Raw genomic sequence first — 67903 nt, forward strand, 5'->3', positions numbered from 1 at the left:
ACTGTCTCTGTGTTGAACCTGACATGGATAATATGTCCAGCAGTGTTTCCCACAAAGTTTCATGAGACCCTGAGACCTCTTAATAAGGTAATGCCATCCTAACTATTAAAAACAATTTATACAGTATATAACATGTCAAATAAGAGCATGTGTTTTGTATGAGTTCATCTTTAAATTACTGTAATAATGCAGATTTAGCGACAAATGGCAGCAGCCTGTGTAGTTCATGTACGTTAATACTAAACATAAACTGTTGAGACGTGGCATTCTATAGACAAATGTACAGAAGATTAAATAAAGTACCAGCAAATAAAACCTATTCAAGGTTTCTTCCTGTTAAAGGGAGTTTTTCCTTGTCACCGTCGCCTTCAGGCTTGCTCTGGGGGTTTTGTAAAGCGCCTTGAGACAATTGGTATTGTTATTGACGCTATATAAATAAAATTGCATTGAATTGAAGTGAACTGAATTTCAGTCTAACTTTGCTAACTAGCTCTTATAAAGTTAAGCTAGTTCACGCTTCGTCTGGAGTTGTTTTTGACTGGTTTTGACCTTTTGACCCACCCTTTTTAAATAATTGCAAATCCCCATGGTCTAAAAAAATCAAGAGCACAAACATTGGGTTTTAAAAAGTTCTAAAAAACCTAAACTTTTATTAGTGAGCAACACAGATACCTTCACATGCTACGTTAGCGCCGTTTTCTCCGTCAGATTAAATTACAGAACAGGTGATGTACCGGTGTTTGTGGAGGGTCTGGTTATGAGACCATGGCGGAGAAAATTAGACTCTGGCGTGCCCTCCACACCTGGGAAATCTCCTCAGTAAGGATAATTCATGCAGCAGGACCATGAGTATAAGGCTTGGGAAAGCTCGCAGCGCACTTGCAAGCCTTCAGACCATCTGGAAATCCAACCATTATGGCCTCAAAACCAAGATCCAGGTGTATAACAGCGATGTTAAGTCTGTCCTGCTGTGTGGCTCGGGAATGCTAGCGAGTGCTTGAGAGCGACATGAGAAAGATCAATGCACTCCACAACGGGTGTCACCGGAAGATATGTCGCATCTTTTGGCCAGAAAAGATCTCCAATGAAGACAAACTGTCACAATGTGGTGCTAGGGATTAAACATCGACGGCTGAGATGGCTCGGACATTGTCCTCTGGATGGGCAAGGACTGTATTCCCAAAGTAGCCCTGAGATGGACCTAACCTGGAAAGAGGAAACAAGGGAGGCCAAAAACCATCTGACGAAGAACTGTGACCTCAGAACTGAAGACGGCAAACCTATCGTGGGGCGAGGCACAGCATCCTGCTCAGGATAGGACCAAATGGAAGCAGATAGTCGCAGCCTTATGTTCCACCGGGAACGAAGAGGATTAAGTAAGTAAGTAAGGGCCCGCCATAGTGTTAACACTGTATGGGAAACCCTGTGTCCAGTTAAGAGCTGCAGGAGGAAGAGCATTCCTCCCTCATGTGTTTCATGTTACTTTCACAGCCCTTTACCCGTCTTTGAACACTGCAGGACAACTAATGTGGAGCAATTCCCTAAGACCAAGGCTAAAAACAGCATTCCTCACCATGGTCATTGTATTTCTCCTGGCTTTGCTTAGCAACTAAAAAAAAAAAAAATCAAATCCAGGTCTAGCCTGTGCAGCCACAGAGGATAAAGGACTGAGTGACCGAATCCACATCAGTCCTACTTTTTCCTTCCAGGAATGCAATATCAGTGCACACAGGAGGAGGCTGGTTCGTGCTTTGATCACAGAGAATGGAGCCGAGGCTCACTGATAAGGTCTCTGCAACATGTCACTGCTTCCACACAAGGCAGAGAGAGGAGAGGCGACACCAGCAGCACTTCTCCCCGTGCTTCAAGTGCATTCGGCTCCGGAGCGTACATTATCGTTCTCCGCGTACAGTTTCATAATCTTCGCGGCTATAAATGGAAAGCGTGTAAACGTCCACAGGGCATGAATGGAGATTTAGAAGCCAGTCGCCTAGAAGGAAAGAGGCATTACTGGCGATATGATTAAGCCATTAAAAAGTCGAGAATCTGGGGCGCGTGAATCACCCCTGGCAAGACAGATGGTTTATCACAACTCAGGGAAGTTGTCTGGCAACTTCTTAAAACTCATCCGCATCTAAGGGTTCTGGATATAGGTATCTACACAGATGCGTGGTTAGAGAGGGATGCAGTCTACCGGAGATCCCCAATAGTACTGGCATCTCTCCAGTTGGAAAAACAAGCCGGCAAGAGAGTGGCAGGTTAGAGGGTGTGGCTATAAATTTAGCAGAGCAAGCAGTTTGACTTCCTTGAGTTTACTGACTGAAACATACCAACCAGGATCAAACATGTTCATTCATTCATTCATCTTCTATACCCGCTTATTCCTGTTAAGGGTCACGGGGGTCTGCTGGAGCCTATCCCAGCTGTCACCGGGCGAGAGGCAGGGGTATACCCTGGACAGGTCGCCAGTCCGTCGCAGGGCTGATCAAACGTGTTATGAAGTTTAAATAACTGAGGTTCAGGAACAGGGCCACGCCTCACACACCCAACTACCCGCACCTGCCTATATAGGCGCATCTAACCTCTCCTTGCCCGTTTGACTCAGTTCTCAAACCCCTCCACCCCAACCCTCTCTGTTCTCTCTTTTTCTTTACAATCTCTTTGCAGGAACCGGGGGGGTCAAGGAGACGACGCCCCCAGAGATATGCCTCCACCCTGAATCTGTCTTCCCCAGTTTCCTACATCCAGACTTCCAAGGATCGCCATCGGTCGCTTTTCGATTCTCTTTCCCTTCCCCTCGACCCCTCCATCCCTTCATCCCATCCCCTTGACCCCTCCGTTCGATCTCCTAACCTGGTCAAATAAGCTACTTTGAATACCAAGAGGCGTGATCTTGTTAGTGAACTGTGCCTTAACGTTGCAATGGTGGTTATGTCACCTTAGCCCTGTGCAATGAGAAGTGACTATTATAAATGAAAGTCAGTGGTCAACCAAGGTCAAATAGGTTTAGGTTAACCCAGTTTAAGCCCAAATGCCTTCTTATTGTAATTATTTAAGTTAACACAAGCGTATTGCTCCTGTGACTGGACAACAATAACTGATAGCCGCGACACAGAATGTTGACAGTAATCGAGAAAATTCAAAACACTACAGCCGACACATGATACGCTTAATAAGATACCGATCCGGCGTATTAAACCCTCGTGTGTCTCCATATTTCTATTGTTTGTTTTGTAGCAACGTGAGCACATGCAGCCCTGGTACCAACCGTGCAAACTCTAACATCATCCGTTTACCATGACCTGTCCAGCATCAACTTAGCTTCAATGATGTCACTTTAAAGGAGAGCTGCTCCTGATAAATGTGAAGTGTAAACAGCGTAAAGAGCGGGCCATTTAATTTTATGCGGCGGTTAGCCTGGCGTTCGACTTAATTCTTGCACAAAATGTCTTTCCCCCCATCGGAAGCTGGTTAACCAGAGTAATCCGTCAGCCGTGTGATTGAACCATCAGGTAGGGCTAATAAAGTCAACACAGCAGCAAGGTCACCCCACACACACACACACACACACACACACATACACACAGAGGCGTTTTTTTTTTCCCTCCACTGCTAATGCAGCTAATGTGTGGCTCAGCACTTACTCCAGAAGGAGGGAAGAGAGTGAGAACAGGAAATACATCTCTGCGGAGAATGCGATGAATAACAGTGAGATCAGCAGAGAGGCAGATGTAGGGAGAGGCATTAAGTTCAGAGTCATTAGACACAACACAGAGCTGTCATTATATCAAACTGCATTACATTCATCAGCCCCTTCATTTATGAAGCTGTGGGAGGGCCCAGAGGCGCAGCAGCTCGGTTTGTAAGTCCGTCTGTCGGAAAACAGCTCTTCTTTTTGGAAGTTCAGCACGCTGCCCTCACGCTGGAGTATTTAAAGCAACCTGTGTGACACTGAACCTGACTAAATCTGTCTGAAGCGAAGCTGAGGCATTCAGCTCGGGCTGAGATGCAGAGAGGACGAACGGCGCCCCAGCCGAGGCTCCACGGGCGAGTGCAGATCCCAGCTTAATACATTTCTCTCATGCATTTTGCAGGCTGTAAAGTGCATTTATTAAAGCATCAAGGATGAAGTTAAATAAGTTTGCACGGATGAAAATGGACACTTCACGTACAGTATCAGTGCCGCCTCAGGAAAGAAGACCGGCGCTTTCAGATCAGAACAGGGGTGAGAAAAGGGGGTTTGTGTTACGGATTCAGTCCAACCTTTAAATGCAAAACCTGTTCACTCTTCTAAAACACAGACTGGCATCAGAGTTTGAAAGACTTTTAACTAGTAAGTATTTTACATTGACCAAGTATGGCCTATCGTTACCCAAAATACTGTCCCATATGTATGTCCTGATGAGAGAAAAACACTGCAAATTAAACCTGCAAATAAAATGCATAATAAAAGTAGAAAAGGGTTATCTAAAGTCAAATAATGTGAATTCAAATCAGATCAAATTTACAAGAATCTATGCAGAGACACAACTTTTCAATCTGCAACCAATTATCACTGCATCTTTTTCCAAAGTGAGAATGAATCCCAGCGTATGTCCCGAATGTCCTAAATCCTACAGCACCGTGCTGGCTGATTGGACAACCACAAATTACATGACCTGATTTCCATAACACAGGCTCTTATCAACACTGGCCTCAGAGGGAACACAAACTAATTGGTGCGACTTTTTACGTTGCTTTCTGTAACGACGGGCGCTTAATTAATCCTTGAAACGCCGGCTCGTGAGTGTTGGAGCTACAAAGGAAGATGGCTGAGAGGATCAAAGTCATTCCCCAGTCTACTGAGGAGGGATTAGGAAAAATGCAGCTGAGGCGAGGAGACAATCGAGCATCCAGGCGTCCTCCAGCGGGGAAAATCCTCCAGGACTGCAACCAAAATCTGAACTGCATGGAGGAGTCACCCTGACCTGCTGACTAGCTGCTAGCTGACTGACACCGACACGTGTGAGGGCAGTTATGTGATATCATGCTAATCCCACAGATATCCCCAAACCACTCACTCATAACTCATGCATGAGACAAGAGGGAGTAGGAGGTTGAAGGAGAGCTCCCTGACACCCGTCCTATGCAACTTTTCTGACGTTGGATGTATTTTTTACTCTCTGGGATATCATCTATGTTCTTTGAATGACTATAGGGGTGAGAGAGCCACGTGACTATTCACTTCTTTAGACTAGAGCACAGTGAAAGCACATACACCAATCAGGCATAACATTATGACCACCTTCCTAATATTGTTTCTTTGACTGCTTATTAACAACCTTCCTCAGAAGCAGTGACTTACACCGATCAGGCGTAACATTAGGACCACCTTCCTAGTATTGTGTGGTCTCCCTTGTGCCTCCAAAACAGTTGTGACTCACCAGATAATGGACATGGGTCTTCTGAGGGTGTCCTGTGGTGTCTGGAGACAGAATGTTGTTGGTGGGGGGGCTTTGAGGGGAGGGGCCTCTGTGGATCATCCCAAAGATACTTGATCAGTTTGGGATCTTGTGAATTTAGAGGCCAGGTCAACACCTTGTGCTGTTCTTCATGTTTTTTTTAGTTGTTCCTAAAGTGTTTTTGTGTGTGTGTGTCTGTGTCAGGCTGCATCCTGCTGGGGATGGCTGCTGCCATCAAGGAGTGTTATTGCTATGGGGTGGGGGTGCCTGGTCTGGTCTAGGTGGGTGCTACATGTCTAAGTAACATCCACATTAATGAATGCCAGGTCTAAAAGTTTCCCAGAACACTGAATTGTCAGAAGATGGTCAATATTTACTTCTCCTATCTGTAGTTTTAATGTGTACTTTTGTGCCTTGACCTGTAGTATTCTCCAAAACTGTAGGGAACTAAACACAATCTCTCAAACGTAATACCACAAACACTCAAATAAGAACATGGGCATTATCTAAAATTGTACCCTACTTCCTGTTCTGCAAATTATTGTTCACGTTTAGTAAAAGAAGCTAATAGTCTGTTTGTGTCTAAAAACAGGAACAAGAACAATGCTTAAATAAAACTAGCAAATGAAAACAAATCAGGAAACAAACATGAAGGAAACATGAGGAATCTGACGACACATTCAATGACAGCAGTCAGAACCTGGCAGCTTTAGATGCTTGTGTTATATTTCTGTCAGCAATAGAAAAAGTACTAAAGGTTAGCGGTCTGACCCACACTAATGAGGATTTCACACCAGTGAACTCTTGTGTTAATAAATATTAGTGGTCTGCCTCCATCCGACATCCAGTTGTGCCTGTTAGCACTAGTACTGCCTCTAGCTAATTAACTCACTGTAAAGTTGAACTGGTCTTAACCGCGCTGACCTTCCAACACGCCTGTGAACCACCCAAGCGCCCGGGGTGGGTCCTCCGGGTGCCACCCTCTCCACGGGATGACATCAGGCCGCTCTTCCAGTCAGCAGCTGCCTGCTCGGGTTACCTCGACCGAGTGTGGAGAGGAGCGCTCCTCTGCCGACAGCCCACTGCTCCACTGCATCACGCTGCAGCAGAACTCGCAGGGAGCACAGAGGCCGTCTCTGCACCCCGCATGCAGCCAGGAAAACAATCCTGGCCGGGGCAGCTGAGGCTCCCCTACTCCCAGCTAATATTGTGGTCCGTTCCAAAAATAGCCTCACATGCAAATCCTTCCAAGAGACCACTATGATATGGCCTATTCAAATCCACTAGCGGTGTCATAGAGTGTAAACAGAAAGCATGTTCTGCTTACCCTTTCTAAGAAAAAGTAGGAACCGTTTTTTTTTTTGTTTGTTTTGGTCTTTTTTGCAAACTGCAATGGGACAGCAAAACTACAGCTTATGCACATGACACATTGTGGGGAATTACAGACACTGAAAGCTTAACCCTCATTAAAATGACAAAACATGCACCTGCCCTACAACAGAATGGAAACTGATACAGAGGGAATAACGTGACAGACATCAGCCTATTTAGAAATCCATGGCTGATCTAGAAGTAAATAAATATTCTGCAATGGGAGGGAATAGCAGACTGATCACATAGAGAGATAATAAGGAAGTGAATGGAAATCCTTTAAATAGAATAACATATCAGCCTGTCAGAGGCGTTTAAGGACACAGTGGGGGGGAAAACTACGGCAAGAACTGCACATAAACACTGAAGCTGCTGTGAAAACAAGCCCAGACAGCAGGTAGGCTGTTCAATAACCGACGATAAGGTCAAACTACCATGTGCCAAACGTAGCCATATTCCAAAAGAGGTGATATAATATGCAAAAACCTGACTATATGAATATGTAATACAAGTCAGAGCCATTATTTCCAGGCCTGGTCGTTTGGTAATTCTGGGACGCCCTCGTGGAGACAAAAGAACGGTGGTGCGGTTCCCATCATCACGTTCACCTGTCCTCTCCTCCGACACTAACCGCATCGTCCACACGGAAGATAGAGACACACACACACAGAGAGAGAGAGAGAGAGAGAGACGCTCTGCACTCACCCAGTACACCGGAGGAGGCTTGCGGCTGGGCAGCGCCCGGGTCCGGCCTCTCCGCGTCCCCCTGCTGCGCTCGGTGTCGGTGCCGGGAGCTCTCGGGGCCGTCGCTGCCGGCGGTGGCCGCGCCGCTGGCGGCCGCCGCGGCTGCAGCGCCTGCCGATGCCGTCCCCGCGTCGGGCATGCTCTCTATCTCTATCAGCGATAGACGGATAAAGATATTCTCCGGGAAACTGTGCAGCGGTATCGCATCTCAGGAGGAGGGCAGAGCATGGGTGTAGCAGGGCGGCCGGCGGGGGTCCGAGTGAAGGGTTAAATGGGTATGAAAGTGAAGTGAAGGTTGTCGGTGTCGGTGCAGCGGCGGATCATCCTGGTGGTACTCTGGAGCAGGATGCGCGGCTAGATGGAGAGCACTCCTCCGTCGGCTACAGAGGAGGGACAAAGAGAGGGAGGGCGGGGGAGGGGTGGGTGACACACACACATACACCTTACTTTAATATTCCACAGTAGTAACCTAATAACTGAGTAGCCTCACTTGTTTAGGCTGAATTATTAATTATTATTATTGTCTGCAGCTAAATTAGGGCTCATGGAGGATCCCTCTCATGTAAACTCAATTAAGGCTGCTCTTATCACAAACTCACTCCATGCACACTCTATAAAAACCTACATCAATCTTTAAAGATTATAAGAATGATTTTAAACATGCATGACCATCCAACTTTTCCACATTCAGCAGAGATGTGTTTTCACCACACCGCAGTGATCTCTGAGCGATGCCAGATTTAAAATCAGTTTGACTACATGAAGATAAAAATCAAACAAACAATATTCCAAATGTGCACACCTTAACATCATATAATAATCCTTCAAGACAGGTCAAATCTGCAGTGGGGCAGGTGACTGTTGCTCTTCTGCGAGTGGGACTGTCCTGTCCTTGAAGGTAAAATAGGCAATGATTTATTTATTAAAGCAAAAAATATCTTTATAGATTAAATTTTCAGTGACGCTCACGTCTAGGTACAATGATGTCACAGAAGTGCACAGTGCATGGCAGAGGTATACGATGCAGCTCCATCCACTGTCATTTCATCACTACGCAAAACACTAATTATGTTGACACGCCTGCCGATTTATATGTCTTAAGAAATGAGCAAACAATGGACTATGTCAACGCCGACCCACGCCCTAGACAAACACACATTCCTCAGAACAAATATTTGTGGTGCAGTCTGAGTCAGATGATCCTCTACAGGTAAAATATGTGTTTTGGTCATAAATTATAAATTAATATTTTGAGCAGTTATACAAGCAGCGGGCAGGTTGTTGAATTGCGCGCGAGCTGTGGACATAACGGTTCATTTCATCACACTTAGCCATATCAACGGGCTGATTAACAATGTTTTTTTTCAATGTTTTGTGTATTGATGGGACTCAACAGCTCTGAGGTGGCAGCTGTCGAGCTTTGCGCACACACTGAGCAGTCTATAAATTATTGAAATCCCAGGTTATAGATTGCTCCCAGACCTCAGGCCATGCCTCCTTAGCTTGTACACAATCTTTCTTCTTGGCCGTCCCTCCTGGATGCCATGTTTCTCTGTGCAGCAACACAGGCTGGCTGGCAGCCCTCCCCCTCGTATGGCTCTCAGTTCAGGAGCACCTCGTATGTGAGGAGAAATTCTGCTTACTCACCACCCTCTGGGATGACAGCTGCAAGGCGCTGCAGTGGGGCACACACACACGCACACACACACACACACACACACACACACACACTACTGCACATTAACTCTGTGTTTATATTCTGTCATATTGTGTGCATGTATGTAGGCCATTTACAACTACAAACCCAAGCATTGTTAATTTTAGTACATGACACAAAAAACAATCTATACAAAATCAACAAAAGTGATATTTGCGACATTTAATGTGACACAGTAAAAAAAACAGTCATTTAACAAACTGCAGTTGCATGCAGTCTAGCAATTTTCTGTTTTTCTTGATGCATGCACAGTTTGTCATGCATTTCATTGGATAAGTTTGCACTGGGAAAAAGTTCAGGTCACGTAATGCTTTGCAAAAACCTCCACTCTGTTTCCTCATATTATAAATGCAAACTCTTCATGAAGTGTCAGAGGGGTTTCCTCAAATAGTCTAATTATTTGCCAATAAAATGAACAGACAGAGCTCTGTTGACAGTATTTGGGAATAAACCGGCCTATTTCACAACCTGATTTGTCTGTATTTTCTGATGAAATAACCACAAGCCAATGTGACGCTGGGGTAGTCAGAGAGACACACGGTATTAACAAATATCTTTACAGGCAAGTACATTGTTGTGTAAGTTGTTTTTGATTATGGAGTAACAGTATACATAAATTAATTAATTTAGAAATGATAATAAAAAGTGGATTATTTTTATATTTCAAGATCTATATATATTTCAGCGTTGTATTATTAAGTGGTACATGTCAAACAAATTAAGAAAAAGTACTGTACAAAATAAATACAGCTCTTCTAAATACCCTATTTACAGCAACAAATTGTAATGCAGCCATGTCCACCAAATTATCTGTTAGTTGTCAGTAGCGTGTGTTGTATAGCCTGTATTAAATTCCATGAAAAGCCATTTATTTTAAGAAAAAAAAAAGGTAAATATCACCAAGTGAAGAGGAAAAGCCATTCTGCAATTTCCCCATTGCGGGACAAATAAAGGTTTTTCTTATTCTTATTCTTAAGAGAGTGTGGCCATAAATTACAATTCTAAAAGACAGAGGTGACGTAATTATTTTTTAGATATTTATTTTCAATTCCATTTTCGATCTATATTCTATAATTGATATAAAATATGTATAAGCAGCAGATCGTCACGTTTACGACCTCGGAACCAATGAATGTTTGACTGTTGTTTTTACGGGACAACTTTAACGGCGCATAGTGGGCGGGGCTTGTCTTGGATTGACAGGCGCTGGACCAACGGGAGATCAGAACGGGCCGGTGTCATGGAAACCGTTAACCAATCGTAATCAAGAGGGGGGAACAGAAACAGTCCCACCATGGCGAAAGTTAAATCTACCAGCGGCATGAGTTTATTAAAATAAACTTCAGCGGAATTTAATTCTTTAGTCTCAAATGACGGACCGTTATTATTATTATTTACGAGCTAACTCTACGTTAACAAGCTATCACGATATTAGCTGACGGGAAGAGGAACGTAATGGTTCTGATAGTAGCAAAGCTAGTCCATCAATGTCATTCTCTGTGAGAAGCAGCAAATAAAGGAAGTATTAGAGGCTTAATATGCTGCCTCTGTCTGCCATTTATCGTGGGATGTGGAGGACTGCTGTCTACACACTTAGGACAAGGTTTGTTTTGCTGTTTCATAAAGTAACACGTGTATTTCTGTATGCATGTAGTACACACACAAGAAGAGTGAAATCGTGCTAAAATCGTGCTATTAAACCTGATTTTAAAATGATTTAAACGTCAGTGCATCAAAAAGCAGTTAAGTTTTATTAGATTATATGAAATGGCCTAAAAAAAAAATGAATGTAGTCGTTAAAGTTGTTTGGAAAAGGAAATCAGGTTCCTGCAATTTTCAGTCATTTCCTTATTTTCTCGTTAGTTGAAATAAAAAATTACAACATAAATGAAAAATCACATTATTTACCTCACTCTTTGACATATTTAATATAAGTTCAATATTTGGTTTTGCACTCCATTAGATTGTAATTTAAGTTTACTCCATTTTTCCATCACAATGCTTCAGAAATTACAAGTTTAACAAAATGAAGGACATAGCGTACCTAAACAGATAGAAAATTTTAAACTAGATGTAGTCTAAGAAGTCAAATAATCAGAGGTTTCTATTTTCTTACCTCCAGCAGAACACCACCCTGTAGACTCCTGTCATCCTGGGATGGAGCTAGACTGGCCGACACTGACACCATCTTTGCGTTGTCGTCCGGTCATGGCAGGTGCGGCGTGGCCGTGGTACGAGTCAGTGGTCCAGCCTCAGCTACAGCCCTGAGGTGTATGGCTGGGCTCATGCACGGCCTCCCTCCTCCACGAACGGCCCTGTTACGCAGCATCAGAGACCCCCGTTCCAAAGAAGTGCTGGACCGTGGACTCGTCCTGTGGTTCCCAGGTGCGCCCAACTGGGAAACACACATATTTTATTTGACGTCGTCGAGGTCATGGTTTATTTAAAACAAAAGTAACTGGACTGGTTTGAGTTTTTTCATCCAAGTGGCTTCTTCAGTTCACTAGGTTTTTAATTAGAGTATCTGTTTGTTGTGCCAACCTGAAACTCACATGACCAGGATCTGTTAACGAGCCCGTTCTCACCTGCAATCAGAGGATGTTGTTCAGGTTAACCTGGGTGGTATTCTTTCCTCCTATTAGACACCACCCAAGTTAATCTGAACAACATCCCTAATCACATGTGATTTTTTGGGTCGTTTCAAGAAAACTCAGACAAGTCCAGTTGTCTTTCTTTTAGCTTCGTTTTGGATGTGAGTTACTTTCCTTTACATGTTCAAGGATTTATCGACAAACACAATGTGATGAAACATATATAGGCCCGGTTTCACAGACAAGGCTTAAGCCTAATCCCAGACTAAAATGCTGTTTGAGCTTGCTTAACTTTAAGTCACTTGCAGAGACCTATCTTAAATTAGTCATAGATTTTGTCTGTTCTGGATTAAACAAAGCCAATTGCAAGAGGGTAGATTAGAGCTACTCTAGGACTAAATTGTAGTTTATATTAATCCTGCAAAGAGGCAGGTTTAACTTCAGCTTGGTAGTGTTTGTGAAAGGGAGCACAGATGGTTTGGGAGCATGGAGTATTTGGAATATCTAAATGAAGACCAATATTCACTACAGAGGCCAGCCAGACAAATACCTGTGGACAGGAGCAATCCATTGAATCAGTACGATGAAATAACTTTCCGAGACCGCTTCCGTATGTACAAAGAAGATGCATTGGAGATCATTACATTGCTTGAGCCTAGACTTTCCTCCATGTCTCAAAGAGGAAGGCCTGTACCAAGTTCTTTCCAAGTTCTGATCACTTTGAGATTCTTGGCATCTGGAACCTTTCATCGTGAGACTGGTGATTTGTGTGGTGTCAGTGAAGCAACAGTCTGTAGAATAGTTCACAATGTCTGCAGTGCCATTTGTGAACTGAGAAATCTGTACATTATGTTCCCTGATGCTGCTGAGCAAGCCAACTATAAAATACGTTTCTATGAATATGGGAACTTCCCGGGAGTGATTGGCTGTATAGATGGATGTCATGTTGAAATCAAGTGTCCATCAACTCCTGATGCTGAGGAGTACAGGAACCGTGAGAACTGGTTTTCCATCAATGTCCAGGCTGTATGCACTCCCAATTTAGAGTTTTCAAACATTGTTGCCCGTTGGAAAGGAGCAACACATGATTCAAGGATTTTTCACAACTCTTCATTGTGTGCTCAGTTTGAGAGAGGGCAACATAGTGGACTACTACTTGGTGACAGTGGATATGCTCAGAGTTCCTATTTATTCACACCTTGGCCACATCCCACAACAACTGAGCAGCAAAGATACAACAGAGCTCATATTCGCACTAGAGGGATGGTCGAGCGTATGTTTGGAGTGTGGAAGAATCGATTCCAGGCTTTACGCAATACACTTCGCTTTGAGCCAAGAAGATGCTGCAAGGTGATCATTGCTACAGCTGTGCTGCACAACTACCTGAAGCAGCATAATTGTCCTGACCCTCCAATGGAAGACCAGATTGATCCAAATGTGCCCATGCCCGTGGCAGAAAATAACCAAGGAGGACTTGCGCTCAGAGCTGCTTTCACATTGCAGCACTTCAGTTAGAAAAAAAAATACATTTAACCATGGAATGCATTGATTACGGCTTGTTTTTGCCTTGCCTTTTGCCTTGCTTGTTTTGTTTGTTGTGTACAACATATATAAATAGTGTGCAGAAAAATTAAATGGGAAACTTAACCAAGGCTGTTCTAAAATGTAGGTAGTGGTGTTTACGTTATTCACACTCTCACAATTTCACAATCACTCACAATTTATTTTCACAAGATATTTCATTACACTATATAGCTGTCTCATGCATCTTTCTTTGAACAGCTCTCTCTTCTAATTTCATATCTAATTCGACCTGTAAAATTCTCATTTTCATGTCATGCTCTTCTTTCAGATATTTCATTTTCAGCTCATGAAATTCTAAGGCTAACTTTTCATGCATGGACATCCTTTTTGGTCTCTGCTGGAAGGTGGTGACAGTATCTTTTCTCTGGGATGCCGTACCAGATGTGGAGGGTGAACAGTCACTGTGCACTGGCTCTTCCACCAGGGTTAGAATGGTTTCCTCTGTGAAAAGATCACTGTTAGATACAAAAACTCACATGAAATGAAATAAAATAAACACAGACAGTGGAATAATCTGTATGTACAGAATGAGGTAACTAATTTGCTTTCTATCATATATTTACCATTTGTGCTCAGTTCTTCATGTCCACTGTCCAAATGGTCATCATCTGGTATACCATCCAGAGGTTGCTGGTCCTCTATTATCCCAGTCAACAAGTCCGCCAATTCATCAGTCTTGTCTTTACTAGGTGGGGGTCCACCACCAGTAGTAAATCTCTCTCTTCTGGCCTCTGCATTCCTTTTTTTCAAATCTAATTTGATGTTCTTCCACAGAGTCTATGAATGCAGATATCATTCAATATAGACAATGTCACAAAACTATATGACATCTGTGATATACAGATCATAATTGACATGTCTCACCTGCAGTTGCTGTACCGCTCTTGTGGTTACATTTTCATTTGCATTGAATCCACTACAAATGGCAGCCCAAGCACTCCTCTTCCTTTGTTCAATAGCAGCACTGTGGCCTTTACTTTCAATAACAGCATGAGTTCCCACAATCTGTTTAAGTAGAGTTTTTTCATATTCAGTATAGTTCTTAGAGCGTTTTCTTTTACCTCCAGCCATGTTTGGTGTCAGAATTCCCTCCAGCAACGCTGTCCTCAATTCCATTCCAGGTTTTTATGAGCACCAATAGGCTAACAGGCTGTGCTCCCACTTAGGCTAATGAGGCTTGACCCAGGTGTTCTCGTTTAAGCTTACTCCAGGACTCCACAGTCTGGGACTAACTAAGACAAATGTAAGCCACGTTCATGCAAGCCGCTTAAATGACCTAGCTTTACTAGTCTGACTTAGGCCTACTCCTGACTTGATATAAGCCTTGTCTGTGAAACCGGGCCATTGTCCGATTTTTCACCACAAATCCAGATGTTCAACATTAGCTTCCTCCAGCAAATGTATGGGTTTAGATTCTTAATATAACTGTACCATGCAGAGGTAATCTTAAATTAAATTATTTTTTTATTTTGTCACATGAACAGCCACAAAATCCTTTATAATAAAGACTGGAAAGCACAGTAAAATAAATTCTGGGATTAAAAGCAATGCAAACTTTAAAATATGCACAATAAATAAAATTTGTTTAAAAAAAGTACAAAAGTAAATGTGTTTTTTTCTTTAGGAGCAAAATTTAAACCAGTTCTCAAACATAAGCAGTGGAACCAAACTGGTTTGGTTGGTAAATATTGACGTCTAAATCCCACCTTTCATGTTCAAAATGTTTTTTGACTTTTGGCTGTTTTGAGTGACTCACAGACGTCAGTGGATCTGTATCTCAAGTTCTATCTGTGTCATCCAAGTTTAGTTAAGATATTTCTAAAAATAAAAATAAAAAGATGGCTAAATGGCTAAAGACATTCCTACATTTTTTGTCATTTGTCTTGTGTTTCAGGTCCTCATAGTTTCTCAGGTGAAGACAGCGCTGAGTTCCACGTCCATGGCGGCCCTGCTGTCATTACTGCTGTCCTACAGGCCCTAGGTAACACACAGACTTCATGATGAGCATGATACGGTATTAAACATCTTGCTTTAATGCAGTTAAAACAAACAAACAAACATCACACATCATGCGAGGCGCTGTCACTTTGCAGGCTGTCTTGTGGTACGTGTGTCTTCACAGCCTCAACTTCCAAAGCTCTAAGCCTCATAAATATTCTCGAGGCTGTATCTGGTCGAGTCACGTGGACATCCATCACTGTGACCTAAAAGAGAAAACTGACACATGCATTCCTATTTCTAAGATGCTTATAATATGCACATTGGCAGGCATGACAATCCTAGTGTGAAGAATGTTTTTACTGTAGTTCCCCTATTGGCCTCCTAGAGGGCACTATTGTATAAAGTAGAAATGTTAATGAAATCTTGCGACGAGTTAATGTACTGTTAAGCACATACTTTACTCATCAGAAATAGTTAAATGTTGTTACCTTTCAGTGCTGTAGGAGCCATATTTAAATGATCATAATGTTTTAAAACCAAAGGAAAGACAGTCTGCCTTATTAGCGTGATAACCAGCCTGTTGCTTGTAAAACACATCTAGTTAAGAGATCATGACCCCCATTTGCTAAATGGTTTTGTGCTCACTATTGTCTCCGCCTGATGAGCTATGACAAATGGTTAAGAAAACAATGAACTCATAACCTCTTTAACCTGCAGTCCTGCCTGTTTTCACTCCAGTTGAACCCCGAGTGACACTCGCGTTTGATCCTCCTCTGTTGCGTGTGTGTGTGCGTAATGCGTGCCTATATAATGGCTCACGTGTTTCTTTATGTTTGTGTTTGTGTGTGTGTGTGTGTGTTTTTCAGGAAGCGTGCCTGGCATGAGGCCTGCTGAAGCTGGGGAGTTCACGCGCAGGGCCTTTCAGGCGGGGAAACTGGGTTTAACAGAGGCAAGTCGGGAAGAACGCGTAAAACACACTGTGAAACAGATCTGTGAAGAGTTTATTTTACATGGTAAATGATATGACAGGAAATGATATGCCCTGTATATACCCATGCATGAAATATGGACAGTGAGAATTTCCCTTTTTTACATATTTTTGCCCTTTGGCATTCATTTCCTTGGGTTGGCTCATGCATAAATTCAAAGCCTCTGTATCGGATTGAGTTAAAGTAAGCAGCTTTCAGCATTATAATACAGGCTTTGGATATTCTGTAAAGACTATATAACAGTATGTCGTGTCCCGTAAACTGAATATTTATGAATAGGCATGAATACAGTGTTTTCTCAATAACATTTCTATAACAAATGAGCAACCCAACTCTTATTATTCGCACGAATTAAGATCAAATAAATCTTCCTGAGCAGAAAAAGATAATTTCTCAAAGCAATGCATGTGATTATGAGATAAAATAAACTTTAATGTCCCAGAAAATAATTAGCCTTGGATGTCCTAGTTGCAGCACCGGCAACGTAAAGACAAAGCAGCAGGATACAGAGGCAGTTTACACTTTACCCCAAGCATCGAATATTCATAAATCTCTTCCCCATCTTAATGAGGGAAAAGGTTATAATAATTCCATTAGTCAGAATTTAAATATTTGTGCAAGATACTGCCTGTGTAAATATAGATATTTAAATATAAAATATGGTTATCATGTCCAGTGTAATCCCTCTTTAAGGTGGAGGGGCTCGGAGATCTGATCCACGCAGAGACAGAGGCTCAGAGGAGACAGGCTCTTCGACAGATGTCGGGAGAACTGGGACGCCTCTACCAGGACTGGAGCTACAGACTGAAACGGGTACGACTTTACTAACAGTGCAGAGACAGGTGGTGGAGATAGGCTGACTGGTATGTAAACAAACAGACAGATGTTTTCATCGGGATCGGAGCTCTGAGGTTGAAGCCTGTGTTGCAGGAATGTTGGATTATTTGCGTCCAGGCTCAAACCAGATCTCAGTCTGTATGATTTGTTTCTCTGCAGCAAAATCTCAACGTTCATGCATCATTAGGGACATTTTTTTCCATTTGGGCAAACATTTCCTCTTCCTCTTCATGTTAGTGCATGTGGCAAAAAGTCTCTCTCTACACAAAGTTTGAAATTCAAACTACATTTAAAGGGTTAAAATATTGAATTTTTGGTTTAAGAGGTTTATGCGGGAAAAAGCAGAACGAAAATATTAATCAGTTAAGTTTTTATAGCAGTTTTTTGGACGTGGACATTTTTATCCTTAATGACTCAAGTGGGTAGTAAATTAAACTGATGCATGAGGGTTACTTTAGTTCACTTCTACAACTGTCTAAGCTCTACACATTAATTGGATGTTGAAAGAAAGCAAGAGTATGAGAAACAGGCTTGTTCCACACCTGGAATCCCACTTGACTTGCCCTGTTCTTCAACGTGACTCGATGTTGGCCACTCTAAGATCCGGTCTGGCCCCTTTGAGGTGTCTGACACACAGGCAGGCTTCCGAAAATTCCCTCTCGATAAACAATGTTCTTTTTAATTCATGGAGTTAACATGACAGCAGAAACCAGCTGAATTCCTGGAGTCGTCCCCGAAGAGGCTTTGGAAAGAACCTGTCCGTACTGTGCCGTAGTTCACCGCTCAGAGGTTTCACACCCAAACAATGCTTTTGTTATTTTGTATGTTCACAGCTGCTCCTGAAACACACTGTTGATGGGTTAACTTATGGGAATCTGAGGCTTCCTGTTTCCTGTTGCTGCAGTATGTGGAGTACTCAACTTTCAGAATAATAATACAAATCTGGTACATCTGTACACATAGATATTTGTTATAAACATTGTTGGAGAAAAAACGGGACTTTTGGAAAAATATAAACGACAAAAATAATACGATTAGCTCATGACTCTGTTAACCCAACCTAATAAGTTGGCATGCAAATTGGACAAAATATTACTACTGTTACCAATGCTGTTAGGAAACATAGATATACACCGATCATCCATAACATTATGACCACCGACAGGAGAAGTGAATAACATTGACCATCTTGTGACAATTCAGTGTTCTGCTGGGAAACTTTTGGACCTGGCATTCATTCATGTGGGCGTTACTTAGACATGTAGCACCCACCTAGACCAGACCAGGCACCCCCACCCCATAGCAATGACACTCCTTGATGGCAGCAGCCATCCCCAACAGGATGCAGCCTGACACAGGGACACACACAAAAACACTTTAGGAACAACTAAAAAAACACAAGGTGTTGACCTGGCCTCCAAATTCACTAGATACCAAACTGATCAAGCAACTGTGAGATGATCCACAGAGACCCCTCCCCTCAAATGTCCCCCCCCCCCACTAACAAAATTCTGTTGCCAGACACCACAGGACACCCTCATAAGGCCCATGTCCATTCACTGATGAGTCCCAACTGTTTTGGAGGCACAAGGAAGACCTACACAATACGAGGAAGGGGGTCCTAATGTTATGCCCGATCGGTGTAAACCACTGCCTCTGAAGAAGGCCTAATGTTTTTTTTCCAATACACATCTGGTTTTGAATTGTGTTGCATGGAATGAAGATGAATTACAAAACGCACGTCAGCCATAAGTCTGGCAACAACAACAGGCACACAATCAAGACATTAATATATTCTTTGCAGGAGTATTGTTTCTCTTATCGGGAAAGTATCCTGTATACTATATGCGTCAGGAAGTTGAGTCAGCCCTAAAGCTGTAAAAAATTAGAAACAGGGAAGAACCAGTTCAACTGTAAATTCATTTTAGGGGTTCATGACCTCTTTTTAAAATTTTCCAAACAGCTCATAGTGTTAAGTTCAATTATTTTAGTGAGAAAAACAGGACACATAGTTGTCCTTCAACAGATAATACTGGCGTTTTGTCTCATTTTCATCAAATCCCGACAGAGGTTGAGTTTCTCTTTCTTATGTTGAGGAAGCAGTTCTCAGCAGCGGGTCACTGATTGCGCATGAACACTTCAGCTCAGTGGATGCAAGCCAAACGCTCCACTACCATGAACAGTTTTACAGAGATGGTCTTTCTATACTTTGGCTCCAGAACTCACCAACCGGTCCAGGTATTCTCCCTTGAGAAGCGTTATTAAACTTCTTGTCGGTAACTTCTTAGGATGGTTCCTAGAAGCAATTAACTGGATTCCTGAGAACACGTTTCATAAGAAGTATACCTTGTGTATGATCGCAGGGGTCAAGCCCTCATTTGATACCCAAACAATGCTGCTTTTTTAACCAATGTCTTCCTACGTCTGTGAATGGATTAAAGTATGGGGATCTGATGCTTCCTGCTTTTGTGCAGCCATACTACTATTGTGTTTATGTTCCACATTGCCATTCAGGATATTTATCAGTGTTTTGGAAATGCCTTCACAGTTTATAGTCAAAAACAGATCACGGAAAGAGAAGTTAAGTTGCTTTAAGTTTACTTAGAATTGAGATGTGATTTGAGATGAGGCTTAAAAAACAGGAAGGCATTTGAATCTAAATTCACAGAAAAACTCTTAGAAAACAAAATTAGAGCCTGTAATGTAAATTACTTATCACATCTGTGAAGAAGAATGTCATAAAAGAAAAGATGAACTTGAAAATGAGCTGAAATAAATGGCTCGTTTGCTTCTTAAATATGAGAAAGAATGCCACGTCTTATTTTACACATTGTAAATTGAAAATCTACACACTCTGGGGGGCGTTTTGAAAACATTTTCCGATGTCTTTTACACCAATCAATTATCATCATACTATTAATATGTATTAACTGTCATTAAAAATTCATTCAAGTCTCAAATCAGTATTAGAAACAGCACACGAGTGAAAATGTACGTTGTCCATGATGGAAGCTGCTGCCTGAGCAAGATTTACTGTTCATTAGTCTCCTTGGCCATGTCGCTCACACTTATAACATAGATTAAGTTTTTTTTTACACATTTATTTCATCCTCTACGCTTCTTTCTCCTCTGTTTTACATGTGCCACAGTGTCTGGCCCATGTCGAGGCCTTCATAGACTTCAGTGAGGACGAGCTCATTGAGGACGGGGTCTTAAACCAAGGTATGTATGCACTTTGACCTCTGTGCTGCAGAACAACAACAACAACAGGGCAGTCATCCCTTGAGTTTTAGAGGAACGTGAGCGGGTCGGAGGGCTCTGTTTCTCTCTAAGGGGAGAGGAGTCTAGTTGGTTTTCCTGTTTGGACGTGCAACTGGCCAACTGGTCAGTTTGCCTCATTGTAGGGAGAATCCATTGACTTCAAACTGCTCAGAGACAATTTCCTTAGGAAGTGTATAGAGATGGCCAGAGGGACAGTAGAGGCATTCGTCTTGATTTCAAAGACAACCTGTCCTGTCAGTCACAGGAATAGTTCTGTCAGCAGCATCGTATGGCCTGACTCTGTGTGTGTTCTTGTACAGCCTTCTTTCTGGGGACCAGTTCATAGTGAGGACATTTTTGCAACGTGAGGATATTTTGGCCAGTCCTTACTTCTTCACAAGGCTGTTTGAGGGTTAAGACTCGGTTTTAGGGTAAAAGTTACAATTAGGTTAGCTTATGGGTTAGGGTTATGCACTTGAGATAGTTGGGGTTAGGGTAAGGGGCTAGGGAAGGCATTATGCCAATGAATGTCCTCAGAAAGATAGCTATACAAACATGCGTGTGTGTTCTTGTACAGCTATCTTTCTGAGGACTTTGAGCTTTACACCATCGGAGTGAGGACATTTGTGCAAAGTGAGGACATTTCTGCCGGTCCTCACTTCTTTACAAGGATGTTTGGTGGTTAAGACTCGGTTTTAGGGAAGAGGTTACAATTAGGTTAAGGATACGATTAGGGTTAGGGTTAGGCACCTGAGATGGTTGGGGTTAGGGTAAGGGGCTAGGGAAGGCATTATGTCAATGACTTTCCTCACGTAGATAGTCATACAGGCGTGTAATGTGTGTGTGTGTGTGTGTGTGTGTGAGAGAGTGTGTGTGAATAAGGACATGTGTGCAAAGTGAGGACATTTTTGCGGTCCTCTCTTCTTTCCAAGGCTATATTAGTGTAAAGGTTTAGGGTTAGGGTAAGGGTTAGACACTTAGTTGAGATGGTTAGGGTCAGGGTGAGGGACTAGGGAATGCATTAGGTCAATGAATGTTCTCACAGAGATAGCTATCCAAACATGTCATGTGTGAGAGTGTGTGTGTGTGTGTGTGTGTGTGTGTGTGAGGGACGTCCCCCGTGAGACTGTCGCCTGCTGTCTGGCACTGCCGAGCTCCTCAGATGTTGTGAAGTTTCAACACAATAAAGCCTGGGAACGGTTGTTTGTTTTGGTGGCAGGGAATGTCGGCTCACCCCTCAGTCAATTATAGACTCGCTTCCAAAGATAGCAAACCTGGCAAAATACTTTCCACTTGCACCTGCAAACGTACAGAAAGTTCTGTCCGAAGGTTTCATAATCTTTATTGCTAGGCAACAAGCTAGGTGGATTAATGTGTGAGTCAGTCAGTATTCTGAAGAAGTTCGAATGCATTGTGTTGTCAAAATAATTTTTTTCCGCTTTCGTCATGTGTGGAAAGATACGCATCCATGACATCCATTTTTCATGTTGTCAGACACCGGAGGATGGCGTTTTTCCTTCGAAGGACAGAAAATTATTTTTACAATGCATTGAAAGTGAAGTTAAACACAAAACCTTGGTCACATCCTGTTGCCTCCGCCGTCTCTCTGCATCTGTCACCCCTCAGTGGACGGGTCAGTGAGGGATCTGCAAGCAGAGATGGAGCGCCACCTAAAGGATGAGAGGAGGGGCGAGCGGCTTCGCAGCGGAGTCCAGGTGGTCATCGCGGGAGCCACCAATGCGGGGAAAAGTAGCCTCCTCAACACACTCTGTAAGAGAGCCAAGAAAACCGACACTCACTCATACGCGGTGCAGGGATTAAAATGTGCTCACTATCTTCTAAATGCAGACCGTGCCGTTGATTCATAACGCTGTCAGCTGTTTGAAACGGGGAAGAAGGCAGCATCCGTCAAAACATAAGTAGCATGGATTTAGTGAAATATGTTTAGTGATTCATTAAAATGCAAATACCATGCTCCTTGCACAAAAACACAAAATATGTTTCCTTAAATGTTGTGTTGTATGATAGAAACTCTAAATGCTAGGCTATGTAAGAACGTTGTTTTATCCTCTGTTTAGTTTTTCCAATTTAACTGGAGCCAACATTTAAGTGTAAAACACTTCTTCCAGTCTGTTATTTATTATATTATTGTTCCAGATGCCTGTTGAGTCATAGTCTCCAACAAATTGCAATTAAGGAACTGCTAATAAAGACATATATCAGTTATTATAATAGCTGCCACATAGAGTTCGCTAGTCCTGTACAACCTCATGAATCTGTGTTGTTGTTGTAAGGTTATGTTTATTTGGGATATTGTTTCCTGAAGTCATTTAGACTCGCTTTATATAAACTTTCCCGACCAGAAGCTTGGCAGGGTCTCGTCAGAGCTTCCTATCGGAATAATAAGAATATTTGTCAAACTTCAGATAAAATCTTGTTATTCTTTCCTGTTCTGATTAGTCTTCCTCGTGGTCAGGGCTCAACCCCAAACAACACGCTAATAATGAGCTGGGGGCATTATCTAAGAGGATTACTGAGACAGATAGGTACAGTATAGTTGATGAGTTAGGCTCTATGCTGTTGTATTCAGTTGTTACAGCAAAATCCTTTCAAATATTCACATAACATCATCTTTACATAATACTCTGAGCTACAACAGACGTTGGTATCTCACTGCTGGGCGTGCTAAAAATAATAATAGATTCATTCATTCATCTTCTGTAACCGCTTGTCCTGTGAAGGGTCGCCGGGGGGGCTGGAGCCTAGTTAATAATAGATATATAGAGATAAAAATTATCTTGAAATGATCATTGTGGGACTTAAAGACGATGTATTATGCTATATTTGCATACAGCAAAATTCTTGTTTTATTCAAGTCAGTGCTTTTTTTATAGAGGGGGACAGAAAAAAAAAAAAAGTTAGATTTTCAACATGTGAACAACCCGCTCTGTGGAAAGCTAGAAAGTCCGGTGTGTGTGTGTGTGTGTGTGTGCTACTGAAGTAAATGTATCTGCCTCAGAATATGAGAAAAAAATAAAATTGTGCCATGCATGTAAGATATTTATGGCATAATTTATCAGCATACAGCTTTCCCTGTTGACTTGCATACATAATTTTTTTGTATTACAAGTTTTCAGAATAAATATGCAAAGTAGGTGTGATCTTAAATATGCACTAGTGTGCATAAAAGTCCAGATGAGAACTCTGACAGGAGATATGTTAAGAAAGCAAAATAATTCAAAATCTTAAAATTGACAATTGCATAAGACATTTTTTTTGCCTGTAGTGATAAATTATGAGTATTATTGTATTGTGGTATTTAAATAGTAACCAAATCAGATTATGTTTGATTTTACGGAATACAATGAAAGTCCTGCACAATCTGCCTGAAGAAGTGTTATATAAAAATAGTTCCTAACAGATGCACAAGGAGCAAGCTGTTTTTAAAGTGAACTTACATATTTCGACTTGTGTTTTTGAGATTTATCTCTTTGGTAGGAATGAATTACATTTGGGGTAAAGATTGGAAACGTCGAAGCAGAGTTTGAAATTTTAAAATTTCGTCAGCCTTATACTTTAACCATTTTTCGAATCCAGGCCAGAGACCTGCAGCCATCGTGTCTCCCATTGCCGGGACCACAAGAGACGTAGTGGAGACGGCCCTGGACATCGGCGGTTTCCCCGTCCTCCTGAGCGACACGGCTGGCCTCAGAGACAGCTCGGACCTGGTGGAGAGAGAGGGAGTCCGCCGTGCTCGGGAAAGGTAAATGAAAGAATTTCAAAAGTGCAATCTTGAAAAATGAAGTCCGATGTTTGACGTCAGGATACCGGATAAAAGTACACGACAATAGCACATGTGAAGTGCGGCTTTGCTGCTTCAGCGACTGTTCACATGTGAGTAATTTACCAGAGCAAGTCAGCCTGTGAAGTGAGCTCCTGAAAACAAAGAAAGGAAGAAATAAGTCATTCTTTCTCCCTCTACAGCATGCTATATTTTTTTGTAATGTCTGTGTTGCCTCCCGAGTTTACATTATTGCTGAGCCACAGTTATAAATACATGGGACAAACACTGACAGGAGGTTGCATAATGAAGAGCCACTTTTCCTTCATTAAGAGGTTTTCTACGTGCGATGAGGTGAATGGACATGTTGTATACGGCCGTTCACTGACAGCTGCATCCACTGTTTACGCCATGGAAGAATAGCCATACTTGTAGCTCTGCTTTATAATACACAAACAGACAGAAGAATTGACAGACTGGCTCATGATCACTATTAAATCAACTTTTATAGGCTGTTGCATGAACAGTGACATGTTTTATCGCATATTAGTTTGGTGTTTGATAGCAGAAGGAAACAGGACGGGCCTAACAGGACACCACCACAATGATTACTGACTGATGGTCAAGTTTTCAATCTAGTTATAGCGGAAAATGGAGCCCCAGCAGGATGCAGCCTGACACAGGCACACACACAAAAACAATTTAGCAGCAACTCAAAAAAAAAAACATGAAGAGCAGCACAAGGTGTTGACCTGGCCTCCACATTCACTAGATACCAAACTGATCACGTATCTGTGGGATGATCCACAGAGGCCCCTCCCCTCAAAGGCCCCCCCACTAGCAACATTTTGGAAGCACAAGAGAGACCTACACAATATTAGGAAGGTGGTCATAATGTTATGCCTGATTGGTGTGTGCTGCTACCAGCTGACTGACAGAACTGAAGTACATTGTGAAATATTTGTATAAAATATGACAATTTTTATTCCAAAACAAGATAAATGTTGAGTGTTTCCCAAAGTACTTGTGTTCTTGGCAGGAGGAAAACATCCCACACAGCAATTAGGCATTAAGACACTTCACTGAAAGAAATATTAAACACAAGGGAAATGATTCAGGGGGACTTGGCCTATGCTTTCTATGGTAAATTATACTATTTATACTGTTTGGCATTTTCAAGTTTTTTGACAGTTAATACACTGCCTGGCCAACAAAAAAGTCACACACTCTAATATTTCGTTGGACCTCCTTTAGCTTTGATTACATTCACTGTGGCATTGTTTCAGTGAGCTTCGGCAAAGTCATAAGATTTATTTCCATCCAGTGTTGCATTCATTTTTCACCAAGATCTTGTATTGATGATGGGAGAGTCTGACCACTGCACAAAGCCTTCTCCAGCACATCCCAAAGATTCTCAATGGGGTTAAGGTCTGGACTCTGTGGTGGCCAATCCATGTGTGAAAATGATGTCTCATGCTCCTTGAACCACTCTTTCACAATCTGAGCCCCATGAATCCTGGCATTGTCATCTTGGAATATGCCCGTGAACATCAGGGAAGAAATAATCCATTGATAGAATAACCTGGTCATTCAGTATATTCAGGTAGTCAGCTGACCTCATTCTTTGGACACATAATGTTGCTGAACCTAGACCTGAGCAACTGCAGCAACCCCAGATCATAGCACTGCCCCCACAGGCTTGTACAGTAGACACTAGGCATGATGGGTGCATCACTTCATCTGCCTCTCTTCTTACCCTGATGTGGTGGTTCTCCACTATCCTTCCAGTTTTTAGTAATGTGTTGAACAGTTCTTAACCCAATTTTAGTAGTTTCTTCAATCTCCTTAGATGTTTTCTCTTCTTGATGCATGCCAATGATTTGACCCTTCTTAAACAGACTAACATCTTTTCCACGACCTCAGGATGTGTCTTTAGACATGGTTGTTTAAGAAATGAGAAGCTACTCATTGCATCAGTAGGGGTTAAATAACTTGTTGCCAGCTGAAAGATAATCACCCATGCAGTAATTATCCAATAGGAAGCTTGTACTTATTTGCTTAGTTAAATCCAGGTGGTGACTTGTTTTTGGCCAGGCAGTGTAGAAAACTCTGGTGAAAAACACAAATAAAAATCCAGATCCATTTTCAGTGCATATATATTCTCTTACCCGTTTAGCAAGTTATTTGGGTGACCCGTTGGCTATAGGAAGGGCGGGCAGTTTGTGTTTCTATAGGAAGCTTTCTGTGCAGGGAGCAGGACAGAGGCTCGTGACCTGGGTCACTACAGGAAGGACATGGTAAGTACAAGCATCCGCTGCCGCTGCAGCAGCCGCTACCTCACAGCAGGACGGATACAAGAAAGCAGCATTTCAAGTGGATACTATTTAGAGTAATGAATTAAATGGTGCACAATTAATAATGAATGAAGTTGAGTCACACCGTATGCCTCCTATGTGAAACAAAACAACACGGCCTAGTGAGATTTGTTACTTATCTTATAGGTGAGATATCTTGGGTTCATGGGTTGTTTAAAATGTCAGGCTGCTGTCTTTTCTCCAGGGTGGAGCAGGCTGATCTGACTCTGGTAGTTGTGGACTCTACTCATCTCCCCTCCGACGTACGACAGGCTGCAGACTTTCTTCAGGAACACCTGAGGAGTGTGCTGCCGTCCCAGGATCAACCTGAGAAAGGTATAAAATCATGGCTTCAGCTGCAACTGCATTTCAAAGGCACTTAGGCGTTAAAAAACATGTAAGTTTGACTTTTATTAGTCTCAGCTCTGTGGCAAATTCACAGCGCCTGTAAATGACAAAAGAAAAAGGTTTAACTGTGCCGCTGCTTTTAAAGTGGAATGAACAGCAGCGCTCACTCGCTTACAGTTCTATGGACCAACGTGTGTGTGGTGTGATAATCCACGCGCCAGTGTTTACTTATCACATAACTTTCTGCAGACAGGTGCCTCCTGGTGCTGAATAAAACTGATCTGCTGCCTGAGAACCAGAGACAGAAGCTGGACAGTGACCTGAGAGGGGTCTCTGGACTTCCTCCCGTCTGCCTGATCTCCTGTGAGACCAGTGAAGGACTGGAGGACTTCCTCACAGCGCTGCACGGCACTGTCAAGACTCTGTGAGTTGCTGTAATTTATCGTGTGCTGCTGTTAGCCTACAGTAAGTCTCATGCAGGGCACAGGATGCATCTATACAAACTCAAATTGATACTATAGACTAGTTGCTCAGCTAGTGTGATGCTTGTAAAGACCTGCCCCTCTGATAGAAGCTCTTCAGGAAGTCAGGTGAGGCGGTATAAAGACAAACAAAGCAAACAAACACCAGAGAATATGGTGGAAGAACGGATAATATGCAGCACTTGAATGTGACAACTGTGTGTTATTTTCATTTGCACTTTAGAAAAAAATCATTGCCTTTCCACAACTTTAACCATGTGTTTGATAGCATTGTAGGCTACTGACACCTGTGTGCAAACAGCATCTGCTAAAAATATGAGCCTGTTTTAGGTTATTTAGGCTTCCAGAGTGTCTTCCTGTAGCCCAGCGGAGCCTTTGACCTGTTGTGAATAATTACTCGTCTATTAAACCAATTACATTTTCCATTAAAAGTTATTTTAAGGTAAAATCTCATTTACAAGTCATAGTATTTTTGTGTGCATGAAGGAGCTAAAGCTTTAAACAAAGTGCAGTTTTTCATATTGCAGATAGATTTCTTAAAGCCCGCTCTTATCTGTCAGCCTTCTCGTCCTCCTTTATGTTCTCCATGATTAATAACTGCACAGGGAAGTTTTAGCTAAATGTGGGACTTGCAGCCTTAAAGATTTTTAGCCTCACGTTTGCTTTTCTTTGGTTTTTGTTTTTTTGCTCTTGACAGAAAAAAACCAAAACCAAAGAAAGGCAACTGGACTTTTTGCAGTCCAGTTGCCTTTCTTTAAAGTTTTTGTAGATGCCATGAACCTGGATGACTGAGAACCTTCACAGACTTGAAATTGACAGAATAATACGTGTTAATTGCTCTGGTTCATTTTGTACTTTTTGCTTCCTCTCTAGGTGTGGCGACCCTCTGTCTGGCGCCCCCACCCTGACCCAGGCTCGCCACAGGGCCCACCTGCAGCACTGCGTGGCGGCCCTGGCTCAGTATCAGCGGTACCGCGACACTGACCTCGCTCTGGCAGCCGAGGGTGTCCGGTTGGCTCTCACCAGCCTGGGCCGGATCACTGGACGGGTCGGGGCAGAGGAGATCCTGGATATCATCTTCAAAGACTTCTGCATTGGAAAATAGATAAGTAGGAGCGAAAACATTGATTGCATGTAGTATTGGGGGCAGCTCGGAGAGGAAGGTTCTCGCGTGTCCCAGAGTAACAGTTAAAAACACGGGACAAAAAGGGGCACAGCCTCGGAGTGGTGCCAGGCCTGAGGCACATTCAGAGCAGAAAGAATATAAGTCATGCTCTTGGCTGCGGAATAACTCTGATCCCAAGACACAGACGTGTTTGTTTTTGTTGATGCCTTTTGTAAAACCAAAATAGTTGTAGCATAATGGCAGGTGCCTCAGAGGTCCAGTATACTGAAGAAGTGGTTATACAAGTCTTGAGCCGAAAAAAGCGCTGAAAGCCTTGGATAGGTGAATATTGGCCTCTTGGGTCACGACATAATAGCCAAGACTGTTTAAAATAGAACCACCTGCAGACCTCTGCAAGGTCAGCCACAGAAAGCGTGGATGTTTACTTGTACCTCAGGAAAATTAATGTTTCTGCTGTTGTTTTGTCAGATGGTGGACAGTGGATACAGGCAGACACGTACTTGAATTTATTTAAGTAGCCAAAAACAAACCTTTGATTGTGTGAATTATCTTTGTGACTGTTTATAATACGGACACTGTATTGGGATGGGATTATTATGTGTTTTGTGACAAATAAAGTTCAGCGAAGTAGTGCACATACAGTATGTAAGTAATGTCAGAGTGACCCCCCCTCCCTTCTGTGGGAAAGAGACGTTTTTGGAGGCAATGCTCACTGCGCCCTTTGTTCCCCTGTCAATCTGGCCTTGATCAAATATTTATGTTTCCTCGTTGAACTCCTCACCCTTCTTCCCCAGTTGGTTTCTTCTCGCCTGTCTCTGACGACATTCGCTGCGCCGTACGCCAGCGCAATTTCTGCCTCTCTGTCTTTTTTGTCTTTCTCCTCTCCGGCTGTGCTGCCTGACCTTTCCTCTTTCCGCACTGCTCTGTCAGCCTTCTCGTTCCCCTTTCATGTTCCTCGGTGATTAATTACAGCGCGGGGAAGTTTAAGCTAAAAGTGGGAGTTGCTGTCAAACAGATTAGTGGTAGTAAATTTGTCTTTGACGCACTACCCGAGTGTATTTGAATCATTCGCACTTCACTGTTTATTACAGTCTGTCTGTGGAAATCAGACAAACACAGGATTGATTTCTGTTTTGTTAGTATGTGTGTTTTGCATCATGTTGCTTAAGGGGAAGAACCTGTTTAACAAGCATGTGACAAGCATGTTTTGCTGGAAAAAATGAATTGCAGTGTAAAGAGTTCAATCATCCAGGTCATAATAAATCTAAAAACAAAGCCAAACCAAAGGCAACTGCACTTGTCTGAGTTTCTTTAGCCTTATTTTTAGAGAACAATTGCAAAAATGTTTCCCTTGTGGCATCACCAGGTCAAATATTTTAATTTGTTTTAATATTAAAACTAATGGTTCACCCATCTCACTTTGCTGTCTGTGCAGATTCTCATCTAGGCCACGGTCGTGTCCATTAAATAGTGTATGCCGTTAAAATCAGCGTCTCTTCTGTTCTTTGTTTTTGCTAAATATCAAATATTAGTCTGCTTGTCCTGTGAGGGGTTGCAGGGGGTGCTGGAGCATATCCCAGCTGTAAACAGGCGAGAGGCAGGGTACACCCTGGACAGGTCTCCTGTCTATCACAGGGCTAACGCAGAGAGACAGACAACCATTCACACTCACACCTACGGCCAATTTAGAATCACCAATGAACCTAACAAGCATGTCTTTGGATGGTGGGAGGAAGCTGGAGTACCTGGAGAGAACCCACGCAGACACAGGGAGAACATGCAGAAAGGCCCAGTCGGCCCATGGATTCAAACCCGGAACCTTCTTGCTGTGAGGCATCAGTGCTAACCACCATACCACTGTGCCGCCTATGATTAACATTACATCTGGTAAAAAGAAATCAGCATGATAACATTGTCAGTTCTAGGTGAATTTTTGTGCAATATGCCTCACAGCAAGAAGGTGCTCATTAGGTTCATTGGTGATTCTAAATTGGCCGTAGGTGTGAGTGTGAATGGTTCTCTGTCTCTCTGTGTTAGCCCTGTGATAGACTGGAGACCTCTCCAGGGTGTACCACGCCCTGATCTGGCCCAATGACAGCTGGGATAGGCTGCCCCAGAGGACAAGCAGTTACAGAAGATGAATGAATGAATGAATAAATGAATGAACACTGTCAGTGTGAACATGTGAAAGTCAGTTATCAAACAGTATGAATGGTTTCATGGTAACAACCTTCAGTTTGTACCAGTTTAAGTGAATTAATTCAATGAACAGAAGAACCTAAGACTCAGATTAACGCTCATTACTCATCCCGTGAATCACCCAACTTCAGTTTCACATTTATACTCACAGCTGACTAATGACTGTTCAGTTTCCTGTGGTTTTCCTGTGGTCCAGGACAGACAGTCCCAGCCTGTACCTTAACGAGGACTCCATGTGGGTCCAGGACTACACATGGGATCCAAAACACTTGATATTAAACAGGAATTCCTGAGGATAGGCTGACTCACCTGTAACACTGTGAGTCAGTGTGTGAATACAGCGAGTCTGGGAGGTTATCGTCACGTTTTCACAAGGGTCATTTAGGGACCAACCAAAGTTCTGCTCTTCAGACACTATATTATATATTATATAATATATTATTATATTGAGCTTAAACAAATAGCTTTTGACTGTCCTCCACGGCATCTTAAAATATTGATATGTCTCATGTATTTCACTTCTTACACTCGAACAATAATTTAAGTTAAAACACAATTGAATTAAGAGTCAAATCGAAGTAAGTTCCACTTCCAATACCAGAGTTATTTTTTTTAAGAAATGAAATACAGAGAAATATACACCGATCAGCCACAACATTATGACCACTGACAGGAGAAGTGAATAACATCGAGCATCGTGTGACAATTCAGTGTTCTGTTGTGAAACTTTTAGACCTGGCATTCATTCATGTGGATGTTACTTAGACATGTAGCACCCACCTAGACTAGACCAGGCACCCCCACCCCATAGCAATGACACTCCTTGATGGCAGCAGCCATCCCCAGCAGGATGCAGCCTGACACAGACACACACACAAAAACGCTTTAGGAACAACTCAAAAAAAAAACATGAAGAACAGCACAAGGTGTTGACCTGGCCTCCAAATGCACTAGATCGCAAACTGATCAAGTATCTGTTGGATGATCCACAGAGGCCCCTCCCCTCAAAGGCCCCCCCACTAACAACATCCTGTTCCCAGACACCACAGGACACCCTCAGAAGGCCCATGTCCATTCTCTGATGAGTTACAACTGTTTTGGAGGCTCAAGGGATACCTAGACAATATTAGGAAGGTGGTCATAATGTTGTGGCTGATCAGTTTACTACATCTTATAGGAAAAACAGAATCAAAGTAGATGAATATTGGTGTATATGTAAATGAAGAAACAGGGAACATTGATCAAAATGATTTAACAGATAAATTCACCACAAAGTATAATACTGTAATAACTCACCACAGTGACTGAATATTTTTTAAGTGACCTTGTGTCGCTTTATTAAATATATTTAGATAAACAGTTTTTGTGACACTGGAATATTTCACACAATAAAGAACAAACATCTGGAATGTGACCAGTTAAATCCCCGCCGTGCAGATAAAATGCCACCAAACTGGATCCATAATAATCGTAAAAAAGAAACATACCAGCTGTTTCCATCCACAGAGCTGTGTGTGTGTGCTCATCGCCTTGTGCTTATGAAAGGAAAAGGGAAGCAGTAAAAGCTTTAGAACATCGTGTAATAGCGGCTGTGCTTGTAAAATGCACCATAAAAAATGGCAATTAATAGAGTCTGTGTGTATTTTTAGTTGAGATCCTTCTCAGTAATGTCTAATACTTGACATTCAGAGTTTAAGGTTCCTGCAGATGTCATGACGTGTTTGCGGCCAGATGGAGGTCTGTCACAGATGAAAACAAATATGTGGATCGCAAGAAACTTCTTTAACCGCAACAAACAGATTGAGGACAATACTGTTAACATGTGAGTCGGTGTTTGATTCGTTTAATTTTAATTTCATGGTAAATAAAAGGTTTTCCAGTAAGTGACACATGAAATATTTACATCACAAATTTGTACATTAATTCAGTATAAATATACTGAGACTTTTCACAGCAAGCGTTCATACACATATAGTCAAAACACAACCGAATCCTCGGTTACAAGCGGAGCTAGACAAAAGCACATTTATGTCAGTGATGTGGAAGCAAAGTATTTACAGGGTTTGTTGAAGTATATACAAAGAATTTACGAAAAAATCTTGGTCACAGTGTCAGCTGGAGTCGGCCGTCTCCTCTCAAAGGCTTAGCGCGCAAAGCTAATGCACAGACGCATGGATGGACGGTTTGTTTCATGTCCCCTGGAAGACAAAGCATTAACAATTATAATTACACATCGGTGCATATTTCTACAAACATTTGATGGATTTTTGGAAACTGGGATAACTTTTGCGATCCCTTCAAACTAATTCTGCAGCATCGTAAGGTCCAAAGTTTTTTTTTTATTTATTTTTGTGCAATAATATGCCTCACAGCAAGAAGGTTCTGAGTTCTAATTCATGGTCTGACTGGGGCCTTTCTGTGTGGAGTTTGCATGTTCTCCCTGTGTCTGCGTGGGTTCTCTCCACCTTCCTCCCACCGTCCAAAGACATGCTGGTTAGGTTCATTGGTGATTCTAAATTGGCCATAGGTGTGAGTGTGAATGGTTGTCTGTCTCTCTGTGTTAGCACTGAGATACACTGGAGACCTGTCCAGGTCCAGTGTACACCACCTCTCGCCCAATGACAGCTGGGATAGGCTCCAGCCCCCCCAGAGGACAAGCAGTTACAGAAAATGAATGAATGCATCAATCGACCTATGTGTTGTGTTTTTTTGTGTTTTCCCAATCTGAATCTAATAAGTAGAGTATGTCTGTGAAGGTTCTCAGTCATCCAGGGTACGTACCCAGTCGTTAATGGAAATTAGCTGCACCAGTTTCTGGTTATTAGCATAACAAGCAAGTATATCCAACAAAGGTTCAAAAAAGGCAACTAGACTTGTAGAGTTTTTTGAGAAGACGTTTCTGAAACTGGACTTGTAGAGTTTTTTGAGAAGACGTTTCTGAAACATCTTCTCAAAAAACTCTACAAGTCCAGTTGCCTTTTTTGACCCTTTGTTGGATATACCATGACCTGGATGACTGAGAACCTTCACAGACATAACAAGCAAGTTTTTCAGGAGGAGTTCCTATTTAAACCTCAGACTTCCCACCAGTCCCCTAGAACTGAAGAAGCTACTTGGATGAGTGGTGAAATGTCTTCTCAAAAAACTCTACAAGTCCAGTTGCCTTTTTTGAACCTTTGTTGGATATAATAAGTAGAGTAAGTTAGCATGCTGATGTTAGCTTTTAATTAAGTAAAGCCTCTCGGAGACATCAGCATAAACCGGGGCTAATCACGCATGAACCATCAAAGAAAGTTTTCTCTTGCTCTCTACAGACTACGTTCAGACTCGCTATAACTAAACGCTCTAAGAGAAAGTTTACCGTTGGAGTTTTGCTGATGACAGGTACTCCGACGGAAGACGAGCTAGGTGGCGTCTGTCTGCTGTCCAGCTGTGGTCCTCTCTGTAGGGTAGAACAGATTCATTTCACATCAGACTCATAACACACTGAGCAGTACACTGCACGTACACCTACGCTGTATATCTGTGGACTTTGGAATGTGGGGGTGATTTGCGAACTAATGACGCCTCACATGTTGTTTCATTTGTTATCTGCCTCCTTCCATCCTTCCTGCTACTGCAGCCCCCAAATTCCTGCCAAATGCCCACACTCCACCCTGCCTCAGCAAGATGACCAGGTCTGATTTAAAAGCACGGAGGAGGATGGATCTCTTATTTTTGGACGGCCATGACAGGAATTTAGTTTTGGCCTTTTTTTACAGACACTTCATTTCCCTCATTCACTTTCACATGTGTGCACATAATGTGTCTTCTGTGTTTAGTTCACCTTAACGCTGGGCACCGTTCGCTGGAGGTTCTGAATCTCTTTGTTTTTCAGGGCGAGACTATCATCCAGGAGTTTCTTCTCTTCTCTCAGTCGGTTCTGCTCAAGAAGTAATCTCTCCACCTATAAAAAAATTAAATAAAAAAACAAAAGTTAATGTTTTCCACCTTTGTCTTTTCCATGCTGCTGTGTGAGCTCGTTTCATGGAGTTCCCCATCAGTTTCCACTTTCCACCCACGCACAAGCATCCACACAAATCATATCTACCTGGTCGTCGTGAGTCTTTTGCTTGTCCTCTAACTTTTTGGCAGCCGCGGCGGCCGCCTCACGGCTCTTGCGTTCACACTCCTGCAGGTCGGAGGACGTATGGCTGTTTAGCACCTCCAGCCGACTGGACAGGGATTGGATCTCGGCCACCTGGAAGACAAAATATTTCCATGAACTTCTGTAAACGTTGTGTCGCGGGTTTCCTTCTACATGAAGTATTTGTCTTCTCAGATAAAGGCTTGTGGTTGGAGAACCAGGTTAATTTTAACTGCACCTAATGTGTTTCCAGATGGTGCCCTTACATAACTGTACCTGCCTTCTGTTTACCCCGTGTCTATTTCTATCTGAATGATGACAATGTGAGTGTTTGTCAGCGTTCATTTTCCTCTGCGTCACCCCAGGGAACATGCTGTGCCGCTGATGGACGACTGGAATCTGCCAAACCTGCTCCGGTGGGTTTATTCTGGACTTAGCAACGTAGTTTTCCGTATCTCATAACAATTCAAGACAAAGATTGCGAGCCGCTTCACTTCAGTATTCATGACGTTTCACTGTCAAGTCTTTTTGAGGGTTTAATTGAACTGAAGGATAAAAGGCTCCCTGCGCGGAATCAGTCGTGGAGGGCTTGTGGTACTAATGAGAGCTGATAATGTTTTACTGGATATGAGTCAGGAACGTGGCCAGATATAAAATAAACGGTCATTTTTCTTTAAATAATTAATTGGGTGACTTAAAACACTAAATTACATTAAAATGCAGAGCAAGGTTGCAAAAGCAAGGTTACTGCAAATATTTAGACTCATTAGAGCCCACTATGCTGCTAATAGATTTATGCATCATGTTTCTTTTGACATGTGCTCCTCCATCCATACCTTATCATTGATCCTTCCTATGTATATAGTGTATATTTCTAGTTCTATTTCTTGCTTCTTTTTTTATTATATCTTATCTATCTTCACCCATTTCTCTTTTTACTAGTGGTTTTCAAGAGTGTTTTTTTATGTGCAACCGAGCTACTGGGACCAAGAAATTTCCCTTGTGGATCAGTAAAGTCTATCCAATTTGAATTTGATGAATTTAAAATTGTTCAAATCAGATTTTGGATAAGAACCCGTCAAGATTTCCTCATATCCTTGAGAATCTAAATATTTTGAGCTTCGATCAGTTCACGATAATATTCAATTCCTTAATAACCAGGATGCTTATTGACCTGATGATTCCTCTGAGCCAGAACTGTGCTTTTTACATATTCTGTTGAATGTGTGTGTTTGTGCTGAATTCCTTTGCACCTGTCAACGTTTACACCTCTATTTAAGGGAATTGCAAAGTAGATTGTGTTGCATGTAAGTATAAAAAAACAAAAAAGTGACATAAAACAACAGGAAATGCCTTACTTCTACTTTTTCTGATTAATTTCTTTTTGCAAATGTTGCAATTGGATTTGTGCCTGCAGGAAAATAACAGACGGCCCAAAGTGAAGATAAGAACCAGCGCCAAAACAAGCCGTCGCTTTTGACCTCTCGGGGAGCAAGTTACATCAAAATGAAATATTGCCTTAAAGGAGTAAAAACACATACTCGCTGACGTGTGTTTTTCGTCGCCCTGCACCGAGCTGCTGTATCAGCAGAGACACAGACTTCACCTCTGCTTTGACCCTGAGTTTGCCTCACAGGACGTCTGTTTCTTTAGCCAGATTTTTCAGGAATGATGCAGTGGATAGACTTCCTCCCTTGAGAAACTGGTTTCCCACTCTGCTTTGGAATATTCCAAAGGTCTTGAAGGAAATTTTTAAATTAGGGTTGTTTAGGCTGGAGTGAAACCTACAACCTCGTGGGAAATAAAGACGTTCATTCAAGTACTTACTTTACTATAAGTTAAACTTCTTCCGCCTCTGGCAGCAACAGCTTTTACCATTTACTATTAATACTTTAAGTACATTTTGCCTATATTGCCATGATTTTAAAAGTTGGGGTTTTAGAGCATATTAAAATGCCACTCAAAGCTCAGAACTGAAAACATTCAGCATGCACACACACCTTGTTGCCCACGTTGTCCAGATACAGCTGGAACTTGTCCTCCACCTCTCTGGACAGGTTCGTGCAGCTGCTCCTTATCTTCTCCATTTGCTCCCGCTGGCTTAGGCAGGTGAGATGAAATGTCAGCTGGTGGGGAAACAGGGTGTTGATCTTGTTCAGGAAGCTCTTGGTCACCTCCGAGATCCCGTTCAAAGAATTTGCAAAGTCCTCTTTGCACTTCCTGATTGGGGAAAATAAACGTCAACGTGTATTTTTAACATTTCCAGTCACAAACACGTGCCTGCAGGCGGGCAGAGAGACGGACGGTACCTGGTGTAGGCGGAGAGCTGCTCATTCAGGATGGCGTTCTCCCGGCGCAGGGTGATGGCGTCCTGGTTGAACGTGTCTCTGTCTTTAAGGGCGTTGTCTCGCTCCCGCCTCACATACTGAATAATCTGGGTGCAGTTTTTGCTGTTGAGATTTATTAAGGCTTCATGCCGAGCATTGAGGCTCCGCAGAGTGTTCAATTCATCTGAAGAAATCAGAGGAAAATAATAATTACAGACGAGGTGCATGATTCGTTACCACTTTCTAAAAGCTCACTCTTGTGAATAATAAATAGATATTTTGGCACGGATGATTTATTAGACATACATAAGAATAACTCTTGGTTTGTAATCCATCTAGCTCCTGGTGATTTAATAATCAAATATCCAATCCTTAATAACCCGCCAGTGTGCATATATAAATCGTAAATTATAAAGGGATATAATCTGTCAGTTAAATATTGAAAGATCAACCTCACAACTCCAAATTTGTTCCTGTTTTTGTTTCATTTATATATAAAGCATGCATTTTCTTTTTTATTTTCTTATCTCGACCACATAGGCATTACACATTTACACATTTTTACAAGTTCACCAAATATTGCATGTTTGACGGGTCAAGTATTTAGAGTGTTAGTCCTTCTAAAAGTGAGGTACATACGGCAACAAGGGTTGATCGGTGGAGAGGCCACGATCGGAGGGGTGGGACGACGGACCACCGTGCTCATTGCACTCTTTGCCTCACAGAAACTCTGCAAATGAGATGATTTACACCATTAATGGTTTATATTTTGTTACCACGGTGATCAGTAGAGAAACTACAACCATCCCGAAGGAAATGATCCCGTTGCATAGTTTAGAAATTGCAGAAACCTTTATTTTAAGCGGGATTTGTTTCAAGCTTTCAAATGAAATGCTGCACGTATTCACCACCTCTACTCACTAATTTCTTTTTTAGCTCCTGCTCCGTGTTGTTGGCGTCGGTCTTCAGCTTTGCCATGTCTTTCTCCAGAGCAGCTTTCTCGGCTGCACTAGCAGCCTGCAGAGCCCCCAGCTCCTTCCTCAGCTGGATGTTGTCGCCACTCAGCTTGTTGAAGCCCAGCTCCAGGTCCTTCACAATCACAATCATTCATCATCACCATATTTTACAGCTCTCAAGATCATCATGTACCAATATACCTAGTCATAAAATATTTCCCTAAACACATGTTGAATCTATGCCTAATAAAATCTCTGAAAGATGATTTTCATTACATTTTTTTGTTTGATTTTCCATTTTCCTGCAGAAGCTTTATCAGACAGACTGTTATTCAAAGCTGAATGTTTTCATTTTAATACACGATAAGTTAAAGCTGTAAGACCAGAATAAATCACTGACCTTGACCCTCTTCTCCTCCGCAGACTTCTCTGGCTGACCATAGATGAGGAAGAGCACCAGGCTGACGATGATGAGAGACTGGATAAGAGAAGAAAAGAAGAAGACGATCCTCATGTAGTAGCCGCAGCTCTTCCCCTTGGATCTGTGCAGGGACACCCTTGAGTCCGGGCCAAGCTTGGCCCGCGAGTAGCTGGAGTTGTACATGACTGGTGGGGGTGAAATGGTTGCAGCTGGTTTGGGAAGATCCACGCAGGAATTACTCGGCTGCAAAAAAATCCACAAGGCTTCCCCCGTCAGATGTGATCTTCTCCGCAGAACAGCGTCCGCTGAGGGATTCAGGTGATCTCTGTCAAGGTGAAACAGGAGAAGTCCAACCTGAGGCGTTTATTTCTCTGTCTTCAGCAGCTGTGCCACACTGTAAGACTTTCAGGAACGTACAGGCAGAGATGGATGTAAACAATGACCCTTAGGAGTGGAAAGGGGCCATGTTTATAAATGGTGCTGGAGGCACACACTTCCAGTCCATCCTGACCAGGACCTCCCCTCTCCTCCCTCAGTGACCTCTGCCACAGTACAGCCTCCGTACGCACCGCTGCCAAAGTTATCGCAATTTTTCCACAGATGGAAGTAAAGGAGATAGCTGTGATGGGAGTTAAAAGTTAAAAGATTCCACCAGACAAGTTTCAAACTCTCCCCACTTCACTGCGATGTCCATTTTCTCAGTATGTGTGCCCTGGCTGGGTGGATTTATCCCTACATAGTGATTATCAACTGTACTGTTAATAATCACTCACTTGTGGGTTTAGTTGCACTGAACTTGAGTTAAGAAGGGATCTGCAACAATACCGTGTTTAAAAATACTACACGAGAAGTATTAAGAAGAAGCAACTAATTACTAAATGCACTTATTCTGCATTAACTTACTAATGAATTAAGACTTTAATGTTGCAGTTGGTCAAGATAAAACTAACTTTACAACAAACTCAACTGGGTTTTGTGTTTTTCTACTGCTGATTGTTCTAGTGAAGTTTTACAGCGATGAAATATATACTTCCAGTTTAAGTTCCTAATCTGTCCACAGTGGATCAAGTAGTCGTGCCTGTGACTCCAAAATTAGAGTAGTAGCCAAATAAATACATCTTTTTTTACTTTAATCATTAATAATGCATAATCATTTTAAATAGTCGTATTCCTAATATAAGTCCTGGACCTTATAAGTAGATATAGTCAGCAGATAAGCAAGTGTACTTCGTTATTTTCCACTGGCACCTACGTGGGATATTAAAACACAGGAAACATTACCTATCAGCACCTCATTTATGTGCAACTACTAGAGACAGAACTCCTGACCATATTCCCCTGATGGTGGGTGAACAATATAAACCATGTGAGGAGCAAAAGCAGAAAATACCAAACAAAAAAATAAATAAATTCCAGCATATCCTGTTCTAAGTAAGCACGGAAAAGAGTCATGGCATTGGAGGAGTGAAAGATGGAAAACAATAGGGACCTGTCATTCTTCAGGGATGAGGGAATAACAAATTCTCCCTGCGGTACAGACCCCCCCTCCCTCCACTCCCACCTTCACCTCCGCTGCTATCTGCGTCGATGACGTGAGGAACAGTCAGGTCTGTTGGGGAAGGGTGTGAAAGGGGAAAGGTCCTCTGAGCCTGGGCTCTTCCTGCTGCCCATTGTCTCCCTGACAACCTCTCCTCACTGGAAGCAGGGCTAATTTATGAACGTTAAGAGTGACAGAAAGTGAGGAGTCGGGACAGAGGCGTTAGATAACTCCTGCACAAAAACAGGAAACCAAACAGTTAAGGGCAGCGATAGAGAACCTCTTAAGATAACAGACGACACATCTTTAGGGTAGCAGGAAAATATACGTCCACCGCTTCAGCAATATTTACGTCAAGGCTGGATAAGGGACGTTATTTACAAAGATGGATGCAACGGCTGCTTCATTGTGCTGTGACAGAGTGATTACAGACACTGGCGGTGATAAATTAAGCAGAAAAGATTGGCAAATTATCATTTAGCAACAATTAAAGCAAAAATGATTAAGTATAATTAGGAAACTCTCTCAAGCATCCTTCAGACCGTGCATTAACATCTGTCCCAAGCAATCCGGAGTCAACCAGTTTACTAAGTACAGGTGTGAAACACATCCAGGACACGTGTGAGATAAGATCTGTGGTCTGGTCCATTTAGACATTAGCTCTCAGACAAAGCCTCCTAAGAAGGACTATGCTGCCACCTCCTGACAAAAATGTCAAAATCACAAATAAAAAAAAATAAATAACCCACATATCCACATATAAACATAAGAAATAGGATTAAACATGCCTATTTTTTTTTTTTAATTATTTTTTTTTTTCAATACCCAAAAAGCTCATCTGTACAATGTGTTTCAAGTGCAGCTAGACTGGCAGTACGAGGGGCCTCTTCTACAATCACGCCGCCACAGAGATCAATCACAGTCAAGGATAGGAAGAAAAAAAATAACCTTAAACCAGCTCACATCTACTGTACAGTTCTACATTCATTAATCCTCTGTGAAGCCTGACGGTAACGTGACACACACGGATTAAAAACCGGTTATAAAATTTAAAAAAAATACATTAAAAACGACAACACGACACAGGCAACAAAGGTGGAAGTTTCCAAATAAGAAGAAAAAGCGCTGTAGGCTAAGTTTAGTAAAGTTTTATGTTTTTGTCTTTTTTATTCTTTCTTTATCCGGTTGTTCTATTAGTGTCCTGTGTCCTGCTCCTGGACACTCGAGACATTGTTGTCATCCTTCCCGAGAGGCCTCCAACAATTTTACTGCTAAAACTGGATCATTTTATTACTTCCCCAGCTGAGAACAATTAATGATTCATTCGCTCCTCTACAGAAACACACAGTTAGTTTTAAGTACTTACTGTAATCGGTTATTTTTGGTTTGTTTTACTAAACTGGTTTTCTCAGATATTCCAGTGGATTATTGTTCTACAGCAGCTAATGGAAAAGAAGAAAAAAAAATAATAATAATGTGAACTTAAGAAAAACCCAGCTCCATTTTGTGATAAACTACAGTGTGTGTATGTGTGGATTTCACAGAGAAGCAGGGCTTTTTAAGTGCGTCCCAGTTTTATACAGTCGCTTCAACGTCCTGAGGGTCGTCGCCCTCCAACAAGCTGTACGATGCGTGACTCTGGAAAGGTCTTTGCAAAGGGTGAGCCAGAAGTTTGGCCATGCAGTTGTGCAGCTCGATGGCGGGTCCGCTCAGCGAGACCTCAAAGCGATAGCACATCCCCTTCGAGTCCAGGTTACAGAAAGACGTGTAGTTGTCCTGGAGAAAAGGTAAATGTCGAATAGTTGGAATGCAAAACTGAAACTCAAGCAATATTTAGAAAAACTAAAATGCCATTCTGAATTAAGGAAAACTACAGAAGTTAGCATGTGAAATAACAGTGCAGTACTGAGCCAAAATAAAACACGCATCATGGAGAATCAGTCTCCATCATCAGCTCCTCTACTCACCCTCCAGCTGGTCTCATCTCCTTGTTCGTCCACCCCGTTGTGCAAATAGACCACATCAAAGAAAAAATAAGGAGACTGCAACATTTTCTGTGGCAGAAGAAGAAGAAACAATTCAATTACTTAGATGTACAGTCAGCGCAAAACTGCTGGAAACACTGTAAAGGAAAAGACACTGAGGGAATTTATATTTTAGTTGCTTTTCTTTTAACCGGAATTTAGAGAAGCACTTACGCTCACAGCTTCAGACGGGTTGAACTGTAGCTGCCCTGCATTTCGGCTGTAAATGAGCACGGTCCGAACCACGTACGGAGGCGGGACGGTCTGAACGTTCTCCATCAACGGCAGCTCGATCTTCTGACGACTAGAAAAGCAGCAGAAACACACCTCAGTCTAAACATTTTCATGTCACTTTAAGACGCTTCAGAAACCACTAAAGAAACCTTTGTAAATATGTTAAAAGTCTTTCTGTACTTACATGACATTGAGGAGGTCTTCCAGGTCTAATGAAGGGAAGTTAAGGCTAAAAGTGAACATCTAGAATTTACCATTTTTCATAAAATAAAATGTAACATCAGTGCTCAATGGTTAATTTTCAGTAAAAGGATACTGAAAGACTCGCACACATTGGTCTCCAGGTCGTACAGGCAGCTGCACAGCTCTCTGGGATCAGAGGTGAAGCCTGATAGCTGGCACACACATATAATATTTGTTTAGTCAAATTAACTGATATAAAAAACACAACGTTATCAAAACAAACACCTAATATCAGGTTCATTACTACCACGTTCCTTGTATGGCTTTAGGAAACAGTGTTTTTTTGAGCGGTTATTAAAAGCCTCCTTCCTGTACTCACCCACAGGGCGTCATCGTTGACGACAACCAGAGCAAACTCGTGCCGTTTGTCAATCTTGTGTTTTGTTCTGACAAACATCTCAATCATCTTCTGGGATATGTTCAGGGCGTTCGTTTTAGATCTAAAGTGAGAATCAATCAAATTGGGCAGCGATGAAAAATATGCAGCATTATCACTGGAGAATGAAAGTTCACTGTGCAGCTTCCTACCCATTAAAAGACTCCAGCTTTGGCAAAGACATCTCTTCAGAAAGATCTAAGCAGATAATCTGTCATGATGAAGACAGCACCATTAATAAAATCCATATAGTCAATGTCAGTCTTTATTTTATTGTGTTGTAAATCTGAACAGCTCAGGGAACCTACCACTTTCTCTGGGCAGTTGACACGAGGAACTTTGAGCTGGTACTCTGCTGGTGGAGGGACGGTGGTTGTGAGTGGGGGTTGCTGCTGCGTGGGCTTCTGCCTCTCTTTAGCCGTCACAGCAGCCGTGGACAGAGGAGCAGCGGCCCCGGCTGCAGCCGCCGCACCTGAAGGAGCAGCAGGCGCTACGACCTGAGCTGCTGCTGCTGCTGAGACTGTCGTGGTGGTGGAGCTCGGTGGGCTGTCGCTGGTCGAGGCCTCCCCCTCACCCTCCACGCGACTCCCCACAGCAGGCTGAGGTATGTTTGGGTTGCTGTTGCCTCCGAGGCTGCCCGTGCTGCTGCGACGGTCCTCAGCGCCTTCAGGGTTGGAGCGAGTCCGAGGTCGAAGCTCCACCAGACGCTCCTCTCCGTCTGCTGGACCAGGTTCTGGCGTCTCCATGGATACACGGGATGCTAAGGGAGTGGAGTTAGTTTGGAAGCTTAATTTCCACGACATTTAAATGTGAATAGGATTAAATAATAACAATAAAAATCCTAAACAAGGTCTTTTTTTTTATACATTTTACAGCTTGTCCTGACAGTATAATGTGCTCAAGGAAGGTGCATAACTCTCAGATTTACGACAGCCCATCTCACAACTATCTGTATTAGTTTACTAATAATATAACAGACATTTTTACAGATACTTTCAGATACATCCCAGTAGACAATGCATATAAGTATATAGTTAAAGCTACAAAATAAAGATAGGAAATGTTCCTCTGAATTCGAACACAAAGCCTGACAGGTGGCAAACAAACACTTTGAGCTGAAAAGGCTGCTGGAGCTAGGTGATGTTTAGTGACAGCGCAGTAGCAACTTTAGCTGTTAGCATTAGTTAGCTTTAACTAAACTCACGTCAAACCAGTCGTGATGTGTAAAAGTGTCACGTTTGAATGAAGGAGAAAACTTACGTGACTAGTAATGACGACGCGCCGAGGATTTCTAAAACGCAAACACTCATTAATAGTTGCAAAAATGTTTTAAAGACGAGCTATCATCTGTTTTGAACAGACAACTTCCTTACCGGAAATGATACAACCCGGAAGTGCGGCGTCGCGCGGCACTATGGGTAATGAAGTTTAAGTTGAAAAAAAACGGTAAACGTCCTCTTCCACTTTTCTAATCTTCGTATTTGTATAATGGTTATCGTAATGGTAATTATAATACGACAGGCAACTATAGTAGGACTAGTAGGAGTAAAATAAAATAAAAAAAGAGTATGTGATACAGAATTTAAAGATTTTTTTTGCAATCAGTGATGCACAGTGAGTTTCTCCAGAATGAAAAATAAAGATAAATTACATTCAGTATTAAATAATAGACATTATCTTGTTCTCGCTCATGATTTTTGTTAAGATCAAACAATTCTGCAGAACTGGCTTCAGTCTTATAAATCTATGAAATAATTAATAATTCCCATAATTCCACTTTTTACAGCAGACAGCCTTAAACACCAGTTTTATTGTAAGTGGTCAGAACTGATTGCCATTTTCATACATTTCTCAAAAAACTGTATAGCATAAAATCTAGAGAGTATGGCCAAAGTTCCCACCACTCGACTCAGCCTGCTCTCAAACAGGCATGGACGCTAGTGGCTGACAAAACAGGAAAGGACACGCAGTGAAGGGGAATGGGTGGGGATGACTTTCTGAGTGTTTTCCACTTACTTTATTCATCACACTAAACACTGTTAGACAGACATGCAAAGGGCAGAGTGTTCCAGCGACTGACTGACTGACTGACTGACTGACTACTGGAAAACATAATTACACAAACTAGCAGGACTGAAGAAAACATCTCCTCGTTCTGTCAAATGGGAAAACACACCGCAAACTGAGACACGGCTGCTGCCAGAAAGCTCAAGAATAATGGAGGTAAGTTACGCTGAAGTGTTTTATTTATTATGTTGAAACTTCGGACCGGCGCAACTCCAGTAAAAGCTGATGTAAAAGAAGTTAGGGATCTTGAAAGCCTGGTGTTGTTTCATAATATCTACAAGAGAAGGGTTACAGTTCGCAGGATAATTGAACTTTCTAATGTAATTCAAATACCAGTGTGTGAATGAGGAGCAGGGTTTCTGACAAGTGACACTTTGTTTGTGGTATTTCTGGGCTTGCACACACACACACACACACACTGAATGAATTTGAGACACTGAACTGCCAAGAATTGTAAATGTGAGCCTTGTTTTGGCAAATTATCTAAGGTATTTATTTGCCTGTTCCAGAAACCATGCTGAGAAAGCCTCTGTGATTCTGACTAAGAATAGTTGGATGTTATATGGACAAGGAATTTAAAGCATGCCGCCAACTCTGTTTTTTTTTTATATATATATATATCAAAAAATGCCATTAAAAGATAAAATCATTTTGAAATATTTCTAGGTTAAGATGACTGTTTATGTCGGTTGACTGACATTTTGTTGTGATTTTCATGTTACATTTGAGGCATTTACTCGACATTCTCCGTGCGAAAACAATAGATGGTATGATCCACAAATATTTGCTAGGCAGGAAGCAGGATGTTTTAGTCTCCTCCTTTTCCGTCGCTTAAAACAATAGCTGCTAAACAGGCAGATGTCTGCTTCTACAACATTTCACAAAGTCGTATTACGAGCCACGCGAAGACAAAAAATGCCGACTCCGTGTCTCTGCAGGATTCCAGGCGGGGCAGATGTGACAGCCTGGACGCGCTGTCAGTCTGTGACAAGGAGGTGATGAACCCAAGTGATCATGTAACCTTTGACCCCGAGGGCTCCGACCCCGCCGTCAACCTCGAGCCGTCGCCCGCAGAACTGGCTCAGTGTGAGGCTGAAGTGGGAACCCTGCTCAGTATCATCGCTGAACTGAACAAGAAGATGGGTTCACTGAAGGCACCGAGGCAAGAGAAGCAGATAACGATGATGACGTGTGGATTAACTGTGTTAAATCTGTGTTAAAACTAATAAAATGTTCTGAATCATACATATTTTACCAATATGTCAGTCAGGTTATAGCTCACCTCAACATAAACACTTTGCTCTTGCAGCGAACCATGTGACAGGAGAGTATCAGGTCCGGCCAGGCCTCTGGTTCCAGACCTCCTGTCTCACCGGCTGGTCAGAAGCAGCCCAGAGAGGAATGCTGCCTTCACTACCACGTCTAAAGCTCCAGTGACTGAAAGAGGTTGGCAAAACTTTGTCTGTGTTCAGTACGAGTTAGTAGTTTAGACACTGTGTTGTATGTAGGTGATGTTCTTTATCCCAGCCTACTGCTTCTGACTAGTGGATAATTAAAACCCGGTGACTTAATCTGAAAGACGTTATCTGTTTTTTATTATTTTAAATGACTTTATCTGGTCTGTTACAGCTTCTCTGTTAACATGCTCTCCTGTGCCTCTTCTTTTCATCCTCTAGGGGGCGGTGGCGTCGTCTGGTCAAAGCTGCAGGAGGTTTTGTCTTCAGTGGAGGACTCCATCAGCTGTAGGAGGACCTGGGCCGTCCCCATCACAGCCTCAGACCAGGACAGGCAGAAAGAGCACCTGAAAGCAGCTCAGGAGAACTGGGTTAAATCCACTCAGGTATGAAGGTAGAATTTAAAAAATGGATAATAACCAACTTGAGACCAAATTTATAGTCGGTATTGTTTGATAAAAATGTCAAAAATGTCCCTAAGAGTTCAAGTATTGCTATACTGCAGTCTGAATTTTAATGGTTGGGTTTAGGAGTAAAAATATGTCATTGTCCAGGCTATCTTTAGACTCCCATCAGTCCCCTCAGGTAATTCTGACTCGCACTGGTCGCAGATACTGGATGAGATGGAGAGAGAGTTTGGGATTTCGTGTCCATTAGGCCTGCCGAAGGAACCGTACCAGGACGACATGCTGGATGCTGAAAAACGGGAGTCAGCTGCTCTGAGAAACGCCTTACAGAGTCACCACGAGGAGCTGCAGAGAGCACAAAGCCACATCAACCAGGTGGAGGAGGAGAAGAAGGTGGGAGATGCTTAAGATAGCATACTCAAGAAATACTAATGTGGCTGAATTAGCATGTTACGACACCAGTGAGACCAATCCCATGCTTTGTTATGTGTTTTAGCTGGCCGGTATGCATAAGGCCTGGAGGTCCGGCAGCCACTCTCCTTCCTACCGGCCTAGTCCAGACTGGGCCTCTCCTCCCTACCCTGGTTCACCTTTACTCCACAGAAGAACAGCCAGAGCTTTGACACCTCTGTCCGTGGGAGTGGACGGCTCCCCACTGGGCTCTGTTCAGTCAGGCAGCCCCTGTCCGAGCCCCATCAACCTGGAGTCTGAGACCGATCGACTGAACAGGTGAGTGTAAGGAGCAGGATCAACCTCAGCTCAAAGCAGAACGTTATGTAGGATTTATGGTTAGTGACCTTACAGTTTTTAATGCCATGGATGAATTGTGGAGTTTTTATAACTTTTTAAAGTTAATTCCACTCTCAGTGATCAGGTAGGGAAGCTGACTAGTGTAGAAAAGCCTTAAAAGATACATAAAATATCTAGATTGCCAGAAACTGAGTGTCTGGTTGGGCAGGCCATGAAGTCAAGCTCAGCTCACAGCTCCATCAACTGATAGTTAATCTATAAGCCAGCCCACATCAGCTGACGGCTCAGCTGAGGCATCCATTGGCAAATCTCATCCCGGGTTCCCTGATTTAAGCTGCTTTGGCTTTGTCGCTCTGCAACCAAGAACAATTAATCAAAAGCAAATTACTGCAAATGCTACAACTAAGGTCTCTTTGACTGAAATGGTTCTGACTGAAATATCTGTCTGAACAAGAAAAAGAAAACAGGAAATTTTGCTATTGCGCTCCAACACTTTAAATTCTTTACCCCAGATGCATCGAGAGGCTGAAGGCCAGAAATGAACGTCTGACTGCAGCTCTGGAGCGAAGGAAGGGAGAGTCGGAGCAGATCAGTATCACACTGAACAGACTGGAGTCTGACTGCTCGGCCCTGCAGACGGCTCTACGATACTGGTACACATTAAACACATCTGACACACCAGTACAGAGGCCTGCCTGCACACATATGAATATCCTGCATCACTGTTACCAAGTTCTTTTTGACATGTGTCGGGGCAGTGAACGTGCACAGGTCAGCTATCCTACGGTATTAATTTGGGTTCTTCTAGCAAGGTCAAATGTTGTCTTTTGTGATTGACAGTGAGGAGTGCGAGGAGGCCTACGGCGAGCTGCTGTCACTTTATGATGCCAAGAAGCAGCAAAGCATTCCTCTGCAGACAGACCCAGCAGGTGTTTGAATACCAAGTTTTAATAGTGCTCACACCTCAGGACACCCAGACACTCACATGTACAATTGGTATGTACTGTATGTCATCTGCACACGCATCATGCACAGTGGGGGTCACGCATTTTTTTCCTCTCATCAGAGCCGGTCGGTGACAGTCAGCAGCCCGACAGTCCGTCGACTCAGCTCAGGAACATGGGAAGCGAGGAGCTGTCCACCTCCTTCTCCACAGCAGGAGACAAAGGGGAGATGGAGACACCGAGTCACACGGGGCAGAGGTGACATTTTAAAGCGCTGTCACGTAATCACACAAAGTAAAGGTTAATGATGACGCCACAAAAATGACGCTGCCTAAATGATTCAAAGGTCACGAGAAACCTTGGTCTGTCCCACCTGTAACCTCACAGGACACCTGAGCCGGTGGACCGGGAGGCAGCTCTCCGACAGCAAATTGAGCGTCTGAAAAGAGAGCGGGCGGCCATTTGCCTCCCTAAGTCGGGTCCAGGGTCGGAGGGCAAACCGAGTCCAGACACTGGTCACCCAGCTGGATCAAGATGGGGACATGTGACTAAAGATAACCTCAAACCTCCTGAGACGAAGAAGGAGAAGGCTGCTGTGTTTCATGAACTCATCTCAGTCAGGGTAGGAGCTTAAACCTTGTATGGTGGCTTTTTGTACCATAGCTTCACTGTCTCAAAGCACATTGTTTGGAGTGTATATACAGTTTGTGTACACACTGATGACACACCTCTGAGGTCAGCGAGACATTATGACCACCTTCCTAATATTGTGTAGGTCTCCCTTGTGCCTCCAAAACAGTTGTGACTCATCAGAGAATGTTGAAAAAATGGTCTGCACACTGTGTATGCTCCAAGTGCAATTTATTTATTTATTTTAAACAGGCAACGTTTCGATCCTATGGGATCTTCATCAGGCAAATGATGAATCAGTTGCTACATGAGATTAAAATCATATATAAATTCTAGTGGTAAAGCCTTGTGGTTGTGATTCTTTTCCTAAGATAGAACCTATTTACCACACTGTTGTTTGTGCCGTGTTTACCTCTAAGTCTTTAGACACGGTGGATAATGGTTTCAGTGTTTTTGTTTAGGAGGAGATGTCAGATCTGCGAGCTCTAATCCGCCTCAAGGAGAAAGAGCTGAGGTGTTTGGAGTGGAGTTTAATGGGCCAGAAGGCTCAGGAAGCAGCAGGAGTTTTCATCCCGGAACACCCCAGAGAAGAGGTGGAGGATCGTAGGCCTGAACAACAGGTAGGAGCCGACTCCTGCAGCGGCAACAATCGCTCTTCTTCTTCTTCTTTTTTTTTTTTTTTTTTTAATTTGCAAATAATACAAAGTCAAGGTGAAACGAGCAAGAGGGAGCAGGATGCTGGTCTACTGCGACAGGCCCGATTCAAATCTGGCTGTCCCTCGTGGGAAATCACACATCTACCAAAGCAGAATCCCTCCAGGCCGAGGAGGATATTTTAGTTCCACAAGGTCTTCGGCTGGGCTCTACTGTCACGGCAGCACAGATTCACACCACATGACGCACCTCTGTCAGTGTCAAATGACAAAGAACTGAACCTCGGGCCTCGCGCGTTAACATTTTTCCTCGTGATTTAAAGCTTCCACGGTTTTCCTCGGCAGTCATCACTCAACTCCTTACGCGCCTCGATTTCTACGGATGTTTTTCGCCAATTTAACCAAAATCTCAAAAAGCTCACATTTGGCCGAATAAACGACTCCACTTACATGAACCCTCGCATCCCGGTCGTGATCAGATTTTGGATCTTAAGGCTTACTTATTAAGATTTTGGAGTTTAAGGCTGAGACGGACACAGGTCTGAAATTTAGATACTGTACCGTGACCGTGATAAGGTCATAAGGTCATGGGCTTCTCAGGTTTTCTTGTAAAGGCCATGCCGGTTATGTGCATTTAAATGTGTAATTTGCTTAAATCTGGAGTGCTAAATGTAAGGGTTACAAGATAGATCTGAGGAGCTGCAAAGTGATTGACAGTTTTAAGGTTCACATAGGCTAACGTTTCTGACTTTTCTGTTGTCTTCGCTGTTTTATCATAAAATATTGCAGACTTTAACCCAGGGAGGTCGTGTCAAACTCATTTTAGCTCTAGGGCCACATACATACAGCCCGATTTATTTTCAAGCAGGGCCAGACCAGTAGCACAATAGCATTATAAGCTATAAATAACAAAAACTTCCAGTGTTTCCCTTTGTTTAAGTGCAAAGAAGAATGAGTACATTGTGAAAAGGTTTACATTTTATCACCTGACGTGCGCAGTTGTGCATTTATGTTTAGTTCTGGGTGTCTGGGTGGTTATTTTGATTGGAAACTGACTAGCTAATGTCTTCTATGTAATTTTCGCACTTTGCAAATTCATACTGCGGACCAGACTAGACCCTCTGGTGGTAAAATAATGCCTGACAACAGGGGGTGACTGGACCCTGGGAACCACAGCTTTATTTATTTAAAAAATTAAATTGGGTGGGCTCTTCTTTTAGTTTAATCCTTATTGAACTTCACGTTTCAGAGGCTCTGTGAGATTGCTGCACGGCTCGGTTGCGACGGGGAAGTCACGGATCCTCGAACCAGACCCATTCTGAAAGAGCTGCAGGCTGTCCTACAGAGGTGAGACATTATCTCTGCGCGCTGTCGTCCAGCGATTGGAGTCTTTTTCTGACTCATAACTGTAAAAATGAGAACCTCATACCTCCTAACATAATGTACTGTTAATACAAGTGCATATTTCATGGCTTGCGTACAGTATGTTTTCATTTTACCCTCTAAAAGGAAAAGTGGAGGTAAATTATCGCCAGGAGCGACAGAAAGGAAGACACTTGAATGTTCAGGTTGAAGGTGCATCAAGCATCTCTTGTCTGGTTCTCTGTTGCTAAGAGACACTTTTGATAGAAATGAAAACTTTGGATGAAAGCAGCTTCTAGTTCTTTGTCCCCTCAAGGTGCTTCAGAGTGCATCCTTTCCTTGTTCTGGCCTTGAGCGGAGAATACTTTTAAACAGAGCTCTGCCGTTGACACAATAGGTCACAGTCGCTCTTAAGACCGAGGACCAGGAATTAAAAAGGATTCTTTATATAAATCCTTAATAATCTCTGTGGGTAAACATCTGCAGTGCTCCAACCTGACAATATACTCATTTGGCTGTTTTATTCCAGGGAGCAAGCCCTGAAGAAGAGGCTGGCCTTGGTCCAGGACTCGCTGAACACCGCTCTCTCAGACAGCGGCTCCCACAGGAGGGACAACGGAGAGCAGATAGCTCGGCTCACGCAAGCCCACAGGTGAACAGCATAAGAAAAACATTCAGGATGCTGGTTTTACGGTTTACATCAGACCTGAAAAAGGACAAATGTGCTCAGCTGGATATTTATTTATTTATTTATTTTTCATTCCAGCAAAGCCTTGAGTTCGTACCGGCAGATTCGCAGGAAGTATCGGGAGCAGGTGTGGAGGCTGGAGCAGAAAGTGGCGGCCATGATGGAGAGTCAGCAGCACAACCAGAGCGGAGCCACAAAGGCTGGCGGGGAGGCCGTGGAGTGGAGGAGGGAGGAGACTGTTTTATAAGACTCTGATTCTTCAACATGAGTGGCTCTTTAAAAAATGTTTGTGAAGGTTCTCAGTCATGCAGGCCGTGGTATATAACAAAAGAGAGAGAAAGAAAGAAAAGGCAATTGAAGACGTAGCTTCTTCAGTTGTGAAGGACTGGTGGAGGAGTTGGTGTTTAAATAGACACATCTAGAGTCTGATAACGACGAGATACTTACCTGTCGTTGAAAGGGACTATACTTTTGACTACTCTTTAAAAAAATCTGCTTTTTTTTCTGTTAGCTACTTCTAAATGCAGTTATTTTTCTGGCCTTGCAAAGAAATATCTATTTGTCTACAAGCTCATTCATCCACAGCAGCAGTCTTGGACTTATAAACGAAGTGCAATTTTTTAATTCTGCCTTTTCAGCCAATAACCTGAATAAGATCCAACTCTCAACTCGTCTAACAGGACTCACACATCACGAGACACATTCCATATATCGGAGAAACAGCTGTCATGCAGTCATGAATTTCTAAGGCGGACTCAAGGACCGAACCCACCGAGGACCTCGGGACTGACCTTCGAGAGCGCACATGTCCATTTTTCCCGTAAAAGCCAACTCCATAAAGTCACTCTTGGCCGGCCGTGCTGCTGTGAGAAACAAAAAGGGGAGGAGGGTGGGGGTTGGAACAATGGCTGGTGTGCTTTCAAAATGTACCGAGAGCTAATTTGTCTTCTTTTGCACCTTTGTAGAGTTCTGTTAAAGGGTCAGTCTGCACAAATTTAAAAGCAAAACATATTTTCTCACTTATCTCAAGTGGTATTTGAACATGCAGATTTGTACTTTCATCCCAAACACATGCTCCTCCTTTAGTAGCACCTAACAGTCTCAGTTGGAGACAGTCGTGCTGGGGCTTAGTGCTACAAACATAGCAGAAAATAGCTGCGAGATTTAAGATAGCTGCAGCAACTTTTAGGAAAAAGAAAACATATCGTGTTTCTTTCTGGGAAATCTAAATGCAGCTACAGAAAACGGTGCTGGGATATGTCATTCAAGTTGACCTAGCGAGGCGGTGATGCAAGGAGGAGACAGGAAAAATCTTGGCTTGTAGCCGCCGAACAAGACATAACAAGAAGCTGTCCTGAAGCCGATCCTCCAGGAAAGGAGCACGTGGCTCGATATTTTACACTTCACTCAGTTAAACTCAGTCACAAGGGCATCCTATGTTTTATTTAATGTATTTTTCTTCCTTTTCTAACATCTTCCTAACTATTCCTCCTCAGATTTTTTGTTTTATTCTCAATTTGACTCATCACTTGAGGACTTTTATCAGATTTCAGGGATTTAAACGACACTTTCACACATTTAGTGGGACACCCCAAGACTGTAAATGGGAAAAAATAAAAAAAGTGTTAAAATTAAAACAAAAATAGTTATTATTTTATAACTATGGACAAAGACAGTGCCAAGCAGAGTGATTGATAAAATATGTTTTCTTCCATAATGAGGGCGTACTGACCCAGATTACTCACCTCCTCGTCACCCGTCCACCCTTTGCTCTTCATCACTACCTCACTCATCAATTTCTCTGCCTCTTCATTATCCTCCCCCCTCCGTATTGTCATCCCTCACTCATCTCAGCCCCCCTCTCCAGCGTCCAGTTGACCCTGTGCCCTGACCTCCCCGAGCCGGTCGGCTGCAGCTGTGGCCGGCGGTCAAGAGGTTAAGGCAAAGGTTGAGCGTCACACCCACAGGGTCACAGCGATGCCTGGCTGTTGTGTTAGCCGCTGAATGGACGGTTCAGAGCGTCAGACGAGGTGGCGAGACCCTGACGCCCTGACTCTTGCCTGAGCTTGCCCTTTCCCGAGCAGAGGTCACCGCAGAGGGCCTGAACTCCGACGCCCCCCACCCCCTCCGCAATACCTCCAGGTCACCATCGCTATTGTTGTAATAGCTGCCATTAGAGCAGATGATACAATTATCATTCCATTTTATGTTGCCTCTCTCTAAGATCAGTGTTAAGCTTCAGAGTTCATCAAAGGTTTTTTTTTAGATGACATGATTGTTGTAACCTCTGGGTGAATCACAGGACACACAATGATGACAAGACGTCTTGTGGAAAGAAGAACGTGTTTTTATCTCGTATGACTCGAGGACTTTAATCATGAATGGCTCAATAAACGTGCATCTATAGAGGGGTGGATATCTTTTATTTAAGTTCTTATGAATTCTCTGTTACAGATCCTGCTTTAAAAAACGTGTTAGTACAGAAGTATCTCCAGTAAAATTTACGTTAAGGGTCAAACTAAAACCAGCATGTAAGTTATTTTAACTGCTGTATATTCTACCAGCGCTGTTTAATCTGGAGCCGTGATCATTATGTGCCATTTATGTAAAACTCATGCAAAAAACATGCAAAGGAACTTGTCTGTCAAATAAACTGGAGTACAAAGGACACAAACCTTCTTTAAAACGTAAGAAGGGACCCTCCTACTCGGGGGAACTGGCTGGACATAGTGGAGGAGATAATCAACATGGAAAAATTTACTTATATATTGAGACTTCAACAAACAAAATTTGATAAGAAATGTGAGAAATGGATGGACTATAAAACCCAAAGCAGAGTCACCACTGAAAACTTGGACTGATCTCAGAGACAATTGAGGACTATTAATAACATGCACCCCACTGACCCTGTTATATGTTCTGTAATGTTTTTCTTTGTGTGTTTCTTTTTGAAAAAATTAATAAAATTTGAGTAAACAAAACGTAAGAAGAGCATGAAAGCACAGCGTTATTTTTCTCCCCTGCGATGAAAAAGGTTTAGATCCCTTAGTTTTGTAAAACTTCCAGCGCTGCAATGTATAAAAAATATGTGATGCAAGTATTACTAGAGAATTGTACTTGATGTACATAAAAGTACACATGATTTTTATTTAAAGGAGATTTATTAAACATGGTTATGGCATTTAATTTTTTGTTGTTTACACAAAAACATAAACTGACCCAGAATAAAAGAATAAATAAAAGTATTAAGATTGAAATTTAGACACAGTCAGCTGCCTCAGTATTATAATGTTTAAACTATTATTTAACCACATGCTGTCTCTGAAATGGAGTCTAAGTGTGAAGTTTTAAAAGGAATCATAAATGTACTTATGTAACTTTATAACACTTGAACTCAATGAACTGCTTCCGTGCCTTTTAAATAAACTAATGAACAAATAAAACCTTGGTTTAACCTCGATCCCACATGAGTCTCAATCTAATCTCGCTCACGATAAAGTCGTAGTGTGTGTGTGTGCTGGAATATGCGCTGAGACGCAGTTTTGCAAACAGTTTTATGCGCTAATGACAAAGCGAGATAAGGAAGTCAAATACGCTGCCGCATGAGAACTGAAGGCTGCAACGGTCCCATCTGTTAACGTTCAACGCTCCATATTTCTGGACACACTTCTACCCCCACATGTAACGGCCTCCGCTCGAGCCTGTGGAGAGAGGAGGCCTTTTAGTGCCTGGGAAAAATACCCAGACCATTATTGGGCCACGACAGTGGCTGTCAATCAGCGTGGGGGGAGGACGTAATCACCCTCAACACATGCAGGAGTGTGTGTGTGTGTGTGTGTGTGTGTGTGACCCAGGGGTATTAGGTCAACTCATTTACTCTCTGCATCCGTTCCCTCATTTTAATAAGTTGTCCCTCTGTAAGCGGCATAAAGAGATCAGAGTCTGCACCCTCGGCCCTTCACCCTTTTCTCTCACGAAGCCATTAGCTCACCTGTCACAACCACTCCATATCCCCTCTCATCTCCTCCTCCTGTCTTTATCTCTCTCTATTCTCTGCTCTGTGCCGTGGGACATCGCCCCGCTGACCTGACACCTCTCTCCTGAGCCTTCTGACACCGGCCGGCCCGCGGAGAGGTCAGGAGGACGGGGAGATGCCTTTGGCGTGGAGAAGCGCGAAAAGAGATTTGACCTCAATCAAATGGCCTATCACATCCGCTTTGTGCTCTCACCCACTCAGATAATGACAGCTCGGACCAACAGGCCACCCAGATAAAGATTTAAGCCTTGATGCATTATTAAAAGTCAGCGTAAGGTGATTTTCACGCTCGTTGTTGGATTACGTGCACGCTTGTTCAGGTTGAGAGTTAATTCATGACAAAACCAGGATGAGGTGTCCTGGTCTGTTGGTATTCATTGGCAGACAGAAATTTGATTGTATATTAAGACTTAATGCTTCGGTGCCACTCAAATTTCTCACAGAGGGTGTTGCAGGGATTTGCAAGAAGATTCTGGAGTTTGCATGTTGTCCCTGTGCCAAGAGTTTCTCAGGCTGTCTCGTGCAGACATGCCTGCTAGGTTAATTGGTCATTGTAAGTTGTTTCTCTGTCTTACCCCTGTGATGGACTGACGACCTGTCCCAGTGCCAGCTGGGATAGGCTCCAGCCCCCTGCGAGCCTCTACAACACAGGCGTCAAACATACGGGTCACGGGCCAAAAGCGGCCAACCAGAGGGTCTAATCTGGCCCGCAACTGCTGTCCCTAATTTATCCACTGTTTAAGTAAGAGAAGCGGAAAGAACACAACACTGAGACCCAGGACTGAACAGCAGACAAGAATTGCACTAAAACAAACACAAAAAAATCTAGAGTTGTAGTTACTTATAGGTTATTATGCTATCTTCTTACTGGTCCGGCCCGTTTGAGGTCAAATTGGGCTATACGTGGCCCCCAAACTAAAATGAGTTTGACACCTCTGCTCTACAAGATAAGCTCAGATATTTGAGGTCCGTGGAGACTAAAAAAATGGAACAGAAAGGACAGTGAATACTGGATCTGAGGCTACGTCCGCACTTATAGGCTTTTGTTTTAGCACCGGTTTGTGTGAATGCACCTTGTGGACAACAGGTGCAGCAGGTGTCTACTTGTAGTCCTCAGACCCGCCTCACTTCTTGGTTTGCAAATGATTTAAAAATAAAACAGTTATTTTTAGACATAATAGATTTTGCATGATACATTTTTTCTCCTTGAAGGACAACGACGCATTTATGGGCCTGTAAGAAACAACACTGTTAACTTTTCAGACTTCCTTTTGACCTTTCCTGCCTTCAAACTTCAGGTTAGACTTAAACTACCGAGGCACTACAACCTTTCAGAGGAATATCTTTTTTAAGGAGTCATGTGCTTGTAAGTCATAATGTTCTCTGTGATGGATTAAATATATAATATGGTGTGTTTGAAGTCCCTGTACTGAAATAGAAAGTAGTTAGCCATGAAAACTCAATAAAATCTGCAAATCTACTGCAGGCAGCGTAAAAGTCCTTTGATGTAAACTGTGAGTGTGCCTTGGTTGAGTTCGTTTAACCTTATGCCCTCTTTACACTGTCCTCTCGACTAATGAAGCTACCATGTTAAGTGGGAGCTGAACACACAACAGACGAGAATGACAGAAAAACCTCCAGACAGGAAGAGCTAATGGGGTCACTTAGCTCGTCAGCTCATGAGCCGTAGATTACAGTAATACGGCGTTTAGAGGCGAAAGATGGCGAGGGGCGGGGCCTCGACCTAATCCTGTTAAGGCGTTTAAGTCGCCTTCACTGAGCTGATTTGGTTAATTTTCTGTCGTCCTGAGCACCTTAGCTGACCTAGAGGAAATGTCTTGGTAATAGTGGACAGAGGGCACAATCAGTTAGCAACAGATTGGACACAGACTTAGAGGAGATTGAAGTTGGGACCACGATCGCGTTGTTGTGGCTGCGGAGAACGTTAGTTTAAAACGTCTCAAAGAGGAACAAAGAGGTTCATCTTTTAAACGGGCTGTCCGCTGACATATTGACAACCTGTCAATGCTAATCATTTTACACCCACCGGCTAAACATTCAGCTAAACTGTTTCTTAAGTAACGCTAGCTGGCACAACCCCTGCACACGCCTCATTACAATCTCACATCGTCTGCAAAACCACAATTCAAACAAACAGAGATTGAAATCGAGCTAAGATCCCAAGATTTCCGCAGACACCACATGTCACGCCGGCTGACGGAAAGCTATGAAGGTCACGGGTGTAATTGTTTTGATGTATTGTTCATGACGCTCCATTACGACAAGACGGCAGAGCGGGGAAAGCCGCGCTGACCCCTGTGGCCTTACGTACACGTCAGAGCAGCAATACAAGAGAAACCTCAAATCTGTTGATTGATGTGACAGAGCTGCCATAAATCACATGTGGATTTGAATATTCAAAGCTTATCTTGGCAGCAGGAAAGAAGAGCAGAGTCTGCTGAACTGGCTGTTATGTTAAATCGCAAAACAGGATGTGCAGCCTGGTTTTTGTAGATTAGTGTGGACTGAAAGGTATTATAGGTACTATTATATCAAATGCAAAAAGAGACAGAAAACCAGTTTGATCTATTTGGCATCCATCAACTGTATTGCACTGTAAAAATGAAAGTTGCCCCCCTTTTATACTTAAAAGACTTTTAAAACAGTACCCTATATAGAAAGTAGAAAATAATATGAAGGATGTAATGATTCAACAAGTATGTGAACTTAAAGACGACAAAAAAAGGTACGAAACTGCTGTTTGGCCGTGTATGAAAATTAACAGTGGTACTGAAATTTTAAAATGGTTTTCCCACTTTGAATTATGCTTCAAATGACGTGCTGTATATATATAGTTGTGATCCAGAGTGAGCGAAAGCCTATCAAAGGCCTGGGGTCACCAGCAGGCCAAGGATTTCCCTCAGGGATTGGTGGAGACTAAAACTGAGCAAAAAGGAAAGCGAATGCAGGACCCTGAGGCGACGTCCACATTTTTCATTTTAGAAGAGTTTCTGAAAAATCTAATTTCATCTCTACTAACACTCCTCTCAACTCATATCTCATGACGCTGATGCATAGACTGTATATAAATATGGACAACATGTGGCCACTTCCTTGCTGCCAAACTGACGCTATTTTCCCCCTTGGATACGGGCGGCGCCATCATGTGACTTTGGAGCCACAGTCTGCGCAGTGCGGTCCGAGATTGGAGCTGCGATATCGATGACTTGACCGCTTTATGGAGCAGTTGGCATGGCAACTGGGAGCCGCCATTATGTCACATCCTGTTTCTAGAGCGTCAAATAACTAACTAAAATGAACCATATCCAATAAAATGGCATTTGCATCAACATTATATTAACTTCTCTATTTCTTGTACATTTGCTCATATGCTAATATGCTAATTTGTACATTTTGGCTTATTCTATTTTTATTTTATCTTACTAGATTTTATTCTACTTATTTTTTATTTCTATTTTATTTAATTTAATCTTTTCTTTTTTTTAATCTGAGGTTCTTAAGAGTGTTTTTTATGTACAACTAAGCTACTGTGACCAAGCAATTTCCCTTGTGGATCAATAAAGTTTATCTAAGTCTAAGTCTACCTGAAACGACAGAAACCATCCTTGAAATGAAATTATTTGACCTATATTTAGTGTTTTAGTTTCGGCCCAAGTCCCGCCCACTAACATGGAGGAGCTGGAGCTTATGACCTATACTGCAGCCAGACACCAGGGGGAGCTCTACTTGCTTTGGCTTCACTTTTGAGGAGCAGTTCCGCCGTCCATATTTATATACAGTCTATGTGTTGATGTTGATTAGAGCCGATCTGGACATGTTTCTCTCCAGTTCTTTCTGTTCAAACACTTGTCCATAATACAGCACAGGGATTATGGCACATCGCCTAAATAATAGTTTGTCTCCACTGAACGTCGCCAGATGTAAGAGCTGCTAGCAATGTTGTTATCAATGTTGAATCAGCTGTAGATGTTCAGGACCAATATGTTGTTTTCGTCTAGAAAATGGTCACATGATAGGGTTATGACGAATCAGGGAAGGACACGGAATGACTGATAAGGCCTGAGCAGGAAGCGAATGTTTCAGAAGTTTCAATCCACCCCATCCAAACTAAAATAAATTGTTTTAAAACTAAAATGGGTCAGCGGGGTTTACCAAAGTCCCAACTAACAGGTCTGGATGTTAGGGCTGAACATAAGTGGATGCAGCCTAAATCTGTTAAGTTTAACTCCAGTTTCCAGTGGACCCCAGAATTAGATTATTAAGATGCACAGTATGAATTAATAACGTCAAATTACCAGCTCGACACACAGTCTGGAGCTGTGGTTTCTGTTTGTGCTGAAAAACAAATAAAACAAATTAACGCTGATGAACAATATAACAGTGAATATTGGTTCAAATGTCTGACCCAGACCAAAGCCAAGGTTTGTTTTCCTACTTACTTTAACATTCAATAATGAGTCTTATCTTTACAGCAGATACACAAGGGGAAAGGCTCCGCCGCTGCCACAGTAAACAGCTCAATTGACCCTTCAACAAACAATGGCCTTGTTTGATACCTTTTTCACAGTGAACACAAGATTGCTGATTTGAATGACAACAAAACACACCAAATGGGAAGTTTCCCACCATCTCCAGCAGGTCCTGGGCGGGGAGGAGGGCAAATATTGATTGCACACCGTGTGTTGCTCCAGAGTCACCCCAGCAGATGTTTTTCTTTGGCAGGTTCTGCTGCCCTGTTTATTTTAAATTGCTCCGTCATTCACTCGAGGTCAAAGGCCTGAGGACGGACAGAGTGTGGTGAGAAGCAGAGAGAGAGAGAGAGAGAGAGAGAGAGAGAGAGAGAGAGGGAGAGAGGGAGAAGATGATTTTTCCTTTGGCCTCTGGGCCAAAGGGCAGTGGGGCTAATGAGGAAGGAGCAGGGAGTCATGTGTTCACGCTTGTTCACCCGGAGTTACTCCTCAGAGTAAAAGTTTAACCCCGGTTTTCGCATTCCTCTGCATTTTAACTAATGCAGTTAACACACACGAGTCTGGCTCAGACTGAGGTCAAACTCAGTCAAACTCTGTTGACTGTGAAACTCCCATTACTTTTATTGCTTATATTTATCAAACACATTCAGGAAAAAAAGGTCTCCTCGAGCAGTCAGTTATTTCTGTGTATTTTAAATTATCATCTTCATACAAGCCTCTGCTGTTCAGTTCAGGTTAAGTTCAGGAAAAATGTGAACCTTTGTTAAACAGGTGATTACAGCTCAGCAGGTCCTACAACCTTCAGGGCTTCGACTGGTTGAACCTGAATGTACATACATGTATCTTAAGAGTGTGCCTGAAAGTCTATAAAACAATAAAACATAGACTTTTACTACATTTCTTTACATCTTAATCATACCTTTTAAGCAAAATATGTGCAAAATATGTATGCTGATCTTATATGATTTGCAGCCACTTCTCAAGTCTTTACAAGTCCTGCATACACTCTCTGTTTGTCAGTATAATAACAGAGCCTCCATAGGACCTGATGCAAATGTGCAGCCATGCTGAATATTTAATGCATGCGTCATATGGTGCATGACTCCAAAAAGACACAGAATATTATTTTAAGCCTGAGGGGGAAATTTAACGGACGTAATCCGAGGGTTTGTGTTTATGTCCCTGTGGCGTTCAGGTGAGTGTACTTAAGGTTCGTCTGCTTCGCGCTGACGGCTCTGGACTCCTGACTGTGCCCGAGAATGCACAGACTCCACCACAGTCGACTTCACGCTGAGAGCAGCTGCATTCCTGGCCAGCAGTTCAAAGAGCAAAGAGAACACACACCAACACACCCGCCACACATACATACACAAGGTACATATGCAGAAGAGCCACTCCTGGCAAAACAAAGTTAGGGAACAAACTCAAATGACGACGGAAAGGTCAGTGAAAGGACATCCTATACCGTGGCATTATTTTTTTAATTAGTGCATAAACATTCACCCCTTTTAATATGACTGCTACTAAAATAGTACCATATATAAAAGAATAGAACAAAGTATGCAGGACATAGTCATTCAACAAGCATGTGACAGAATCTGCTGAACTGGCTGTGACATTAAATTGTAAGACAGGATGTGCAGTCTGGTGTTTGTAGATTAGTATGTAGTGAAAGATTTAACTGAACACTCGTCACCTTTTAAAAACATATAAAAAAAAATGGAAGGATTTTGACTTTTAAAATAGTTCCCTAGTGGAAAGTAGGAAATAGTATGCAGGATGTAATGATTGAGCAAGTATGTGACATTAAAGGTGACAGAAAAGGGAAGAAATTACTGTTTTGCTGTGTATGTACTCTTATTCCAAAGTAATAGGAGCTAAGTTGACGCAGAGGCTAAGGCGACAACACAGATCCCTATGCAGACCCCACGCGGACTCTAGCGATGTAGCCTGATGTGCACCTCCCCAGAAATGTAACTAAGAGCTGTGATTGGTCCACTTGGTAGTAGCGTGTTTCCGCTTTAGTATTTCCGGCTGCTTCTCAATCTCTGCAATTTTTGAATTGATTGTTATGGATCAGTACAGATGGAACACACAGAGGAGAGGTCGCCATTGTTGAAAGTGAAGCAAAATTTAAACACAAAAATTAACCCAAATGGCAAAAAAGACACAGCGGCGACTAGCGTTTGGGTGGCACTTTTACAGAGCGAGCCAGACTGAAGAGCGCACAAGTATAAATGGCTGCGTGCGTAGGTTAAGGTGTCTAGGTGCCGCAGTACTCTAAAAGAGCCTTAAGATGTTGTTATGGTATTGGAGTCTTAAAACTGTTTACACCCTTTGAATAATGCTTCAGCCTGGGGTAGTGTTGTATGAGAAGATTGATGTCATTTTCTTATCTGTGCATGAAGCCAAAGATATATTAGTTAGCAGAATAAGCATGAACAGGCTATGTCTTATTTGTTTAATCCATACAGTATTGGACCCGTTAAAATTACTTTCCATGATCTTGCAAGAAATGTTTCCTGGTGAACAGGCTCCCTTTAAAATCTAGAATAGAATTTAAAATCCTCCTCCTCCTTACATACAAGGCCCTTAAAGGTCTAGCTCCATCATATTTTAAAGACCTCATCGTACCATATCATCCCAACAGATCACTTTGATCTCAAAGTGCAGACCTACTTGTGGTTCCTAGAATTTCAAAAAGTAGAATGGGAGGTAGAGCCTTCATCTACCAGGCTCCTCTCCAGTGGAACCAGCTCCCAGTTTGGTTTCGGGAGGCAGACACCCTCTCTACATTCAAGTTCCGGCTTAAGACTTTCCTTTTTGAGCAAGCTTATAGTTAGGGCTGGACTGAACCATCCCTTAGTTATGCTGCAATAGGCCTAGACAGCTGGGGGATGATGCACTGAGCATATGTCCTCTACTCTCTTCTCTCTGCCACTGAGCTTGTGTCCTCTTCTTTTCTCTGGCACTGAGCTCTGGTCCTCTAATTTCTTATCTAATTTCTTCTCTATTACTATTCTGTACCGTTGCCTTCAGGCTTGCTCTGAGGGTTTCAGACTGGATTTTATAAAGCATCTTGTGGCAACTTGAATTGAATTGAATTGACGGGTGACGATCAAATGACTTTATATGTGAACAGGGCTTAAGTTGTTCACTCACAACACATGTATTCAATAGCAGAAACATCTGCAAGTGTAACCAGTTAGCTTCTTTGCTGTGTTGGATAACGATGAGGATGAGAAAACAGCCCAGTAATTTAGCTTCCCACTCTTGGTCCTTTGTGAATAAAGCAAATATAAGAGTATAACAGTCACATTAAAGATAGCCAAAGTTACATTAGCATCACCAACATATCACAATGTTTGCATGGTGAGGCAGAAACAGATATAATAGTGATAATTAAAGCAAAAATACACACAAAATCCCATAGTTTTTTTTAAAAAATATGGGATTAATTGTGAGTAAAAACACGATGCATACCTCTTCCTCAGGAGATGTGTAGGTGAGACGCTAGAGGAGTGAAAATAATATAAAGGGAGCACCAGAAGAAGAAATATCTGAGAAGGACGGGGCTCAAACCTAGGAACCTTCTTGGTGTGGGGCATCAGTGCTAACCACCACACCACTGTGCTTCACGTCGCTTTAAGTAGAATCAGTCTGTCAAATAACTAGTTTCAAACATTTAACTGATTTAACTCCAGTCAAAAATATCAACAAGTACATTTTATTTTACATTAAAGCTGATTTTGTGCTACAGTCAAACACCGTTTTAATCTGGTAAATAGTCTCTGTGGAATCAGAGAATCTTGTGCTGACTCTGTTTAGGGATTCAACAACATAGGTGTCCCTATCAAAGGTTTATAGTTCTCCTCAAAGGATAAAGTTCACTGTTCTCATTCTCCAAACCTTGATTCAAGATTCAAAGTGTTTATTGTCACATGCACAGCAATTAAACATGTGTCCCTGCACACTGAAAGTCTTCCTTTGCGGTGCACAACGAACGCCACACAATATAAAGTATAAAACAGATAAATTAGGTCAATTGATCAATTTGATGTATTGAAAAGGACATGACAGTCAGACCTTAAGCTCGTCTTACAACCAGATCTATATAACAACAGTGGAGCTCAGAGCCGACCTCTGCTAAGACACATACACACTGGGGCTTAAAGAAAGCACTGATTCATCTTACAGCAGCTTAGTGTGCTCCCTGATAACCTCTTAAGCAAACAAAAGGCCTATCCAAGCACAAAGAGTCTGGCTGTGACGGATGTAGGTTAAAGTTACCAAAAGCTCACATTACCAAGGTTGGAAGAAAAAAAAATTAATTGCGTAAGAGAAATCTCTGACTTTTTTTTTTTTTTACCACGTTATAACTCTCTGCCCTTTGGCTTTTGTGAATCTTCTGAGAGACAACATGTTCTTTTGAAGACCACAGGGATGGTGTGTTTTGTCATTCGGGGGGAATTCCTGTAAAACCATGTGATGAGCAAACACTTTTTGGTACATAGAGGTTCTTTAAAGCAGCCATGGTTGGAAGCAGCAGTGAATACCTCACTTCTTTCTTTTTTTCTTTTTTCTCCCTGTGTTTGGAGGCTGTTATTGGAAACCTTGGCTGGAGGATCAGATTGTTTATTTTGTCCTCCCCTTTTCATGCGGACCTTCACATGACAATGCTGTCGGTATGGCAAAGAGAGCAGGCCAGGAATTCCACAGGAGCACTGCTTAATGCCAAGACGATGGATGGAGGAGTCCCGCAAACAATTTGTTAGATTTGCGAGACAGAAGCGGTTTATATATCTAGTTTGTTAAGTTGAAGAGACAAGCCTCTAAATTTTACACATGAACCATGTCTCTAATATGTCCCTTAAAGGAAAAATATTACATCTTTAATCGCTATAACAAGGAAATATTATTAATCATTCATTTATTTTTCAGTTATATTGACTCGTAGCAACTAAATGACATTCTTTTGTGTTTTAGCAAGATACCATGAACTCTGTGTGAAACTGAAAGTGACTTATAAAGCAGAGCAAACATTAACACCAACATTTCACCTGCTTGACTCAAGAAACAAACACTAGTTCCTGGTGAGTCTTGTGACTTGTGTATTTCAAACAGCGACATTTCAGGCAGCAATTACGAAGCCATTTAAAGGGCAACTACTGTTTTTTTACAACCTGGACCTTATTTCTGGCTTAAAATACTATCGTTTAATCACCCATATAACTTTGGTGTTGTTTGGAGTCGTTGGTCAGATATTTAGATCCGCGTATATTCATATAGTGGGAGTGAATGGGGCACCGAAACGCAGCCTCTAAATAACCCATTATCTGCCACAAAACGTGTTCATGTCACCAATATTTTGTTATGATACACTAGTGCTATTCCCCGTTGAGTCCAGAGTTACCTGTTATCTGTTCACAGACAACGGTTTGTTGTTCTTTGGCCAGCTGTTCCTCTCTCTGCCTCCGCATCCTCCTTTCAACGAGCTCCTCATCTCTATACTCTGGCTCAAAGCAGTAAGGACGTCCATCATAAACAAAGTTGTCATCCACAACCTCAGAATCGGAAAAATATTCAGCCATGTTGCAAAAAACTAGCAGTAGCAAGTTACAGGTAAACAAGTGGCACTCAGAGATGACATCATCCAGGTCAGAGGTTAGTAGGTCAATCTACAGACCCTGGATGATGATAACAGGTAACTCCAGACTCAAAGGGGAATAGCACTACCATATCATAACAAAATATTGGTGAAATGAACGAGTTTTGTGGCAGATAATGGGTTATTTAGAGGCTGCGTTTCGGTGCCCCATTCACTCCCACTATATGGATATACGTTGATCTAAATATTTGACAAATGACTCAAAAAAAAACACAGTTATATGGGTGAGTACACGATCTTATTTTATGCCAGAAATAAGGTCAAGGTTGTAAAAAACACAATAGTTCAACTTTAACTGCTAGGAGGAAGAGCTGAAGAACAGTTTACTACATCCTATCGAGCAGAGGAACAATTTGGATAATTCTTCCAAATGATGGGTTTGAAGGTTAAAAATGCACCATTTAAACATGAAAACTGTTTGACGTTGGAGCATATAAGAAGGGGTTAAGTTGCTGGTTGCTGGTTGCTGGTGTGTCATACGAGGCCCACACATGATTATTTTTGTTCACCGCTTGCACAACTTATTGCATTGGCACAAGACGCATTAACATAATTTTATTAACTCGAAAAGGTCACTCTAAAGGATGACAAAGGGCATGTTAACTCAACATTTCACCAAACCTTTGATCTTTTATTATACTCTAAATCACTGTAAGTTATTGGTGTCAAAGTCTGGTCACCTCGGCCACAATCCAGGTGACGATTGTGATTTCCATAAAATGTTGGAGCTTTTTGTTATGTTTAAGGAAATAACTCAGATTTTGTCATCAGGGTTATCTTGTCTTGGGCTTTAACACGTTTTAAATCACGTCACACTCAGGCATGAAGGTTGATATTGGCCGATTCAGCCAAATGTTGGGTTGCAGAAGCTGATTTGAACTTCTCAGCTGTTTGAGGTTGTGATAAGGCTGTTTTTATGGCACATGAAATATGGTCAGTGTCTGGTTTACCACGATAAAACACCTCATATTGTTTATTGGTCTGTCATGAGACTACTTAGAAGGTTGCACTACTTTCTGCATCTTCTCTCTCAAGTCTGCAGCAACTTTATGGACAAACAACACTAATTCTGTTGAGGAAACTTAAAGTGCATATTGGAGTTTACTTAAAACTGTGACTTTAAGAAGTCAAGTCAAAGGGCATGTTAACATTATCTACATTTCATAAAAACTATGATCTTTCTTTCTTCTGTAACCTCTAGAGGTGTCAGAGTCTCGACATGACTTGTAATCTTGTAAAAATCCAAGACGTGTAAATCCAACAGCTGCAATCTGGGTGTTTTCCGTGAAGACATGTTTTAGAAAATAGGGAGTATTTAAAATAAATGCTTTTAAGAAGAGCTGGAGAGTAATCATGTCCTCTGGGATGGAGCAACTTTTAGTTAAGTTTAAGAAAATAACAGATGTTGTGATCAAAATATTTGGCTTGGGCTTTAAAACATTGAATTTTTACTATTTTACAAATATTTATTGTTAGAACCACTCAAAATAAAGTTAATATTTCTTCCAAATCCTAGGTTGCATTCAATTAAAAACGTTTTAACGCAATATTTATACGTGATAAACAGTGGTGTGGACCCAAAAAAATGCATTCTTTAGTTTCAACAACTAAAACACGTCTTATTGTTGATTGCTGGTCTGTCACAAGATGCTTATCTTCCACTTTTTGGGGAGACTTTTGTAAGGTTTAAGGGGAAAACAAATTAAAACTTAAACATTTTTGTTTACTGCATTATAAACAGTCG

At 42.3% G+C, this 67903-nt stretch overlaps 5 protein-coding genes across 5 annotated transcripts; 3 read left to right on the top strand and 2 right to left on the bottom strand.

The window, feature by feature from the left end:
- The first annotated feature begins 10388 nt into the window (after positions 1 to 10388).
- gtpbp3 (GTP binding protein 3, mitochondrial) lies at positions 10389 to 29853 on the top strand. The gene is made up of 11 exons (XM_084548088.1): positions 10389 to 10876; positions 11396 to 11658; positions 15343 to 15429; positions 16256 to 16338; positions 17072 to 17191; positions 20365 to 20437; positions 22103 to 22246; positions 24074 to 24239; positions 26817 to 26947; positions 27209 to 27383; positions 28315 to 29853. The coding sequence occupies exons 1-11, from the start codon at positions 10812 to 10814 to the stop codon at positions 28544 to 28546; spliced, it is 1539 nt and encodes a 512-aa protein (XP_084404214.1). The 5' UTR covers positions 10389 to 10811; the 3' UTR covers positions 28547 to 29853.
- LOC311490379 (putative nuclease HARBI1) lies at positions 12092 to 14338 on the top strand. The gene has a single exon (XM_084547827.1). The coding sequence runs from the start codon at positions 12351 to 12353 to the stop codon at positions 13377 to 13379; it is 1029 nt and encodes a 342-aa protein (XP_084403953.1). The 5' UTR covers positions 12092 to 12350; the 3' UTR covers positions 13380 to 14338.
- A 2042-nt stretch (positions 29854 to 31895) lies between the features above and the next one.
- plvapb (plasmalemma vesicle associated protein b) lies at positions 31896 to 40834 on the bottom strand. The gene is made up of 9 exons (XM_084548556.1): positions 38576 to 40834; positions 38141 to 38308; positions 37859 to 37949; positions 37202 to 37403; positions 36893 to 37112; positions 34857 to 35006; positions 34593 to 34712; positions 34128 to 34208; positions 31896 to 32964 (listed from the first exon to the last, which is right to left on the bottom strand). The coding sequence occupies exons 1-9, from the start codon at positions 38777 to 38779 to the stop codon at positions 32956 to 32958; spliced, it is 1245 nt and encodes a 414-aa protein (XP_084404682.1). The 5' UTR covers positions 38780 to 40834; the 3' UTR covers positions 31896 to 32955.
- An 86-nt stretch (positions 40835 to 40920) lies between these two features.
- babam1 (BRISC and BRCA1 A complex member 1) lies at positions 40921 to 44417 on the bottom strand. Its single transcript, XM_084548557.1, has 9 exons — positions 44271 to 44417; positions 43319 to 43770; positions 43163 to 43221; positions 42954 to 43074; positions 42708 to 42786; positions 42576 to 42600; positions 42332 to 42461; positions 42101 to 42187; positions 40921 to 41909 (listed from the first exon to the last, which is right to left on the bottom strand). Exons 2-9 carry the CDS (start codon positions 43754 to 43756, stop codon positions 41709 to 41711), a joined length of 1140 nt encoding a protein of 379 aa, XP_084404683.1. The 5' UTR covers positions 43757 to 43770; positions 44271 to 44417; the 3' UTR covers positions 40921 to 41708.
- An 810-nt stretch (positions 44418 to 45227) lies between these two features.
- Positions 45228 to 53148, top strand: ushbp1 (Usher syndrome 1C binding protein 1; the record flags this gene model as incomplete). The annotated part of the gene is made up of 14 exons (XM_084548990.1): positions 45228 to 45233; positions 46016 to 46281; positions 46387 to 46548; positions 46707 to 46917; positions 47143 to 47331; positions 47435 to 47667; positions 48201 to 48341; positions 48529 to 48617; positions 48755 to 48890; positions 49020 to 49254; positions 49724 to 49882; positions 51165 to 51262; positions 51807 to 51929; positions 52044 to 53148. The coding sequence occupies 14 exons, from the start codon at positions 45228 to 45230 to the stop codon at positions 52210 to 52212; spliced, it is 2217 nt and encodes a 738-aa protein (XP_084405116.1). The 3' UTR covers positions 52213 to 53148.
- Positions 53149 to 67903: the final 14755 nt, after the last annotated feature.

Source organism: Chelon labrosus, assembly GCF_963514085.1.
Source record: "Chelon labrosus genome assembly, chromosome: 7".
Taxonomy (NCBI): domain Eukaryota; kingdom Metazoa; phylum Chordata; class Actinopteri; order Mugiliformes; family Mugilidae; genus Chelon; species Chelon labrosus.

Excerpts from the sequence above, each read along its gene's own strand:
- gtpbp3 (XM_084548088.1), top strand. The coding sequence starts at position 10,812 with ATGCTGCCTCTGTCTGCCATTTATCGTGGGATGTGGAGGACTGCTGTC. Across the intron at positions 10,877-11,395 it reads GTCTACACACTTAGGACAAG|CAGAACACCACCCTGTAGAC; the intron begins GTTTGTTTTGCT and ends TCTTACCTCCAG. Across the intron at positions 26,948-27,208 it reads CCAGGATCAACCTGAGAAAG|ACAGGTGCCTCCTGGTGCTG; the intron begins GTATAAAATCAT and ends AACTTTCTGCAG.
- LOC311490379 (XM_084547827.1), top strand. The coding sequence starts at position 12,351 with ATGGAGTATTTGGAATATCTAAATGAAGACCAATATTCACTACAGAGG.
- plvapb (XM_084548556.1), bottom strand. The coding sequence starts at position 38,779 with ATGTACAACTCCAGCTACTCGCGGGCCAAGCTTGGCCCGGACTCAAGG. Across the intron at positions 37,950-38,140 it reads AGGAGCTAAAAAAGAAATTA|AGTTTCTGTGAGGCAAAGAG; the intron begins GTGAGTAGAGGT and ends TCTCATTTGCAG. Across the intron at positions 37,113-37,201 it reads CAGCTCTCCGCCTACACCAG|GAAGTGCAAAGAGGACTTTG; the intron begins GTACCGTCCGTC and ends TTCCCCAATCAG.
- babam1 (XM_084548557.1), bottom strand. The coding sequence starts at position 43,756 with ATGGAGACGCCAGAACCTGGTCCAGCAGACGGAGAGGAGCGTCTGGTG. Across the intron at positions 42,462-42,575 it reads GAAGACCTCCTCAATGTCAT|TCGTCAGAAGATCGAGCTGC; the intron begins GTAAGTACAGAA and ends CTGCTTTTCTAG. Across the intron at positions 41,910-42,100 it reads GAGATGAGACCAGCTGGAGG|GACAACTACACGTCTTTCTG; the intron begins GTGAGTAGAGGA and ends CCTTTTCTCCAG.